Source organism: Papaver somniferum, chromosome 9, assembly GCF_003573695.1.
Source record: "Papaver somniferum cultivar HN1 chromosome 9, ASM357369v1, whole genome shotgun sequence".
Classification (NCBI taxonomy): domain Eukaryota; kingdom Viridiplantae; phylum Streptophyta; class Magnoliopsida; order Ranunculales; family Papaveraceae; genus Papaver; species Papaver somniferum.
In genome coordinates, this window is record NC_039366.1 from 97,131,941 (window position 1) to 97,204,029 (window position 72,089).

The 72,089-nt window shown below is 37.5% G+C and overlaps 2 protein-coding genes and 1 pseudogene across 5 annotated transcripts; 1 reads left to right on the forward strand and 2 right to left on the reverse strand.

The window, feature by feature from the left end:
- Positions 1 to 22,127: 22,127 nt before the first annotated feature.
- Positions 22,128 to 54,752, forward strand: LOC113312317 (annotated as a pseudogene).
- Positions 54,753 to 55,238: 486 nt separating this feature from the next.
- On the reverse strand, positions 55,239 to 58,037 carry LOC113308762 (glucan endo-1,3-beta-glucosidase 8-like). The gene is made up of 2 exons (XM_026557227.1): positions 57,134 to 58,037; positions 55,239 to 56,479 (listed from the first exon to the last, which is right to left on the reverse strand). The coding sequence occupies exons 1-2, from the start codon at positions 57,373 to 57,375 to the stop codon at positions 55,366 to 55,368; spliced, it is 1,356 nt and encodes a 451-aa protein (XP_026413012.1). The 5' UTR covers positions 57,376 to 58,037; the 3' UTR covers positions 55,239 to 55,365.
- Positions 58,038 to 59,545: 1,508 nt separating this feature from the next.
- LOC113309508 (general negative regulator of transcription subunit 3-like) lies at positions 59,546 to 69,496 on the reverse strand. 4 transcript variants are annotated; one of them, XM_026557936.1, is made up of 16 exons: positions 69,231 to 69,496; positions 69,011 to 69,142; positions 68,394 to 68,510; positions 67,466 to 67,516; positions 67,118 to 67,207; positions 66,874 to 67,020; positions 66,612 to 66,719; positions 65,860 to 65,928; positions 63,944 to 64,648; positions 63,250 to 63,414; positions 62,580 to 62,745; positions 62,345 to 62,490; positions 61,901 to 62,179; positions 60,155 to 60,289; positions 59,881 to 60,062; positions 59,546 to 59,788 (listed from the first exon to the last, which is right to left on the reverse strand). In XM_026557936.1, the coding sequence occupies exons 1-16, from the start codon at positions 69,321 to 69,323 to the stop codon at positions 59,722 to 59,724; spliced, it is 2,652 nt and encodes an 883-aa protein (XP_026413721.1). In that variant the 5' UTR covers positions 69,324 to 69,496; the 3' UTR covers positions 59,546 to 59,721. The 4 variants fall into 4 exon arrangements, with proteins under 4 accessions (XP_026413721.1, XP_026413720.1, XP_026413719.1 ...); XM_026557935.1 differs by having other exon boundaries at positions 62,348 to 62,490; positions 68,394 to 68,531; XM_026557934.1 differs by having other exon boundaries at positions 68,394 to 68,531.
- Positions 69,497 to 72,089: the final 2,593 nt, after the last annotated feature.

Genomic DNA, 72,089 nt, shown 5'->3' on the forward strand with positions numbered 1-72,089 from the left:
CTATTTTGGCCATGAATTTATCTTGTGAGTGTGTTTTTGGGATGAGGAGCTAAACCCATTAGCCGAGACGACGGAGGAAGCCATTGGCACAGATTTATTGGTAGAAATCAGTTGGGATAATCCTTTTAGACCTAAACAGACCCTATGCAAGTGATTGGGATGATCGAATTGGGCTGGAATGGCCGGGAGAAGTAATCAAAGTTCAAACAGGACACGTACTTTCTGTTCAAGTTTCAAAGATTTGTGAGAGATATTTGGGAGAGTTTGACGCTGGAAAGTAATGTATTTAGTCTTGTTCACGTCTTAAGAAGAGTTTGGTACCTATTTTATAGCTATAGGACGCGTACAAAGCAACAGAAAAGAGATTATTCTCTCAACTGCTCGAGAAGAAAAAAAGAGAAATACTCTCGGATTTAGTCGAGATTTATGGATCTGTTGGGCTATATAAGTGTTGGTTTACATCAAAGAAAAGTTTGGAGAAAAAGAGGAGAGAGTTCAGAGCCAAAACAAAGAACAAAAATCATACCTGCTGCTGCTGCTCGAGGAGGAAGACGAAGAAGGAAGAACGGACTCGCAGAGTCAGTCGTTTTTCCACAGTGCTTACAGCGAAAGAAAACTGTCGTTTATCTACAGCATACGATTTGTATCGTTCTTTCCAGCAGCTTACACCCTTTGTAACAGTGACGCTGTAACACTTCTACAGCGTTGCTAATTCCTATTTCATCAATAAAAACACCTATTTTGGCCATGAATTTATCTTGTGAGTGTGTTTTTGGGATGAGGAGCTAAACCCATTAGCCGATACGACGGAGGAAGCCATTGGCACAGATTTATTGGTATAATTATAATTTTTCTATTTATTTGCAATATTATTATTTAATTATTTGCATGAATTGAGTTTGAATTAATGGTTTTTATTGAATAATTGTGAATTGACTTGATGCGGCATGCTGGGTTTTAATAACTTTTGATGTTTCATACTTCTTAATTACAATTATTACTTCAAAAACATATTTGAGGCAAATATTAGAATTGATTTTAAAGATAGAATTGCATAAAAACTATTTAGAGTTTACTATTTATTTGGTCATTGGTGGAATCCTAGTCTTGGTAATTTTCTCTAAACTTGAATTATTTTGTTTATTTTCCTTTTTAAATTAAATCTAAAAAAATTTGTTTTCTTCACAAGTCTGAAAAGACCCCTTTTTACCACTACAACTACAATCACTTTTGATAAACCATCAAATTTTTGGCGCCGCTGCCGGGGACCTGTGTTTAGTTAGCATTTTTTTTAGATTTTTATTATTTTTATTATTTTTGTTCTTCTTTACGTTTTTGGTTTTTTTTGTTTCCTTGCAGATTTTTGAAGATTGGAGCGAAAGACAATTTTGCCAAAGCTTGTGGTGATTTACTTAAAGTTTGGGAGCGAAAAGCAAAGCTAAAGGAGCGAAAGAAGAAGAATTTTATTTATTTATTTTGATAAAAAGAGAGAAAAAAAAAAAGAGACATTTTTTTTGTAATTTTTTTTATTAGACTTTCTTTTCTTTTGTATTTTTTTTATGGACTTTGGACATTAATTTTGGGACATTTTTATTTTTATTTTTAAACCCTACGGAAGGGTACCCTTAAATATAAACTGTTTGCAGGGAAGGACGACGATTACGATATCGTCTCGGCCCCTCGGGTTCGCACACGGCATAGGAGTCGTGACCCGAGTCGACTTCAGCGGTTCTTCGCCCGTCTGGTACGGGAGGTAAAATTCTAAACACCCGCGAATCTCCTACAAGCGGGTTACTGGACTCCTTAAGGTGAATATATGCTGAGGACTTGAATATGGACTGTTTTTAAATTCCTAGTAAAGGGCAAGGACTGGACCATATAAGATAGGGGTTCGGATTTCATCACCGCTCCCTTCTTGCCCGTCTTAGGAAAACGAAACCTAAAGCGAACCTAAGCCTAAAATTTGGACTAGAAAGAGACCTATAGGGTATCGAGCTTAACAGGACAATCATTCGAAAAATATTGGTTACTCTTTTAAGCACACCTTGAAGTTCTTGACGGTTACTGCGAGTTGAATGCGTGACTGCGCCGCATTGGATCGGTGAGGTTTTGGGTATCAAAGCTCCACTGAGCTTCCCTCGCCTCGATTCAACTTGCTTTAACTCGGATTGATTCCAGAGGGGTTTGCTCAAATTGTAACGAATTCCCTTTCGAAGGATTAGAAGCTGGTCTAGAAACAATCTAAGTGGAGCCATCATGCTTGTTGTTTGCTAGAAATCTTTAGGTTTGCTGTGGTAAAGTCGAGTCAGCCTGCTGTGTGTTTGCTAGAACCTTCCTGTTAGGATTTTTATTTCTTTTTGAATTCTTTTTAGTGTATGCCCGATTTTTTTAGGGCTTGGAAAAGAGATACTCTAGGTCGATTGATTAGCGAAAAACCTAGTAGTTCTTCTGATTTAAGCAGGGAGCTCGAAGATTCTTCTTTTGAGAGCCCTGTTTTTGGAAACTTCTGTTTTGAGAATCTGTCTCTTTGTGAGGATAGTACCCCTAGTACTTCTGTTGTGCCAGCGATGGCAACTTTGAAAGATTACATGTTCCCAACTAGGACCAACCGAGCTTCATGCATTAAATTTCCAGCCACTACGGCTAATTTTGAGATAAAACCTAGTATTCTTCAGATGATCCCTATATTCTTAGGAAAAGATGATGAGAACCCTTATTTTCATATTAGGGACTTTGAGGAAATCTGTGGGACAATTAGGATAAAGGACCTTACTGATGAAGTCTTGAAACTTAAAATGTTTCCCTTTTCCTTGAGAGATAAAGCCAAGACCTGGCTTAACAACCTACCGTCTGAATCCATAGAAACATGGCAGGAACTTATCGCTGCCTTCTATATGAAATTCTACCCTAAGCATAAAACTGCAGCTGTTAGGCAGAAAATTAGTGCTAGTATGCAACAAGAGGGAGAGTCTCTTTATAGGTTTTTAGAGCGATTCAATGATCTCCTATCTCAGTGTCCTCACCATGGATTTGATAATATGAAACTTGTACAAATTATTTATGATGGTTTAGACTATTCGACCAAAGCCATGGTTGAGTCTATGTGTGCTGGTGAGTTCACTAGTAAAAATGCTGATGATGCTTTTACCTTCTTAGGAGCTATCGCTGAAAAATGCCAACAGTGGGAATCTTGTGTTGAACCCCCTAAAAGACTCTTGGTCAATAGAAGTAGCACCAATATGGTAGATACGAGTTTTGCGTCAGATGCTAAGTTTGCTGCTTTATCTAGAAGGTTAGAAGCTTTGGAAATGGGCCAGACTAAAAATAGGTCCCTTGTTGAACCTAATAGAGCCTCTCAAGTCTCTAGTTGTGGAATAGAGCCCGATAATTCGTTTTGGGAAGGTCAGGTTAGTGAAGAGCAAGCCCATGCTGTCTATAACAACTCTAGGTTTGAGAACCGTCAGAAGTTTGACCCATACTCAGAAACCTACAACCCTGGTTGGAGAAACCATCCTAATTTCTCTTGGTCTAAGGGCCAGAATCAAGGCCAGTCTAGCAATTCTCAGCCTCCCCCAGGATTTGGTTTTGAGAACTCTTCAGGTCAAACCCAGTTTCAGAACACTTCCGAGAAAAAGATCTCTACTTTAGAGGAAGCTATCACTATGTTAGTAAGTAACCATGACATGCTATCAAAGAACCACATGAGCTTTCAACAAGAAACTAGGCAGGAATTGAAGAATACTTCCCAGAGTCTTGCCAAGTTAGAACTTCAAGTAGGACAAATAGCTAAGTTTATAAGTGAGAGAGAGGATGGAAGGTTCCCTAGTCACAATGATCCTAACCCTAGAGGAGAGAAATCGTACAATCATGTGAATGCTGTCACAACCCTAAGAAGTGGAAAGAAAGTTGACAACAAGGTCGCCATGCCTGATAGTGAACATGCTGTAGTTCACCCTGCTGAGCCAGAAAATGAGGAGACTGATAGAGTCTCCAAAGAGACCAATGAGGGTCCTGTTGAGCCTCACTTTGTTCCCAGAGCCCCGTTTCCCCAGCTGCTAGTTCCGACTAAGAGGGAGTCCAACTTTAATGATATATTGGAGGTTTTTAAGCAGGTTAATATCAACCTTCCATTATTAGATGCAATTAGGCAGATTCCCTCTTATGCCAAGTTCCTTAAGGACTTGTGTACGCGAAAGCGTAAGCTCAGTGTCCAGAAGAAAGCCTTCATAGCTAGTCATGTGAGTTCTATTATTCAGAATACCACTACTCCTAAGTATAAAGACCCAGGGTCCCCTACCATTTCTTGTACAATAGGTAAGTACCGTGTTGAGAAAGCGTTGCTTGACTTAGGAGCCAGTGTGAACTTACTGTCATACCATGTGTACCTTAAGCTAGGACTTGGTGAGATGAAACCTACCCAGATAACACTCCAGTTAGCTGATAGGTCCGTTAAAATCCCTCGTGGTGTGATCGAGGATGTTCTTATTGAGGTCGACAAGTTTATTTATCCAGTGGATTTCGTGGTCCTAGATACCCAACCTGTCCCCGACCTAGAGAACCAAATACCTGTGATTTTAGGTCGCCCATTCTTAGCTACGTCTAATGCGATCATAAACTGTCGAAATGGTATTATGAATCTATCTTTCGGTAATATGACTATTGAGCTGAATATTTTTAATGTAAACAAGCTACATTCTGAGCTAGATAGCACATGTATTGAAGAGGTGAACATGATAGGAACCTTAGTTCAGGAGTCATTACCAAACATCGTACCGGAAAATACATTGGAGAGTTGTTTATCCCATTTTAGCCTGGATTTCGACGATGATAGTAACATTGAACAAGTAAATGCTCTGTTGGATTCTGTTCCTATGATAGATATTGATATATGGAAAGATAGGTTCGAACCATTACTAGCTTCTGAGTCTATCTTAATACCTTATTTAAAAGAGCCTCCTGAGTTGGAGTCTAATTATACATTTTTAGGCCCACCCGAGTCTTTCCCTGTGATTATAGCCTCCGATTTGGATAGTGATCAGGAAAGTAGTCCAGAGACCGTGCTTCAAGAAAATAAGGAAGCCTTAGAGTGGACCATAGAAGATATGAAGCAAGCTGAGGATGAACCACCTGATTATGACTTAGAGAAAGCAATTGACCTTTTTCAAGAACTCGATGGTCTAGAAATTAGGAACATTGTGACTAGTCATTGTAGAGGCACCCAAAATTCTAAGTTTGGGGGTAGAGATTGTCAATTATCCCCAATAGAAGTCCCTAACTTGGGACTCAAGCCTAGTGCATCTGAGGTATTCCATGAGTCTATTCAGACTCCACAACCCGATCCTCCTGATAATGTCCAGGAAAAAATCCATATATTAGAGACCCGTTTTTCGGATAAAGCTGTTTGCCGAGACACTCATATGAAGCCCAAGTGGTCACCCGAGATAAATCCAGTTGTCTTGCGAGAAACTTTAGATCAGGTTGTGCTCTATCTGCTCATTTTTCTAATCTTGAGCATTTGTCTCCTATTCGTGGCAGTTCTATTTGGTCTTATGGACCCACAATTGTTTCGACTATTGGTATACGACTTTGGAAGGTTAAAATTATTTTTGAGGTATTTGATGTCTAGCTAATGACTATAAATTTAGCGTTTCCTGGGAGGCTCCCGCGTTCATGTGATACGGTAATATCCTTCCTTATTTCTTTTCCCTCCAGTGGTAATAGTTTCTCCTTGTTCATGCTTTTATTTCATCCTTAGAACATTGAGGACAATGTAAGATTTAAGTTTGGGGGTGGGGAAGAAACACTTTTTGTTATCTTTTAGTTGCAATAAATAAATAAACTCCAGAGCCTAGAAATTTATGCCTATTGAGGACTGCACTAACTAATCTAAGTGGATGGAAGCATTTTGATTGTAGGAGTTTGAGGAACCAATCTGATTAGATGGAAACATCTAAAAGAGTCTATTCATAAAAGCACAGAGCTCAGGTGTTAGAAATAACATGATAGTTTCACCATATCTCGTTGAGTCCTTTTCACTTCTATTTTTATTTTATTTTGTTTTTAAACTATGTTTCTCTAAGTGATAGGTGGGGCCCACGATTCAAGTTGTTACCAATGCTAGGGTGAATTAGAGTGATTGAGATACCATGAAAAAAAAAAAAAAAAATTGAAAAAAAAAAAAAAAAAAAAGATGAAAAAAAATGGTAGTTACCAAAAAGAAAAAAAAAAAAAGAAAAAGAAAAAAAAAAAAAAAAAAAAAAAAAAAAAAAGAAATTGAGACCAGACCATTTGACCAAAAGGAATAAATTCAATAAAGTCGACCACTGGTACCCTTGTATATGCCAGTTGTGTTGACCTAGAGTTAGGTTATCGACCACTGGTACCCTTGTATATGCCAGTGTGTTGATATTAGTCAGACTAGTATCTCAATCCATTAGGATAGGTTCATTTTGGCGGAGGCCTTCAGACAGATATGGGAAACGCCGTTCACTTAGTAAACATCAAAACCATCTATGTTTTTCTATATCCATCTCTTAATCTTCCATGTGATTAGTTTGACTCCGAATATGATGTCCATAGTGCAACTATCTGAGTAGAGCTCTGTCACTTTATATGAATTTTAGTATGCTTGAGTGCAAACTCGTGTACAACAATTGGAATTTCGCATCAGGGTACTTCTTCCTGTAGTCAATAAGTATGCCAACCAAGGAGATTCTTTAGTGCATTCCAAGGTTCTGCGTAGATAGCTAAGGTCTGGAGTACAGGTTTTGTGGGTATATCTCTGGTAAGCCCTCCCGAGACTATAACTCGGCCACTAGGGCCACCTAGGGGTTTAAAGGCTTATTGCATACGCTAAATGCAATCGACGAGGCCTGCGACAGTGAGTTAGGATTTTATTTTGTAGTTTTGATTTGCTCGAGGACTAGCAAATAATAAGTTTGGGGGTATTTGATAGACGCATTTATGTGTCTAATATATCTCTATTGTATATAGTGTTAGTGCTTGATTCTATACTTATTTGGTTATTTTATTTATTTGTAGCTGTTTTTAGAAGAATAAGGATTTGCGGCGAAATTAGCTGAAAATGCGGCGTTTGGACCTCCGTTGATAGAGTGCCGGAAGCGCCCCAGAAGTGTACCGGAAGTACCCCAGAAATACTCCGGAGGAACCCCGAAAAAAGTGCGGAAAATGCCCCAGAGGACACTTGCTATACGGACCCTTGATTTTGGATAAGAGGTAACCTAATTACTAAGGGGTGACCTATTTCCAGGCAGCTGCTAAAGGGAGAACAGCACAGGATAAGGGCACCCACCTTCTTCTCAAATATTAGAATTTGGCGGGAAAGAACTTGGTAGCGTCTGGCAGATTTTGGTTCGATTATTGGAGGAGTTTTAATGCGATTAAACACCGGAAATCAGTTGGGATAATCCTTTTAGACCTAAACAGACCCTATGCAAGTGATTGGGCTGATCGAATTGGGCTGGAATGGCCGGGAGAAGTAATCAAAGTTCAAACAGTTTCTGTTCAAGTTTCAAAGATTTGTGAGAGATATTTGGGAGAGTTTGACGCTGGAAAGTAATGTATTTAGTCTTGTTCACGTCTTAAGAAGAGTTTGGTACCTATTTTATAGCTATAGGACGCGTACAAAGCAACAGAAAAGAGATTATTCTCTCAACTGCTCGAGAAGAAAAAAAGAGAAATACTCTCGGATTTAGTCGAGATTTATGGATCTGTTGGGCTATATAAGTGTTGGTTTACATCAAAGAAAAGTTGGGGAGAAAAAGAGGAGAGAGTTCAGAGCCGAAACAAAGAACAAAAATCATACCTGCTGCTGCTGCTCGAGGAGGAAGACGAAGAAGGAAGAACGGACTCGCAGAGTCAGTCGTTTTTCCACAGTGCTTACAGCGAAAGAAAACTGTCGTTTATCTACAGCATACGATTTGTATCGTTCTTTCCAGCAGCTTACACCCTTTGTAACAGTGACGCTGTAACACTTCTACAGCGTTGCTAATTCCTATTTCATCAATAAAAACACCTATTTTGGCCATGAATTTATCTTGTGAGTGTGTTTTTGGGATGAGGAGCTAAACCCGTTAGCCGAGACGATGGAGGAAGCCATTGGCACAGATTTATTGGTATAATTCTAATTTTTCTATTTATTTGCAATATTATTATTTAATTATTTGCATGAATTGAGTTTGAATTAATGGTTTTTATTGAATAATTGTGAATTGACTTGATGAAGCATGCTGGGTTTTAATAACTTTTGATGTTTCATACTTCTTAATTACAATTATTACTTCAAAAACATATTTGAGGCAAATATTAGAATTGATTTTAAAGATAGAATTGCATAAAAACTATTTAGAGTTTACTATTTATTTGGTCATTGGTGGAATCCTAGTCTTGGTAATTTTCTCTAAACTTGAATTATTTTGTTTATTTTCCTTTTTAAATTAAATCTAAAAAAATTTGTTTTCTTCACAAGTCTGAAAAGACCCCTTTTTACCACTACAACTACAATCACTTTTGATAAACCATCAGCTCTTCTTCTACTTCTTCTGCTGAATTTGATCGCCAAGTGTGTACGCTCACTCTATCATAATCCATAGTTATATTTTGTACCGGTGTTTGTTGAACTGGTTGTTGAATTTGATTTTCTCCATCATTTCTCCTTCTAATTGATTCTCCCATTTCACTTCTCTCTCTTCCAGCAAGTCTTTTACTTCTTCTTCTAGCATTTGCCGGTTGTTCCGATACATTTCTCCTTATAGCCATTTCTTCAATACTAATGAATTGTAAGAGATTCCGTAAAATTCTTCACCAGTTATTCTAATTTCCCACGAATCAGAATATTAATTTTCAACTTTTTCTAGGGTGATCTTCAACCTTCGTCCCTGTTTCTAGCGCCATTATGTAGTTGCAGGAAATCCTACACTACACCCTTCACAAGATTTCATTAACATTCAACTCATTTTTGGATTAACAATCTTAATTTTATTGACGAATCTTTGAACAATCTTACAATAAAAGATAAAGGAATCAAGAATAACCACTGCTCTAAATTTTCTCTCTCCTATTTACTTGCTTCTCACTCAAAAAAGATCTCTCTCCCTTTTCTTTACAACTGAATGACTATTTATAGGGAAATACATAGTGGATGACAGCTAATCTGTCATTTATTTTCGGATATGGCTTGCGACATTCTCGCAACCTTACAAATGTTAATCTCGCAAACTCCCTAATTTTCGCAGGACCATCACATTTTTCTCATGGTTTAGCTGACGTCGTTTATTATGTCATTTCTGAAGTTGTTCTGCGACACTGTTGTGTTGTGTTGTTAATAATTTCGCTGAGGCATTATTGCTGCGAGACTCTGATCCTACATCCATTATAACCTAATCCGCGTTTGTCTCCATGACTTCTTCCTGCCTCCAACATTGAAGACAAATTGATTGTGCTATCACTGAGTCTTCTTACCCTGGAAACTTCCTCTTCTAAGAACTTGATTTTTTAAAGAGCTTCGGCAAGTTGGTCCTCAAGAGGATTCTTCTTTAAGGAATCAAGCACATTTTTTTCCTTACTCGTTTGTTGAGAATTAATCCTTGCTTCTGTCTCAACAAGTTTCTTATTCAACAAGTAGTGTTTCCTGTTGAGATTCTGAAACTCAAGATTTTTTGAGTTTAGACTTTCTTCGCAGTCCTTAAGAATATATCTAGAATTCTGATATCCATAAAAGAAACCTCAAAAAAAGTTTTTGAGATTAGACTTTCTTTGCTGAGAGGAGCAAGGAGCCCAATCACATCTGAGGTAGATAGTTTCCTTGTATTAATAGCACTTAGTATAGAAGAGAATTATGACATATCTTCTTCAACATCTTGATCAATTTCTGAGTCACCATCTTCAGAAATTTCATCAAGTTGTTTTTCAAGGAAGGTTTGCCACTCATCAGAATCTACATTATAGGGATCACACTGTTCAGTAGATTCATAGAAGATGTTATTCTAAAGTGATGATTTTAAATCTTGATTTACGTTAACTGAATCATCCATTAGATTCAATTTTTATAGGTTGGATCGCACCAAACACAGACTGTTAGATCTTTTCGTGTTTTCCTGCTCTAATACCAATTGAAAAGACGTGGGTACCCAAATATACCTCAATCTAAAACTTTTCCACCTATAAGTCCTTTTTCCGAAAGTGATTGTCTATGGTCTGAGTCGAGACAATACAAGTAATCGGTTCACACTTCGTGTGATCGTCTATGGATACGACATCGAGACAATATGACAACAAGATAACTTGTGTGATTGACTATGGATTCAAGATCGAGACAATACAACAACGAAGTATGATTACTTGATAATAGGTTCAGACTTAACCAAACACAATAGGATTGCTATCAAGTAATTAGGAATTAATATTTGTGTAATTTACTTTATATTATAATAAAGATAATTATAATTGCGGAAAACAAAAGTAAATGACACGGCAAGATTTTGTTAAAGAGGAAACCGTAAATGCAGAAAAACCCCGGAACCTAGTCCAGAATTGAATACTCTCAGAATTAAGTCGCTATACAAAATCAACCAACTTCGTATAGTTGAGACCAAGAAACTAAACCTATAGTTCACCTAGTTCCCTCAATATCTTTGCGCCTCCAACTTGTAATAAGTCACGCACTTGGAACAATTTCTTTGGTTCGTATTCCAAACAGTAAAGGAACAACAAATCTGTTCGGTAGCAACTCTTTTCAAACAACGTGATATGAGTTTGACAAAGGCTCTTCTTGTTTAACAAATAAACTCCTTTGTCGGTTCCTTAGATCAATCTTTTTAACAACTACTAAAGTAATTGTCTAGACTATGCAATCAATACAATTAATCACAAAGAAGTGTATTGATGCCGATCTACACAACTAATCAATCCAATCTATCACAAAGATAAACCGATTATAGTTGGATCCCTTTCCAGCCGATCAAGTTATGTGTACACCAAAGATTATGAACCCACATATCGTCTTTGTCTTCAAATCTTCTTAGATCTTCAATAAACACCTGCACACATTCAACTTGAATCTCTTGTGATCAATCACACACAGAACGGAGTCTGTTAACATTGGATTACCACAAGACGTCTTTAGAACTACAAACAGTCTAAAGATCCCTGTCGATACTTCGATCTAGTTTGAGTAAATATTATATCAGAATAGAATATTCTCAAGCATAAACAAACTAGGTGCAATAAAAGTTCAACAATTGTTAGTCAATCAAACCAATGAAAACTAATAATAAACTGCAATTATCCAGTTTCCCTCCAACGGTACTCGTAGAGCTTCTTAATCCCAAAGAAGTCTTTAAAACGAGCGGTCATAAGAGATTTCACCTAATTAGGGTACTTTCCTCTCCCAATAGGCATCTCCACCAGTAATAACACAACTAGGTAGTTTTGCTGGCTCTGGGGATTAGTTTGCTAGAAATGCAAACTTCAGTGTTTATAGACAAAGGAAGTTTGGACACCAAGGAATTTCCAAAACCGAATATTCTCAAAGATATGCATTAAAGCCCAAATCGGTTTTCATAATTCCCAGAAATGCACTGTCCAAATATTGACCAAAATCTCACTAGAAAATATCCAATTAGTACATGCACATTACTAATTTTTATTCTCTCGAGATATGCATTTAATCGCTGGAAATTAAATATCATATAAAAACCAAAAACCTTAATTAAAATATTCTCAATTTATTTCGATCTGGGATTCTCCTTTAGTTATTAAGGAATATCTTTGAACAATAAATGATAAGAATTACTGCACATGTTCAAAGTATGTCGACATCTTTACTTTGTAAATCCTTTTTCATATTTACAATCTTGGAACCGATTTACCACACTTCCAAACGAGTTTATAATTGGTTCATCCATCTTCCAAGAACTATGTGATTGATTATCCTATCAAATCACCAATTATGGGTTTCACGGTTCTACCTCAATATAAAGTTTCGGTTCTACCTCCAAGTGGCTACTAGGATCGGTCACACTAGTTTCCATAAAATGTCTAACTAAGTACCAGGATCAGTTACCACTTATATATGGTACTTACTTGTGATCGGTTGACCAAGTTATAGGATCGGTTACACTAATTACTAAAAACTTGTTAACCTACTACAAGGATCGATTACCATCTTGTGAATAGTCCTAACCAAGTTCAAGGATCGGCTACCCAATGACTAGGTATGGTCACACCAATTACAAATATCGATCATACCATCTCAGGTGATTACTTAAGATTGGTTTCACTAACAAAAGTCATACCGATACAAAAGTCAGGCCTTGTGAATAGTTTTACCAAGAACATAAACAACTCATAAGCGGTTATACTAAACACACATATTGGTAATACAAATATTTGCAATGAATAACAATACCAAAAAGTCTGGCGATTTCCCTTTCGATTCACAAAACAAGTTCATGAATTTACTTCCTTTAAACGAATGTAAAACATTTTTTCCTAGGATGAAATCTTCACCTATACCCATACACATAATCACAATAGCATTCATACAATTATGTCGATGTCTTATATACAAAGTTCAAAAGATAAGCGTTATACTTCGTATTGTATTCCTTAACACTATGTCTAACTAGAATATCATACATAGCTTTGCAGTATGTTTTCAATATGCACGACTTGAAAGATACGTTAGGAATGAAAAAGTTCAATTCAAAATATTACTAACCCCAAAAGGAAGGATGATGTCGTCGATGTAGCTCTTTACTTCTTCACATTCTTCAAGTCTTTGTGTAATACTTGTATGTCTCATATCTTAATACTTTCAAGCTAACCTATACGAAGTTGACTCTAGCATATAATCAAGCGACTCTTTAAATGAGTTTTGGTTCGCTAAAATATGACAACCAAACTTGACACACCAACGCTTGGTGGGTTCAACCGAGTTATGCTCTAACACACTGACACCAGAAATTTTGTTAACGAGGAAACCGAAAATGCGGAAAAACCCCGGGACCTAGTCCATATTTGAACACCACACTGTATTAAGCCGTTACATACACTAGTCTACTACAAGTTAATTAGAAATATCAATCACCTCACAATAACTTAACTATATGGTAGTAGAACAAGTTATTGTGGAATCACAAAGAATGAGACTAAGAGCCTTATGATTACTTTTTATATCTTACCTATCGGAGATAAATCTCGAGAAAATCTTAGAGAAGATAGTACTCAATAAGATAGAACAAGTAAGATCAGAACATGCAATTACAGAAAAAAAAAAGTTGGGTCTGGATTCAGAATCCCAATGAAGTCTTTAAGTCGTTAACCTGTAATGGTTTTAAGAAAAACCTAGGTTAAAAGAGAATCAACTCTAGTCGCAACTAGTATCAAACATGAGTTTTGGGGATTAGGTTTTCTAGTTGCTAGAGTTCTCCCTTATATAGGCTTCAAATCAGGGTTTGATAACTTTGAAACAAAGCAATCTATATGCACCGTTAGATGAAAACCCGATTTAAGATTCAAGCTAAGTTTGCTTAAAACCAAAGCAATATCTCTCCACCGTTATATGGTCTTAGCTTGTTACACACAAATGAAATATACCTTCATTTAGATATGAGTAATCGTACCTAAACGTGTATATTGAGTTGGCTCAATAACAGTTAACCGAAGTTAGCCATATGAGCACTTTTCTATTAACCTCATCTATCGAACACTTCTATATCAAATGAATCTAATTGTGTTACTCATAGAGTTGTTCAATTGTTTATATTCTCATAGAAGTATACAAGACACAACTGAAACAAAATAGGATTTGATTCAAGAGAGTCTGCCTCTGATGTACGACCCTCGGCTGTGAGTCGTTATCACTGTAGAAAAACGACTGTCTTTGTTGGTATGTTCTTCGTGTTCTTCAGCTATGCAGCAGCAGAAATGGTGACTCTCTGCAACTTTCAATTTCTCGCCTCTCAGATGTTCTAAATCCTCCCAATCCTCTCCGTCCCCCTTTATGAAACACCAGCACCCTTTATATAGCCAGTAGCACCAAGAAATCTCGCTATAACTCAAGATAATTCTCTCTTAACTCGGCCTTGATGAAAAATATTTTGGGAATATTTTCTTCCCTGATTTAGCTTCTCACGCTGTTTCCCCACGCCAAATTACTCTCAACGCATCCAGTCATTGTCTAGAAGTGTTCCAACATGCAGCAGCCACGCAAAAATCTCTTGGTCACTTAATCAGGAATCGGAATGGAAAACCAACCCGTGATGCTCTGATTTCATATCTTGGGTTATCTAACCAAATTTGATCGAAAAAAACACCCATACCAGCTTTGTTATGACAAATCACATCTACCCATGAAGTTTCAGGGATTGAATCTCACTAAATCACGTCCAAACATCCGATTGAAAATCTGCCAGTTCTCTTCACCATTTTCCCGCCAAAACAAAATATTGAATTTGTTAAAGAAGGTCACCCCTTATCCAGTGGTCGCCCCTTATCCGTTGCTGGAGTCCGAATAACATATGTCCTCCGGGGTGCCTTTAACAACTTTTTGAGACGAATTTTCCATCAATATTTATTTCCAAAAAATACCTACATACACACAAAACACCATAATAAGGACGAAAACAAGTACTAACAATACGAAACATTGAGGACAAATTAGACACATAAATGCGTCTATCAGTTACCAACAGAAGTTGTTATTCCGACAACAAAGAGAGAAGCTTGGGAGAAAAATCTTAGTGTGGGTTTGATCTTAAGCAAACTTGACGAATTAGAAGAAAAAAGAGAAAGATCTTTACAACATATGGAGTATTATCATCGAAGATTAGCCCGAGAATATAATAAACGTGTCAAAGTACGCGAATTCCAACCAGGAGATTTAGTTCTGCGAGAGACACCAATATATCAGCGAGAAAATGGTGGAAAGTTAGCGAAAAATGGGATGGACCTTACATCATTAAGGAGATAGTTGGAACATGAGCTTATAAATTAATGGATCCAGAAGGTAGAGATGTTGGTCATAGACTTGACATACCATGGAACAGATTGTATTTAAAAAGATATTGTCTGTAAAAAGCTTTGAGAAGTTATGGATTCTGAAAGAATAGTTGCGAGATTATTCATATCAAAACAAGATCATGATGTGCGAAACTTTCGCAGAGATAATCATAGAATAATGACATAAAAGAAAGGGGCGAACCTTTATGGCGTACACCCTAGTTCGCGAATAAAATTTCGCAAGAGGCAAATGTAAGACCTAAAGTACGTCATATAAGGGGGTACCTGTTGGATGGCTCAGGGAAAGGCTACACCGCCACCGGAACCTGAGTCATGGAGATTTGGGGTCAATAAAGCCCATCCGGGAGAGGCACCTTGGATTCTCAGCTTAAGCATATGACTTAGGTTGGGCGACTAAGGTAATAAGGACTCTCCCAAGGAGTGCAGAATCTGATCAAGGCGCCTAGGTACACGGTTGAGTCAAGAGTGCCAGGGGCGTCTGGAGCGTACCTTGACATTCTTGACAAGTCTTGGCTTATGCTGCACTCGGGACGAAGAAAACCCCACTTAGGGTGCAGTCTCGTAACCATACACCCTATAGGTAAAAGGGATAAGAGGCTGCGAAAACAACTGGTTGTTGTTAAGACTGGATGGGAGGAGCTAACCTTGTATGGTAGAAGTACGCCTCCTTGAAGGGGAAACCAGGGGGAGATAAGGGCGGCACCCTCCATTAGGGAGCTGATAAGTGTCTTAAGACGCAAATGTCATGAGGATTTTTACTCGCAAGAGTATTAAGGCTTGTCATATTTGTGCAACAATCCTGAAGAGGCAATAATACTAGAGAAAAAGATAAGACGGGATCAATGGGTTTTCGCATGAAAGTGCGAAGACGTCCTGCGATTTCGTCGCAAGACGGCAATATAATGGGGCTTTATTTTCGCAAGAATATTTAGGCCTATCATATTGTCGCAACATTCCTGAAGAGGAAATAATACAAAAGAAAAAGTTAAGGCAAGATCAATGGGTTTCTGCATGAAAGTGCAAGGACGTCCTACGATTTTGTCGCAATGACAAGAGGTGGCATAATAAGACCTTTAATTAGGAAGGCAAAATAAGACCACATGACAAAAAAAATATTTATAAGTATTCATAGCATATCATTTCTTGCAAGAAAGATAATGAGAGGCAAGTATGGAATCAGTAAACAAGAGGCATTATCTTTCTCGCCAGCAAAATACTAAAAGAGAAAATTAATCACAAAGTTGGTTGAAGAATATTATTCGTAAGAAATAATAAAGATGAAACAATTCAAGAAGATAGAACTAGATAAGAAGCTCATGCTTCAGTATTAATTCCAGTAGAAGGAGATAATGGACGCTCTTCGCCAATGTTCTCATTATCGCCAATCTCTTCTTTATTTCGATTCTGATCTTCACCAACAATAATTCCTTTGAGAGGGACTTCTTTTTCGCCGCCACCTTGATTATCGCCAGAAATTACTTCTTTAGAAGAGATTTCTTTTTCGTTTTCATCTTGATTAGCACCAGCAGTTGCTTCCTTAGAAGGGATCTCTTCTCCATCTTCCAAAAGACTATTCTCTCCACCACTTTCATAATCATAATCACTGTCATCAGGACGAGGAATTTCATCATCATATACTTCCAAAGGTTCGATTGATGTAGGAGGAAGATATTTGGACAATAAAATATCATTTACAAGGACTTCAGCCCGGAGATGAAATTGATGAAGAAGTGCTCTCTGATGATTCATATCTTGAATATCCTTAAAGTAAGCAAGATAATCAAGTCTTCTTTCTGCTCGGTCGCGAGAACCAGTAAGGACAGAGACTAGTAGTGCATTTTCTTTGCGAATTTTGGCATATTTAGCCTCCAAAATAGAAATGGAGGAATGAAGATTTTTCTCAGACTCTGCGAAAAGTAGAATACAAAATTTCAGTAAGATGAAGAACTCAAAAACATATGACAAAGAAAAGATAGTTAAGGCAGTCAAACTATTATGACTACCTTCCTTTTGCGAAATAAGGTGTTGAATAAAGGTCAGCCAACTATTCTCGCAACGGTCCATCGCATCATCAAATTTATCTCCAACTAAACCTTTAAGTCGAGACTGAAGATTTTTCTCTTTAGAAATAAGAAAGGCATTTTTCTTCGCAAGAGAAGAATAAGATTCTTATAATTTGGAATATTATTCTTTAAGTTGATTCGCCTTTACACTTAAAGCTATTCTACCTTGAATGAGTGTATCTCTTTCAGCGATAGATGACTCTGTTACTTCTTTAAGTTCATTTCTCAAAGAGCGAAGAGATTGTTCTTGGTCATCACATACTTTCTGAAGGATACTAAGTTGTTGCGAAGATATCGCCATCTTATTTAAACAAATTCGCTTCTCTTGAGATAGAGTTTTATTCTCATCTGATAAAGATTTCATCCCTAGATTAGCTTTAGTTAAATAATAAGAGAGGCGAGATATTTCATTACTTAATAAATCTTGCCTCCGAACTAATTGGGTATTTTCATTGGTAAGATTATTTATATGATCAACAGAGTATGAATAGAGGTTATCTAATTGGTTATATTGATCCATCAAAATCTCCTTATCAACACGGGCTTCTTCAACAACATATTCAAATTGATATCTCTCCATTATTCGTTTCTGGTTTAAGGCTTAACATGCGAAAGAGAGATTTCAAGGATAATTAAATATGGAAAGGATAAAATCATTAGAAAGGCAAATTGAAGACACAGATAAGGAAATCATACCTCTCAGTTCATCATTTTTCTTGCGAAGATTGTCGCGATCCAGCGAAACATTCTGGAGCTTTTGATTTTCGAGACGAAGAGCATTACACTCTTTTTCCAAAGTTGTTTGCGAAGCAGCTCTGTCATAGCCAAAATACTTACTCAGAATTTCGCAAATACCAGACTTGACAGGATCAATGGGAGACTTCTTGCCATCATCCAGGACCTCAGACAAAACTTTGAAAGCAATATCTATTCCTTCCACGGTTTCTTTCGAAAAAGGAAGAGGCTAAGGTAGAGAACTGACAATGATAGAAGGTTGAGAAACATTATCAATAGGAGGAGAAGAAGTTTCATTCACAGAAGGATTAATAAGGGGGGTTTCAATCATTGAAAGGTCAGTTAAAGAAATGAAATCTGAGGCAGCCTTTTTGCGAATTGGAGATAATGGTTTAACTTGCGAAGATGTCGCAGGAGATTTAGAAGAAATAAGTAAGTGGAATGGAACAGAGGTTTCAACGGTTTTAAGGTGGCGAGATTTCTTGAGAGGTTTGTTGGCATCCTTATCACCCTGCGAATCACAATCCAGATAAGAAACAGAGGCAACAATACTGTTATTAGAAAAGAATAATGTTTCTAACTACCTTCTGATTCGCAGACTTTCTTTTGTTTACAACAATCTTATGCTGCGATTTGGGAATATTAGGGTTCTGAACCGTAAATTTGGTGTTAGAGGCGTTTTTGCTGAAATAACAACAGTATGGGAATCACATAAGCAGCATCATCAAATAAAGCAGTAAGCAAGATCAATTTCAGCAAAACCCATAAGAAAGAAAAAAGAAAACTAACCTCGATGAATCTATGGAAAACACCAGCAGGAAGATTAATTCGTAAAAATTAAAAAGGAAGAAAGTTACGAACAGTGAAGATCTACAGAGGGAACAGTATGGAGATGAAGAAGAAATTAAAGAGATTAAAAGAAGGAGAAAGAAGAAAAAGTTGCAATGGCAGAATTTATGGAAGAACAATAGAGTTGCAAAGATGAGAGAATAAAAAGAGAAGAGAAAGTAAAAAGAAAATGGAAAGAAGAGTAAGAAGAATATATAGAGAAGATTTTTTTTACTCGAAGAAATAAACACCATTAATACGAAAAGACGTGAGCGGTTGAAAAGCAGCGGTTACAGAAGACGTGTCAAGAAATAGATGGAAGAAAGGATACGTGTGATAAATGCAGAATATGAAGAAATGGACAGCTGCGGCATTTCTCACATCGTTCTCTACTTCGCAGAGAAGATATGAGAAGAGGCAAGATGTAGGATCAGAATCTCGCAGCAATAATACCTCAGTGAAATTATCAACAACACAACACAACAGCGTCGCATAACAATTTCAGAAATGACACAATAAACGACGTCATCTAAATCATGAGAAAAATATGACGGTCCTGCGAAAATTAGAGACTTTGCGAGATTAACATTTATAAGGTCGTGAGAATGTCGCGAGCCATATCCGAAAATAAAGGACAGATTAGTTGTCATCCACTGTGTAATTCCCTATAAATAGCCGCTCAGTTGTAAAGGAAAGGGAGAGATCTTTTCTGATTGAGAAGCAAGTAAATAGGAGAGAGAAAATCTAGAGCAGTGGTTATTCTTGATTCCTTTATCTTTTCTTGTAAGATTGTTCAAAGATTCATCAATAAAATTAAGATTGTTAATCTAAAATGAGTTGAATGTTAATGAAATCTTGTGAGGGGTGTAGTGTAGGATTTCCTGCAACAACAAGAAAAGATAAAGGAATCAAGAATAACCTCTGCTCTAAATTTTCTCTCTCCTATTTACTTGCTTCTCACTCAAAAAAGATCTCACCTCTTTTCTTTACAACTGAATGACTATTTATAGGGAAATACGTAGTGGATGACAGCTAATCTGTCCTTTATTTTCGGATATGGTTTGCGACATTCTCGCAGCCTTACAAATGTTAATCTCGCAAGCTCCCTAATTTTCGCAGGACCATCACATTTTTCTCATGATTTAGCTGACGTCGTTTATTATGTAATTTCTGAAGTTGTTCTGCGACACTGTTGTGTTGTGTTGTTAATAATTTCTCTAAGGCGTTATTGCTGCGAGATTCTGATCCTACATTAGTTTCTAGCGAGCGATATTGATAATATCGCGCCAGCACTGCCATGAATATCGCTCGATTTTGACTCTAGCGCCAGCGTTATAATTAATATCGCCAACTCTCGACTTTCTAACGCCTATAAATATCGTACCGTTTCTTCTTCCCCTTCACACCTCCCCTTCTCTTTTCTTCCATTCTCTTCTCTTCTATAGTTTAACAAAATTTTCTTGAGCGAGAAAAAAATATGAGTTAGAAAAGAAAAAGAAACAAAAAAAGTCAAAGGATCTACAAGTAACTCATCCAATGAATAAAGTTATGTTGTGAATAAAGAATATGAGTTTCAAAATGTTAGACAAGTAGGCGGTGATGGTGTGCTCTCTAATCACATATCTGACCATCCGGAGCGAGTTAATTCAGTATTTCTAAGAGGTGGATGGTCTGAGTTCCGTATGATGTTTCAGTTACTTCCCCCTGTTGTTCAAGAGAGAGTACGAAGATATCCTTGGAGATATTTATATCGTATACATCCTAGAAACCACAGGACTCAATGAGTTCAAGTTATATTAGAACGATGGTGGAAGACTACAAACACGTTCTTTTTCAAAGACTTTGAATGCGATAAGTTAGTTTTTCTTGTAATTAAATTTTTAGATTATGTTTTTTGTTTTATAAAATTCAACAAACTCTAATTATGAATACATGTTGTTAATATGAGTTACACCAACAGATTTGTACATGTTAACGAGAATTCCATGTGCTGGAAACTTACTTCCATTTAACAGACTAAATTGGTTATCAAAAGATAAATGGAAACAAAGACTTCCTTTATACTCAAATGATGTAGAAAGAAATGTTTCATATAGACTAATAAAAGCAAGTGGATTGAAAAGTTTTTTTTTGCAATTTTATGCTAAGAAAATGAATGAGAACAGGTTAGGAAATAATGAATATTTGTTCCCTGACCATTATGAGAAGCTCGAACGTCTGTTTGTGTTGTGGACACTAGGAAAATGTTTATTTCCAAATGCTAGCTCAATGGTGTTAATTGGTTTTCTCGAAGCATTAGAAGATTTAGAGCAAGCACCAACATATGATGGGGGGTCTCCAATTTTATCAGAGATTTACATATCCCTCGGTAATTGCTCGATGTGTGTCAAAGATAGTTTTAATGCTTTTTGGGGAGTGTTGGAGGTAAGAACCAATATTTTTCACACTATTTGTTTATTATTTTCACATGAAAATTTTACTAACCAATAATGTTATTATTTCAGTATTGGTGGTATACATATTTTCGTGTTTCAGAACCTTCTCTTAAGAATCACACTGATGTTTTTCTGTTCATACTGAAGTACGATTCTGAGAATTGGCAAGTAGAACAGATTGAAGATGGTCAACATATTGTTATTGTTCATAAGATTCAACAGTTGTGTAGAACAAGCCTTTACCTTGTCTCCCGGCCATATGAAGCAACCCCTGAGTTCGAAGAAGAATAAGCTTAGAGAATGGTACAACTAAGCTTAAAAGGATCGTGTTATACATCCCTATTTCTGAAAAGAGTGTTTGGTATTATGGTGAAATACAACTTTTTCAGTTGCAGAGAAGATCAGTGATAGTTGTCAACCCCTATCCAAGTTCAGAAGTTTCTAAAGACGACTACTTGAAATTGATAAGAGAAGCTCATCATTGGAAAGAAACCGATGAATTGATCCAGGAGCCAATGGACAGAAATGACTATATTGGTTTAACATTATTTTCAAGCCCAATATTACTATGCAACCGCAAAGTTTGGGACGGGTGGATTTCCCAGCTTTAGGTAGGATGCCACTTGGCGATGAATTTCTTCCTTCCCAACCTCCACCAGAGACGGGCGACGCATTTGCATATCCTTCTCAAGCGGGTTCATTGTCAACTATGCCAAAATTTTCTTTGGATGTACAGACTATATCCACCACATCTGGAGAGATTGTTACTTATCCAATTATTTCCAGTGCACTTGATCGGACTTATCCATACTGAGAGGGGGGGGGGGGGGGGGGGTCAATGCTACAGTATCGGAACCAGTTGAACTATTATCATGCTCTATTACATGGATTTCAGAGATTCCACTTGGGTGAGTTGCAAAAACTAAGGAAAGCATGATCTTTGACATGAGTCAGTGATTTGTCGGTCATGATGGTTCAGGTAGTAGTAGAGGCATGAGTCCCAGTGTTAGAGGAATGAGTCACAATGGCAGAGGTATGAGTCCCAGTGGTAGAGGCATGAATCCCATTCGATCAAGTCAGCGAAGTCGTGGAAGTGAAAGAAGTTTGAGACTTCGTTCTATGTAGGAGGTACTAGAAAGTTCTACTCCAAACCAGGTATTAGATACTCAAGTAGTACGTGAAGGTGATGAAAACGTTGGCATGGATACAACTCATGCACGTCTATTTAGGCAAATGCCAATTGACATAATGACTCCTGGTGGTGGTGTGAACATGGAAGCAATTAGGCAATCGACTATGTATACCCCAATTGCCTCAAGCTCATCAGCATTTCAGCAAACTCCACCAGCATATCAACAACACGCATTTCAAGATTTGTATCATGTTCCCCTGCGCCCTGGATCCATTAATTATCAAGGTTATGGTGATTCTGATGAGACTCAACCACCAAGTGAGTCTCAAACCGGCTCGCTAACTGATATGTTGAACAACAATTTTGATCCAGAAAATGCGGGCAATTGGGTCTTTGGTCATGAAGGAAATGAGTAGTTTATGGACGTAATTTAGTTTAAATATTTAAAATGTAATCTTTATATTTTAATTAATGGAAACTATCTTTTATATTAATATTCAAATAGAAACTAGTTTTACATTTCATTAAAAATTAACCTTAACTGCATAACATAATATTTAAAAATTGAATCCATACACGTGAACCTTGTAGAGTTCATAAAATTCGTCGTGTCTAAACTATCTTCTTGTCTTCAGCAAATTTGGTATGAGCTCTAATTTTTAGTTCTTCAGTTGACAACCCAGGATTATCCCCTTTTATCATCCACATAATTTCCTGATACTTTCTCACATCATTATTGATGAAACAATAACGATTTTGAAGACATTCATTTGTTCTGCTTGAATTTACGTGACTTGACGTCATAAACCTTTGAAACACAATGTCCCATAAGTTAAAAGTCTCTAAATTGAAATCTCTATCACTTTCAACTGAAATCCAACATCGAATTAGAGAAATATCTTCTTCTCGAGTGAAATCCACTTCGGTTATGCGAGCACTAGGCATAGTGAAATGAATTCGAATTTGAGATGGTGTGAGTTGAATTGGGTATTTATATGGGAGGATATTAGACGTTGGTTGAGGAACTGATGAGCGATGATCAGAACGGTGAGCAACATATTGACTAGCATTGGTGTTGGAATGACCAACGAGCGATATCTTGACAATATAGCGATGGACACTCTATCGCTTGCTGGAAAGTCTGTCGTGTATGCCTATGTGTGATATCTGACATATAGGCATATACGTTTGGCACTTTGGCATACCCATAGTGGGTGCATATATGGCAAAATCTGATGTTTTCCATGTGCATAAGAATAGGCCCTACGTATCCTAATTGAATACCCATGGAGTTTTAGGATTGTTAAATATCCATGTAAGTCATAATCCGATACACCCTTGTTGGATTTTTAACTTTGGGTTGTATTTAATTCAATTATGGGTTGTATTTATCAGTTGCATTTGAAAGAGTCAGTAACTATGTGTTTTTCCATAAAAAGTCAATGTTCAAAGTTTCTCCATAGCCTCATTAGCTTGGTTACATATATATGAGTCGTTTCCCGATTAAATTATTTTAAGCTGGGAGGAGATGATTAAATCAGTTCGACATCGGCGTCAACAAATTTCTCTTTCTAGCTTCGAGTTTGACGTCCAAGTTTGTCTAGATTCTCCAATTTTCTCTTCTTTTGATCGATTCTAGGTTCTTCTTTTGTGGCGGGATATTTCATTTAAGCGGTGCTTTCTTTCTTCAAATCGTCTGTGAATCCGACTAGCTTGCACTGCATACAGAGGTATGGATTATATTTCGTCAAATTGTATGATATTTTATTTTTATTTTTTTTAACTTTAATATTCTTTAGAGGAAAATTTCTCCGGATTTTTTTTTTTGTTTAGTAATGAATTAGACACTTTCAAATGGAAAGAAAATGACGAAATATATGTGAAAGTGAAATTCCAGAGAACTTTGGAAAATTGTGGGACAACAAATGGAGAAATTTTTTGATGGGGGAGAAATCCGAAGGGGGCATGGGGGAAAAATGATATATTGACACTTGTCTTTGATATTAATTCATTCCCACGAATTCTATTGTGGTGTTGTCTAAAGTCATTATAGGATATCAATGGAATCCTATCCACAATACGAAATGGGATACAGTGGTTCAACTAGTATTGAAATTGTTGATATTAGTTCACCCGATGTATATAACTTGTTAACTAATGGTAACAACTACAATACGTATACCAGTATGAATCAACAGATTGGAGAGGAAATAGATGAAGATATTGTTTGGGAAAAAATTGGTATCTAACCTAAAGCTCTGATACCAATTGTTGGGGTTCAGAGCCATCTATGTGTTGATCTTGCGGAAACATATTAGCTTGATCTCTCAGATTGCTCCATGAACCTTACTACGATCTAGGATAAGAAGAAGAGAAAGAGAACCACATAGATGCAAGCCATAAACAAAGCAACAAGAATTAAAGTACTCACAGATTTAACATGGTTCAACAACATACACAATGTGTGTATTTGTCTACATCCACCAAACGGCTACGACCTCTTTATTCATTATAGAATCACCACTGAGAATTACACAACTGACTCACTATATCAATCCATCGACTCACTACAACGTGACCTAACACAAGAACTCTCACAAGCACCCTATAAGATCCAAAGTAGTGTCTTCACCCATACGAGATAATGTTTACCACATTATCTACCACCACAAGATGATCTTCTCTGCACACCCTGATATAGATTATCATGGACGCCTTTAGCTCAACACCAATAATCTAATCCAGCACCATCAAGATGGTCTTCTCCTCAACAATATGTCTTACCAACATCTCCATATGAATACTCCATAACGACATATCTTCCAACATCGATAAGTATCCCATAAGCACCATAATGGTGTACTCCTTCCACCATTAGGTCTCTCACATAACCACCTCAATAGGTGGGATGAATCCCTCACATCTCTACGAGATTTACATTGAGGATTCCATGACTAAAACACTTAGCCTAGACCTCCTTATATAGTAGTCACAAACTTGGTTCCCAAGTCTTGGCCTCCTTGGATTAGGAAACCGACTCATACTAGGAAACCATGGTCAATTTAGGTATCCTATCTTAATATGGTAATTAACTCAAACTAATAATTTAACCTAAACTAGGAAACCACTGTTTCCCTACAATTCTCCACCTCGGATCATGCATTTATGCATGAGACGATCAACTTTTTATCCCTTCATCTTTTGAACATCGATTGCACCATCAATGGTTGCCTACATATCTTCAACAGGAATAAAACCGAAAATCTAGTTCACCCAAATTGTTCCGTAGAACCTCCACCAGAAGAGAGCAAACCAAACTTGAACGTCACCAACTCATACTTAACAATCCAACCTACTGGTGATTGTACAAATCTCCACCACGGTGAAAAATCTGACTATCTCTACAAATCAACATCATATGATCATCTGTTATGCAACATCTTGAGAAACACCTTACTCCTTTATGTTCATAACTCCACATTGATTGGCATCATTCTAGGTGTATTGCATGCCAACTCAATCATACCATACACGATCATTGTTCATATGCTTCCGTCGAACTTAGTTACAGTCATTATGCGCCCTTGAGCCTTCGCCACCTCCGAACTTGCTCCATACTACGAACACAACTCCGTCTTGGATTTCCTTGCTCCACCTGAGTCAATGTTCCGCTCTTCTAAGCCACTAACTCCAAGTTACGCACCACATCCATTAGGATTGACATCCATAACTACTCGATAAGCAAATGAAACTACCACAATAGTCTTCATGCGTCTGCCTAAGTATTACCTTAGCAGAACCATAATCTTCATCTTCGTCTCTAAACTCCAGCCGAGTCAATTGCTTACTTAAACAACTGATCACATACTTGCTCTTTTCCATGAGCATGTCCTCCAAAGCGAGTTAACGATAAACCTTGTGTTAGTTTGTCATAAACCAACCTTCATGTTAGCTCCCAAGAAACTAACCATCTTGTATGTACCAAAGCATATTGAGCATGACTCTAATTGCGCATCAAATACAACCAATCGATGGATCATTGCCACTGCGTGCCAATCTCGAGCTCATCTCTTATGAATCTTGCTTTACGAGCCTATCTCCGATTGGATCATGATTCTACGACCATATTTCCCCAATTGAGTTTTAGTGATCCTTCAAAAAGCTCATCATATCTTCAACTAATGCATACATACCAAACACGTGTATAGCTTCACAGAGACTTTGACAGCTGACACACCAATCACCTTCACCACTTCAGCAACCTGAATGGGATTTGATAACAATGTCCTTTTTACGGGATTTAACATATTTGTCAAGATAGTCTTTTATCAATTTCTTAGCAAGCATGTAGTTTTGACTTCACGACAGTCAAACCACAACATAGTAAGACTAGGATAGCACTGTGACTAACGTCGAAGAATTCATTGTTACCGTTGTAACAATACATAAAGTCACACATTCTTCCTTGTGCATATTCCTTTACCAATCTTGCTCCAAAACGTACACCAACGTTTGAAATATGATAATCCGTCCTTCACACAAAGACCCAATCACACACATCCATAATCTGAAACCTTTGGTAACTTCCTCAAGCTCCAAGCAATTCAAGACGATGTTGTGTTTATCTTCTCAAACAATGTAGAGAAAATAACTTGACGGAAACTATAACGTTGCTGAACCAAATTTCTCAATAGAAATTTCTACCTTTATCTCTACAGGATCTGTCACTATTGAAATCGATTTCAATAACTGTAGCACATGAGAAAACCACCAAATATTACCATTGCTATAATGTAGCTCTCTCCAACATAAAGTCTCACACTGGTCATTATAAAATCAAATAGCCAACGAATAATAAAGGTTGACGGAAAAACACGCAGAAATTATAGCCCTCTCAAATTCATGCACCGTATTTTCTCCTAAGTAATATGCGCTAGCTCGTAGCCATACCACCATACACATTGTAGTATTGTATCTTTATTCTTTAAACTCTTGAAGTGTCCAAGCGATACCTTTTTAATTCCTCACAACGGGTCTTCACAAAAGTAGGAACGTATCCGCAACACAAATAAACCAACATGTTTCTTACAAAGGTATTGCACTTGAACCAGCTCCGATCGACTTCAAATGGTGTAAACCAAACAAAATCTTCGACTAAAAGTCATCGACAAGAATCAAAAGGTCACAAACTATCTATCTTCTCCATCGGAAACAGTACGAGAGAAACTCCAGAAAACATTGTTCTACCCGACACAATGCCATACTCAACACAGACAAACAAACCCTACAAACTGTGTCGACAAACTGCTTCTTATACAATAATAAGAAACTATAGCTCCACCACAACCAATATCACATCTTCATCCAGCGATCACTGTCCTTCAACTTATTTGTAGCCGCATGCTTCAAATACTAAGACTGAGAATCAAACTCTTCACTTCTGGAACATATCAAATCCTGGCCAACGATCAATACTTCCAAAATGAAACCTACTAAGAGATTTCCCAAATCCTTATTGTAACAAACAACTAAGGCAGAACGAATATGAATTCATCTTCACATTCTTCAACTTAATGTTAAAGAAAATCAGCAACATGATCTAATTGATGACGATTGATAACCAAACTATTGTTTCCCATGGTATGGACCAATAATGAGACTTTGATATGCTTATATTTCATATTTACTTCCACAAACATACAAACCAATATTTGTATCTCAACTACGATACTCTTTCCTTCTTGTGTCTTTCCAAGCAAACACCGATTAATTGAAAACCAAATCTACGTAGGTCTTTCAAACAGTTCACAAGAATATAGTACGAAGTATAGAGAATAAATAAACTTACTTGAAGCCATGCATAGGGTTTATGCTCCAATAAGTATCAATGCCAAATCTCCAATGTAGAGCACCATAAACATCAAGACTATACATCTTGACCACATCGAATGCAGATCACCTGATATAAATCTCATTCCTTCAAAAGTATGCTTTACTTTGCTTTGTTCTCAAAACTGATGAAATCAAATCCTACACATACTTGATAACATCAAATTATGCATCTTCGGAAGGTGTAACATCAAATCCTTACATACTTGATGAAACCAAATCCTTCGTCTTCAAATTTTTCTTGCAAATCGAGAAAACCCAAAACTTCTCCCTTCAAATCTTCTATCCAACCTAAAGCTCTGATACCAATTGTTTGGGAAAAAATTGGTATCTAACCTAAAGCTCTGATACCAATTGTTGGGGTTCAGAGCCATCTATGTGTTGATCTTGCGGAAACATATTAGCTTGATCTCTCAGATTGCTCCATGAACCTTACTACGATCTAGGATAAGAAGAAGAGAAAGAGAACCACATAGATGCAAGCCATAAACAAAGCAACAAGAATTAAAGTACTCACAGACTTAACGTGGTTCAACAACATACACAATGTGTGTATTTGTCTACATCCACCAAACGGCTACGACCTCTTTATTCATTATAGAATCACCACTGAGAATTACACAACTGACTCACTATATCAATCCATCGACTCACTACAACGTGACCTAACACAAGAACTCTCACAAGCACCCTATAAGATCCAAAGTAGTGTCTTCACCCATACGAGATAATGTTTACCACATTATCTACCACCACAAGATGATCTTCTCTGCACACCCTGATATAGATTATCATGGACGCCTTTAGCTCAACACCAATAATCTAATCCAGCACCATCAAGATGGTCTTCTCCTCAACAATATGTCTTACCAACATCTCCATATGAATACTCCATAACGACATATCTTCCAACATCGATAAGTATCCCATAAGCACCATAATGGTGTACTCCTTCCACCATTAGGTCTCTCACATAACCACCTCAATAGGTGGGATGAATCCCTCACATCTCTACGAGATTTACATTGAGGATTCCATGACTAAAACACTTAGCCTAGACCTCCTTATATAGTAGTCACAAACTTGGTTCCCAAGTCTTGGCCTCCTTGGATTAGGAAACCGACTCATACTAGGAAACCATGGTCAATTTAGGTATCCTATCTTAATATGGTAATTAACTCAAACTAATAATTTAACCTAAACTAGGAAACCACTGTTTCCCTACAATTCTCCACCTCGGATCATGCATTTATGCATGAGACGATCAACTTTTTATCCCTTCATCTTTTGAACATCGATTGCACCATCAATGGTTGCCTACATATCTTCAACAGGAATAAAACCGAAAATCTAGTTCACCCAAATTGTTCCGTAGAACCTCCACCAGAAGAGAGCAAACCAAACTTGAACGTCACCAACTCATACTTAACAATCCAACCTACTGGTGATTGTACAAATCTCCACCACGGTGAAAAATCTGACTATCTCTACAAATCAACATCATATGATCATCTGTTATGCAACATCTTGAGAAACACCTTACTCCTTTATGTTCATAACTCCACATTGATTGGCATCATTCTAGGTGTATTGCATGCCAACTCAATCATACCATACACGATCATTGTTCATATGCTTCCGTCGAACTTAGTTACAGTCATTATGCGCCCTTGAGCCTTCGCCACCTCCGAACTTGCTCCATACTACGAACACAACTCCGTCTTGGATTTCCTTGATCCACCTGAGTCAATGTTCCGCTCTTCTAAGCCACTAACTCCAAGTTACGCACCACATCCATTAGGGTTGACATCCATAACTACTCGATAAGCAAATGAAACTACCACAATAGTCTTCATGCGTCTGCCTAAGTATTACCTTAGCAGAACCATAATCTTCATCTTCGTCTCTAAACTCCAGCCGAGTCAATTGCTTACTTAAACAACTGATCACATACTTGCTCTTTTCCATGAGCATGTCCTCCAAAGCGAGTTAACGATAAACCTTGTGTTAGTTTGTCATAAACCAACCTTCATGTTAGCTCCCAAGAAACTAACCATCTTGTATGTACCAAAGCATATTGAGCATGACTCTAATTGCGCATCAAATACAACCAATCGATGGATCATTGCCACTGCGTGCCAATCTCGAGCTCATCTCTTATGAATCTTGCTTTACGAGCCTATCTCCGATTGGATCATGATTCTACGACCATATTTCCCCAATTGAGTTTTAGTGATCCTTCAAAAAGCTCATCATATCTTCAACTAATGCATACATACCAAACACGTGTATAGCTTCACAGAGACTTTGACAGCTGACACACCAATCACCTTCACCACTTCAGCAACCTGAATGGGATTTGATAACAATGTCCTTTTTACGGGATTTAACATATTTGTCAAGATAGTCTTTTATCAATTTCTTAGCAAGCATGTAGTTTTGACTTCACGACAGTCAAACCACAACATAGTAAGACTAGGATAGCACTGTGACTAACGTCGAAGAATTCATTGTTACCGTTGTAACAATACATAAAGTCACACATTCTTCCTTGTGCATATTCCTTTACCAATCTTGCTCCAAAACGTACACCAACGTTTGAAATATGATAATCCGTCCTTCACACAAAGACCCAATCACACACAGCCATAATCTGAAACCTTTGGTAACTTCCTCAAGCTCCAAGCAATTCAAGACGATGTTGTGTTTATCTTCTCAAACAATGTAGAGAAAATAACTTGACGGAAACTATAACGTTGCTGAACCAAATTTCTCAATAGAAATTTCTACCTTTATCTCTACAGGATCTGTCACTATTGAAATCGATTTCAATAACTGTAGCACATGAGAAAACCACCAAATATTACCATTGCTATAATGTAGCTCTCTCCAACATAAAGTCTCACACTGGTCATTATAAAATCAAATAGCCAACGAATAATAAAGGTTGACGGAAAAACACGCAGAAATTATAGCCCTCTCAAATTCATGCACCGTATTTTCTCCTAAGTAATATGCGCTAGCTCGTAGCCATACCACCATACACATTGTAGTATTGTATCTTTATTCTTTAAACTCTTGAAGTGTCCAAGCGATACCTTTTTAATTCCTCACAACGGGTCTTCACAAAAGTAGGAACGTATCCGCAACACAAATAAACCAACATGTTTCTTACAAAGGTATTGCACTTGAACCAGCTCCGATCGACTTCAAATGGTGTAAACCAAACAAAATCTTCGACTAAAAGTCATCGACAAGAATCAAAAGGTCACAAACTATCTATCTTCTCCATCGGAAACAGTACGAGAGAAACTCCAGAAAACATTGTTCTACCCGACACAATGCCATACTCAACACAGACAAACAAACCCTACAAACTGTGTCGACAAACTGCTTCTTATACAATAATAAGAAACTATAGCTCCACCACAACCAATATCACATCTTCATCCAGCGATCACTGTCCTTCAACTTATTTGTAGCCGCATGCTTCAAATACTAAGACTGAGAATCAAACTCTTCACTTCTGGAACATATCAAATCCTGGCCAACGATCAATACTTCCAAAATGAAACCTACTAAGAGATTTCCCAAATCCTTATTGTAACAAACAACTAAGGCAGAACGAATATGAATTCATCTTCACATTCTTCAACTTAATGTTAAAGAAAATCAGCAACATGATCTAATTGATGACGATTGATAACCAAACTATTGTTTCCCATGGTATGGACCAATAATGAGACTTTGATATGCTTATATTTCATCTTTACTTCCACAAACATACAAATCAATATTTGTATCTCAACTACGATACTCTTTCCTTCTTGTGTCTTTCCAAGCAAACACCGATTAATTGAAAACCAAATCTACGTAGGTCTTTCAAACAGTTCACAAGAATATAGTACGAAGTATAGAGAATAAATAAACTTACTTGAAGCCATGCATAGGGTTTATGCTCCAATAAGTATCAATGCCAAATCTCCAATGTAGAGCACCATAAACATCAAGACTATACATCTTGACCACATCGAATGCAGATCACCTGATATAAATCTCATTCCTTCAAAAGTATGCTTTACTTTGCTTTGTTCTCAAAACTGATGAAATCAAATCCTACACATACTTGATAACATCAAATTATGCATCTTCGGAAGGTGTAACATCAAATCCTTACATACTTGATGAAACCAAATCCTTCGTCTTCAAATTTTTCTTGCAAATCGAGAAAACCCAAAACTTCTCCCTTCAAATCTTCTATCCAACCTAAAGCTCTGATACCAATTGTTTGGGAAAAAATTGGTATCTAACCTAAAGCTCTGATACCAATTGTTGGGGTTCAGAGCCATCTATGTGTTGATCTTGCGGAAACATATTAGCTTGATCTCTCAGATTGCTCCATGAACCTTACTACGATCTAGGATAAGAAGAAGAGAAAGAGAACCACATAGATGCAAGCCATAAACAAAGCAACAAGAATTAAAGTACTCACAGACTTAACGTGGTTCAACAACATACACAATGTGTGTATTTGTCTACATCCACCAAACGGCTACGACCTCTTTATTCATTATAGAATCACCACTGAGAATTACACAACTGACTCACTATATCAATCCATCGACTCACTACAACGTGACCTAACACAAGAACTCTCACAAGCACCCTATAAGATCCAAAGTAGTGTCTTCACCCATACGAGATAATGTTTACCACATTATCTACCACCACAAGATGATCTTCTCTGCACACCCTGATATAGATTATCATGGACGCCTTTAGCTCAACACCAATAATCTAATCCAGCACCATCAAGATGGTCTTCTCCTCAACAATATGTCTTACCAACATCTCCATATGAATACTCCATAACGACATATCTTCCAACATCGATAAGTATCCCATAAGCACCATAATGGTGTACTCCTTCCACCATTAGGTCTCTCACATAACCACCTCAATAGGTGGGATGAATCCCTCACATCTCTACGAGATTTACATTGAGGATTCCATGACTAAAACACTTAGCCTAGACCTCCTTATATAGTAGTCACAAACTTGGTTCCCAAGTCTTGGCCTCCTTGGATTAGGAAACCGACTCATACTAGGAAACCATGGTCAATTTAGGTATCCTATCTTAATATGGTAATTAACTCAAACTAATAATTTAACCTAAACTAGGAAACCACTGTTTCCCTACAATTCTCCACCTCGGATCATGCATTTATGCATGAGACGATCAACTTTTTATCCCTTCATCTTTTGAACATCGATTGCACCATCAATGGTTGCCTACATATCTTCAACAGGAATAAAACCGAAAATCTAGTTCACCCAAATTGTTCCGTAGAACCTCCACCAGAAGAGAGCAAACCAAACTTGAACGTCACCAACTCATACTTAACAATCCAACCTACTGGTGATTGTACAAATCTCCACCACGGTGAAAAATCTGACTATCTCTACAAATCAACATCATATGATCATCTGTTATGCAACATCTTGAGAAACACCTTACTCCTTTATGTTCATAACTCCACATTGATTGGCATCATTCTAGGTGTATTGCATGCCAACTCAATCATACCATACACGATCATTGTTCATATGCTTCCGTCGAACTTAGTTACAGTCATTATGCGCCCTTGAGCCTTCGCCACCTCCGAACTTGCTCCATACTACGAACACAACTCCGTCTTGGATTTCCTTGATCCACCTGAGTCAATGTTCCGCTCTTCTAAGCCACTAACTCCAAGTTACGCACCACATCCATTAGGGTTGACATCCATAACTACTCGATAAGCAAATGAAACTACCACAATAGTCTTCATGCGTCTGCCTAAGTATTACCTTAGCAGAACCATAATCTTCATCTTCGTCTCTAAACTCCAGCCGAGTCAATTGCTTACTTAAACAACTGATCACATACTTGCTCTTTTCCATGAGCATGTCCTCCAAAGCGAGTTAACGATAAACCTTGTGTTAGTTTGTCATAAACAAACCTTCATGTTAGCTCCCAAGAAACTAACCATCTTGTATGTACCAAAGCATATTGAGCATGACTCTAATTGCGCACCAAATACAACCAATCGATGGATCATTGCCACTGCGTGCCAATCTCGAGCTCATCTCTTATGAATCTTGCTTTACGAGCCTATCTCCGATTGGATCATGATTCTACGACCATATTTCCCCAATTGAGTTTTAGTGATCCTTCAAAAAGCTCATCATATCTTCAACTAATGCATACATACCAAACACGTGTATAGCTTCACAGAGACTTTGACAGCTGACACACCAATCACCTTCACCACTTCAGCAACCTGAATGGGATTTGATAACAATGTCCTTTTTACGGGATTTAACATATTTGTCAAGATAGTCTTTTATCAATTTCTTAGCAAGCATGTAGTTTTGACTTCACGACAGTCAAACCACAACATAGTAAGACTAGGATAGCACTGTGACTAACGTCGAAGAATTCATTGTTACCGTTGTAACAATACATAAAGTCACACATTCTTCCTTGTGCATATTCCTTTACCAATCTTGCTCCAAAACGTACACCAACGTTTGAAATATGATAATCCGTCCTTCACACAAAGACCCAATCACACACATCCATAATCTGAAACCTTTGGTAACTTCCTCAAGCTCCAAGCAATTCAAGACGATGTTGTGTTTATCTTCTCAAACAATGTAGAGAAAATAACTTGACGGAAACTATAACGTTGCTGAACCAAATTTCTCAATAGAAATTTCTACCTTTATCTCTACAGGATCTGTCACTATTGAAATCGATTTCAATAACTGTAGCACATGAGAAAACCACCAAATATTACCATTGCTATAATGTAGCTCTCTCCAACATAAAGTCTCACACTGGTCATTATAAAATCAAATAGCCAACGAATAATAAAGGTTGACGGAAAAACACGCAGAAATTATAGCCCTCTCAAATTCATGCACCGTATTTTCTCCTAAGTAATATGCGCTAGCTCGTAGCCATACCACCATACACATTGTAGTATTGTATCTTTATTCTTTAAACTCTTGAAGTGTCCAAGCGATACCTTTTTAATTCCTCACAACGGGTCTTCACAAAAGTAGGAACGTATCCGCAACACAAATAAACCAACATGTTTCTTACAAAGGTATTGCACTTGAACCAGCTCCGATCGACTTCAAATGGTGTAAACCAAACAAAATCTTCGACTAAAAGTCATCGACAAGAATCAAAAGGTCACAAACTATCTATCTTCTCCATCGGAAACAGTACGAGAGAAACTCCAGAAAACATTGTTCTACCCGACACAATGCCATACTCAACACAGACAAACAAACCCTACAAACTGTGTCGACAAACTGCTTCTTATACAATAATAAGAAACTATAGCTCCACCACAACCAATATCACATCTTCATCCAGCGATCACTGTCCTTCAACTTATTTGTAGCCGCATGCTTCAAATACTAAGACTGAGAATCAAACTCTTCACTTCTGGAACATATCAAATCCTGGCCAACGATCAATACTTCCAAAATGAAACCTACTAAGAGATTTCCCAAATCCTTATTGTAACAAACAACTAAGGCAGAACGAATATGAATTCATCTTCACATTCTTCAACTTAATGTTAAAGAAAATCAGCAACATGATCTAATTGATGACGATTGATAACCAAACTATTGTTTCCCATGGTATGGACCAATAATGAGACTTTGATATGCTTATATTTCATATTTACTTCCACAAACATACAAACCAATATTTGTATCTCAACTACGATACTCTTTCCTTCTTGTGTCTTTCCAAGCAAACACCGATTAATTGAAAACCAAATCTACGTAGGTCTTTCAAACAGTTCACAAGAATATAGTACGAAGTATAGAGAATAAATAAACTTACTTGAAGCCATGCATAGGGTTTATGCTCCAATAAGTATCAATGCCAAATCTCCAATGTAGAGCACCATAAACATCAAGACTATACATCTTGACCACATCGAATGCAGATCACCTGATATAAATCTCATTCCTTCAAAAGTATGCTTTACTTTGCTTTGTTCTCAAAACTGATGAAATCAAATCCTACACATACTTGATAACATCAAATTATGCATCTTCGGAAGGTGTAACATCAAATCCTTACATACTTGATGAAACCAAATCCTTCGTCTTCAAATTTTTCTTGCAAATCGAGAAAACCCAAAACTTCTCCCTTCAAATCTTCTATCCAACCTAAAGCTCTGATACCAATTGTTTGGGAAAAAATTGGTATCTAACCTAAAGCTCTGATACCAATTGTTGGGGTTCAGAGCCATCTATGTGTTGATCTTGCGGAAACATATTAGCTTGATCTCTCAGATTGCTCCATGAACCTTACTACGATCTAGGATAAGAAGAAGAGAAAGAGAACCACATAGATGCAAGCCATAAACAAAGCAACAAGAATTAAAGTACTCACAGACTTAACGTGGTTCAACAACATACACAATGTGTGTATTTGTCTACATCCACCAAACGGCTACGACCTCTTTATTCATTATAGAATCACCACTGAGAATTACACAACTGACTCACTATATCAATCCATCGACTCACTACAACGTGACCTAACACAAGAACTCTCACAAGCACCCTATAAGATCCAAAGTAGTGTCTTCACCCATACGAGATAATGTTTACCACATTATCTACCACCACAAGATGATCTTCTCTGCACACCCTGATATAGATTATCATGGACGCCTTTAGCTCAACACCAATAATCTAATCCAGCACCATCAAGATGGTCTTCTCCTCAACAATATGTCTTACCAACATCTCCATATGAATACTCCATAACGACATATCTTCCAACATCGATAAGTATCCCATAAGCACCATAATGGTGTACTCCTTCCACCATTAGGTCTCTCACATAACCACCTCAATAGGTGGGATGAATCCCTCACATCTCTACGAGATTTACATTGAGGATTCCATGACTAAAACACTTAGCCTAGACCTCCTTATATAGTAGTCACAAACTTGGTTCCCAAGTCTTGGCCTCCTTGGATTAGGAAACCGACTCATACTAGGAAACCATGGTCAATTTAGGTATCCTATCTTAATATGGTAATTAACTCAAACTAATAATTTAACCTAAACTAGGAAACCACTGTTTCCCTACAATTCTCCACCTCGGATCATGCATTTATGCATGAGACGATCAACTTTTTATCCCTTCATCTTTTGAACATCGATTGCACCATCAATGGTTGCCTACATATCTTCAACAGGAATAAAACCGAAAATCTAGTTCACCCAAATTGTTCCGTAGAACCTCCACCAGAAGAGAGCAAACCAAACTTGAACGTCACCAACTCATACTTAACAATCCAACCTACTGGTGATTGTACAAATCTCCACCACGGTGAAAAATCTGACTATCTCTACAAATCAACATCATATGATCATCTGTTATGCAACATCTTGAGAAACACCTTACTCCTTTATGTTCATAACTCCACATTGATTGGCATCATTCTAGGTGTATTGCATGCCAACTCAATCATACCATACACGATCATTGTTCATATGCTTCCGTCGAACTTAGTTACAGTCATTATGCGCCCTTGAGCCTTCGCCACCTCCGAACTTGCTCCATACTACGAACACAACTCCGTCTTGGATTTCCTTGATCCACCTGAGTCAATGTTCCGCTCTTCTAAGCCACTAACTCCAAGTTACGCACCACATCCATTAGGGTTGACATCCATAACTACTCGATAAGCAAATGAAACTACCACAATAGTCTTCATGCGTCTGCCTAAGTATTACCTTAGCAGAACCATAATCTTCATCTTCGTCTCTAAACTCCAGCCGAGTCAATTGCTTACTTAAACAACTGATCACATACTTGCTCTTTTCCATGAGCATGTCCTCCAAAGCGAGTTAACGATAAACCTTGTGTTAGTTTGTCATAAACAAACCTTCATGTTAGCTCCCAAGAAACTAACCATCTTGTATGTACCAAAGCATATTGAGCATGACTCTAATTGCGCACCAAATACAACCAATCGATGGATCATTGCCACTGCGTGCCAATCTCGAGCTCATCTCTTATGAATCTTGCTTTACGAGCCTATCTCCGATTGGATCATGATTCTACGACCATATTTCCCCAATTGAGTTTTAGTGATCCTTCAAAAAGCTCATCATATCTTCAACTAATGCATACATACCAAACACGTGTATAGCTTCACAGAGACTTTGACAGCTGACACACCAATCACCTTCACCACTTCAGCAACCTGAATGGGATTTGATAACAATGTCCTTTTTACGGGATTTAACATATTTGTCAAGATAGTCTTTTATCAATTTCTTAGCAAGCATGTAGTTTTGACTTCACGACAGTCAAACCACAACATAGTAAGACTAGGATAGCACTGTGACTAACGTCGAAGAATTCATTGTTACCGTTGTAACAATACATAAAGTCACACATTCTTCCTTGTGCATATTCCTTTACCAATCTTGCTCCAAAACGTACACCAACGTTTGAAATATGATAATCCGTCCTTCACACAAAGACCCAATCACACACATCCATAATCTGAAACCTTTGGTAACTTCCTCAAGCTCCAAGCAATTCAAGACGATGTTGTGTTTATCTTCTCAAACAATGTAGAGAAAATAACTTGACGGAAACTATAACGTTGCTGAACCAAATTTCTCAATAGAAATTTCTACCTTTATCTCTACAGGATCTGTCACTATTGAAATCGATTTCAATAACTGTAGCACATGAGAAAACCACCAAATATTACCATTGCTATAATGTAGCTCTCTCCAACATAAAGTCTCACACTGGTCATTATAAAATCAAATAGCCAACGAATAATAAAGGTTGACGGAAAAACACGCAGAAATTATAGCCCTCTCAAATTCATGCACCGTATTTTCTCCTAAGTAATATGCGCTAGCTCGTAGCCATACCACCATACACATTGTAGTATTGTATCTTTATTCTTTAAACTCTTGAAGTGTCCAAGCGATACCTTTTTAATTCCTCACAACGGGTCTTCACAAAAGTAGGAACGTATCCGCAACACAAATAAACCAACATGTTTCTTACAAAGGTATTGCACTTGAACCAGCTCCGATCGACTTCAAATGGTGTAAACCAAACAAAATCTTCGACTAAAAGTCATCGACAAGAATCAAAAGGTCACAAACTATCTATCTTCTCCATCGGAAACAGTACGAGAGAAACTCCAGAAAACATTGTTCTACCCGACACAATGCCATACTCAACACAGACAAACAAACCCTACAAACTGTGTCGACAAACTGCTTCTTATACAATAATAAGAAACTATAGCTCCACCACAACCAATATCACATCTTCATCCAGCGATCACTGTCCTTCAACTTATTTGTAGCCGCATGCTTCAAATACTAAGACTGAGAATCAAACTCTTCACTTCTGGAACATATCAAATCCTGGCCAACGATCAATACTTCCAAAATGAAACCTACTAAGAGATTTCCCAAATCCTTATTGTAACAAACAACTAAGGCAGAACGAATATGAATTCATCTTCACATTCTTCAACTTAATGTTAAAGAAAATCAGCAACATGATCTAATTGATGACGATTGATAACCAAACTATTGTTTCCCATGGTATGGACCAATAATGAGACTTTGATATGCTTATATTTCATATTTACTTCCACAAACATACAAACCAATATTTGTATCTCAACTACGATACTCTTTCCTTCTTGTGTCTTTCCAAGCAAACACCGATTAATTGAAAACCAAATCTACGTAGGTCTTTCAAACAGTTCACAAGAATATAGTACGAAGTATAGAGAATAAATAAACTTACTTGAAGCCATGCATAGGGTTTATGCTCCAATAAGTATCAATGCCAAATCTCCAATGTAGAGCACCATAAACATCAAGACTATACATCTTGACCACATCGAATGCAGATCACCTGATATAAATCTCATTCCTTCAAAAGTATGCTTTACTTTGCTTTGTTCTCAAAACTGATGAAATCAAATCCTACACATACTTGATAACATCAAATTATGCATCTTCGGAAGGTGTAACATCAAATCCTTACATACTTGATGAAACCAAATCCTTCGTCTTCAAATTTTTCTTGCAAATCGAGAAAACCCAAAACTTCTCCCTTCAAATCTTCTATCCAACCTAAAGCTCTGATACCAATTGTTTGGGAAAAAATTGGTATCTAACCTAAAGCTCTGATACCAATTGTTGGGGTTCAGAGCCATCTATGTGTTGATCTTGCGGAAACATATTAGCTTGATCTCTCAGATTGCTCCATGAACCTTACTACGATCTAGGATAAGAAGAAGAGAAAGAGAACCACATAGATGCAAGCCATAAACAAAGCAACAAGAATTAAAGTACTCACAGACTTAACGTGGTTCAACAACATACACAATGTGTGTATTTGTCTACATCCACCAAACGGCTACGACCTCTTTATTCATTATAGAATCACCACTGAGAATTACACAACTGACTCACTATATCAATCCATCGACTCACTACAACGTGACCTAACACAAGAACTCTCACAAGCACCCTATAAGATCCAAAGTAGTGTCTTCACCCATACGAGATAATGTTTACCACATTATCTACCACCACAAGATGATCTTCTCTGCACACCCTGATATAGATTATCATGGACGCCTTTAGCTCAACACCAATAATCTAATCCAGCACCATCAAGATGGTCTTCTCCTCAACAATATGTCTTACCAACATCTCCATATGAATACTCCATAACGACATATCTTCCAACATCGATAAGTATCCCATAAGCACCATAATGGTGTACTCCTTCCACCATTAGGTCTCTCACATAACCACCTCAATAGGTGGGATGAATCCCTCACATCTCTACGAGATTTACATTGAGGATTCCATGACTAAAACACTTAGCCTAGACCTCCTTATATAGTAGTCACAAACTTGGTTCCCAAGTCTTGGCCTCCTTGGATTAGGAAACCGACTCATACTAGGAAACCATGGTCAATTTAGGTATCCTATCTTAATATGGTAATTAACTCAAACTAATAATTTAACCTAAACTAGGAAACCACTGTTTCCCTACAATTCTCCACCTCGGATCATGCATTTATGCATGAGACGATCAACTTTTTATCCCTTCATCTTTTGAACATCGATTGCACCATCAATGGTTGCCTACATATCTTCAACAGGAATAAAACCGAAAATCTAGTTCACCCAAATTGTTCCGTAGAACCTCCACCAGAAGAGAGCAAACCAAACTTGAACGTCACCAACTCATACTTAACAATCCAACCTACTGGTGATTGTACAAATCTCCACCACGGTGAAAAATCTGACTATCTCTACAAATCAACATCATATGATCATCTGTTATGCAACATCTTGAGAAACACCTTACTCCTTTATGTTCATAACTCCACATTGATTGGCATCATTCTAGGTGTATTGCATGCCAACTCAATCATACCATACACGATCATTGTTCATATGCTTCCGTCGAACTTAGTTACAGTCATTATGCGCCCTTGAGCCTTCGCCACCTCCGAACTTGCTCCATACTACGAACACAACTCCGTCTTGGATTTCCTTGATCCACCTGAGTCAATGTTCCGCTCTTCTAAGCCACTAACTCCAAGTTACGCACCACATCCATTAGGGTTGACATCCATAACTACTCGATAAGCAAATGAAACTACCACAATAGTCTTCATGCGTCTGCCTAAGTATTACCTTAGCAGAACCATAATCTTCATCTTCGTCTCTAAACTCCAGCCGAGTCAATTGCTTACTTAAACAACTGATCACATACTTGCTCTTTTCCATGAGCATGTCCTCCAAAGCGAGTTAACGATAAACCTTGTGTTAGTTTGTCATAAACAAACCTTCATGTTAGCTCCCAAGAAACTAACCATCTTGTATGTACCAAAGCATATTGAGCATGACTCTAATTGCGCACCAAATACAACCAATCGATGGATCATTGCCACTGCGTGCCAATCTCGAGCTCATCTCTTATGAATCTTGCTTTACGAGCCTATCTCCGATTGGATCATGATTCTACGACCATATTTCCCCAATTGAGTTTTAGTGATCCTTCAAAAAGCTCATCATATCTTCAACTAATGCATACATACCAAACACGTGTATAGCTTCACAGAGACTTTGACAGCTGACACACCAATCACCTTCACCACTTCAGCAACCTGAATGGGATTTGATAACAATGTCCTTTTTACGGGATTTAACATATTTGTCAAGATAGTCTTTTATCAATTTCTTAGCAAGCATGTAGTTTTGACTTCACGACAGTCAAACCACAACATAGTAAGACTAGGATAGCACTGTGACTAACGTCGAAGAATTCATTGTTACCGTTGTAACAATACATAAAGTCACACATTCTTCCTTGTGCATATTCCTTTACCAATCTTGCTCCAAAACGTACACCAACGTTTGAAATATGATAATCCGTCCTTCACACAAAGACCCAATCACACACATCCATAATCTGAAACCTTTGGTAACTTCCTCAAGCTCCAAGCAATTCAAGACGATGTTGTGTTTATCTTCTCAAACAATGTAGAGAAAATAACTTGACGGAAACTATAACGTTGCTGAACCAAATTTCTCAATAGAAATTTCTACCTTTATCTCTACAGGATCTGTCACTATTGAAATCGATTTCAATAACTGTAGCACATGAGAAAACCACCAAATATTACCATTGCTATAATGTAGCTCTCTCCAACATAAAGTCTCACACTGGTCATTATAAAATCAAATAGCCAACGAATAATAAAGGTTGACGGAAAAACACGCAGAAATTATAGCCCTCTCAAATTCATGCACCGTATTTTCTCCTAAGTAATATGCGCTAGCTCGTAGCCATACCACCATACACATTGTAGTATTGTATCTTTATTCTTTAAACTCTTGAAGTGTCCAAGCGATACCTTTTTAATTCCTCACAACGGGTCTTCACAAAAGTAGGAACGTATCCGCAACACAAATAAACCAACATGTTTCTTACAAAGGTATTGCACTTGAACCAGCTCCGATCGACTTCAAATGGTGTAAACCAAACAAAATCTTCGACTAAAAGTCATCGACAAGAATCAAAAGGTCACAAACTATCTATCTTCTCCATCGGAAACAGTACGAGAGAAACTCCAGAAAACATTGTTCTACCCGACACAATGCCATACTCAACACAGACAAACAAACCCTACAAACTGTGTCGACAAACTGCTTCTTATACAATAATAAGAAACTATAGCTCCACCACAACCAATATCACATCTTCATCCAGCGATCACTGTCCTTCAACTTATTTGTAGCCGCATGCTTCAAATACTAAGACTGAGAATCAAACTCTTCACTTCTGGAACATATCAAATCCTGGCCAACGATCAATACTTCCAAAATGAAACCTACTAAGAGATTTCCCAAATCCTTATTGTAACAAACAACTAAGGCAGAACGAATATGAATTCATCTTCACATTCTTCAACTTAATGTTAAAGAAAATCAGCAACATGATCTAATTGATGACGATTGATAACCAAACTATTGTTTCCCATGGTATGGACCAATAATGAGACTTTGATATGCTTATATTTCATATTTACTTCCACAAACATACAAACCAATATTTGTATCTCAACTACGATACTCTTTCCTTCTTGTGTCTTTCCAAGCAAACACCGATTAATTGAAAACCAAATCTACGTAGGTCTTTCAAACAGTTCACAAGAATATAGTACGAAGTATAGAGAATAAATAAACTTACTTGAAGCCATGCATAGGGTTTATGCTCCAATAAGTATCAATGCCAAATCTCCAATGTAGAGCACCATAAACATCAAGACTATACATCTTGACCACATCGAATGCAGATCACCTGATATAAATCTCATTCCTTCAAAAGTATGCTTTACTTTGCTTTGTTCTCAAAACTGATGAAATCAAATCCTACACATACTTGATAACATCAAATTATGCATCTTCGGAAGGTGTAACATCAAATCCTTACATACTTGATGAAACCAAATCCTTCGTCTTCAAATTTTTCTTGCAAATCGAGAAAACCCAAAACTTCTCCCTTCAAATCTTCTATCCAACCTAAAGCTCTGATACCAATTGTTTGGGAAAAAATTGGTATCTAACCTAAAGCTCTGATACCAATTGTTGGGGTTCAGAGCCATCTATGTGTTGATCTTGCGGAAACATATTAGCTTGATCTCTCAGATTGCTCCATGAACCTTACTACGATCTAGGATAAGAAGAAGAGAAAGAGAACCACATAGATGCAAGCCATAAACAAAGCAACAAGAATTAAAGTACTCACAGACTTAACGTGGTTCAACAACATACACAATGTGTGTATTTGTCTACATCCACCAAACGGCTACGACCTCTTTATTCATTATAGAATCACCACTGAGAATTACACAACTGACTCACTATATCAATCCATCGACTCACTACAACGTGACCTAACACAAGAACTCTCACAAGCACCCTATAAGATCCAAAGTAGTGTCTTCACCCATACGAGATAATGTTTACCACATTATCTACCACCACAAGATGATCTTCTCTGCACACCCTGATATAGATTATCATGGACGCCTTTAGCTCAACACCAATAATCTAATCCAGCACCATCAAGATGGTCTTCTCCTCAACAATATGTCTTACCAACATCTCCATATGAATACTCCATAACGACATATCTTCCAACATCGATAAGTATCCCATAAGCACCATAATGGTGTACTCCTTCCACCATTAGGTCTCTCACATAACCACCTCAATAGGTGGGATGAATCCCTCACATCTCTACGAGATTTACATTGAGGATTCCATGACTAAAACACTTAGCCTAGACCTCCTTATATAGTAGTCACAAACTTGGTTCCCAAGTCTTGGCCTCCTTGGATTAGGAAACCGACTCATACTAGGAAACCATGGTCAATTTAGGTATCCTATCTTAATATGGTAATTAACTCAAACTAATAATTTAACCTAAACTAGGAAACCACTGTTTCCCTACAATTCTCCACCTCGGATCATGCATTTATGCATGAGACGATCAACTTTTTATCCCTTCATCTTTTGAACATCGATTGCACCATCAATGGTTGCCTACATATCTTCAACAGGAATAAAACCGAAAATCTAGTTCACCCAAATTGTTCCGTAGAACCTCCACCAGAAGAGAGCAAACCAAACTTGAACGTCACCAACTCATACTTAACAATCCAACCTACTGGTGATTGTACAAATCTCCACCACGGTGAAAAATCTGACTATCTCTACAAATCAACATCATATGATCATCTGTTATGCAACATCTTGAGAAACACCTTACTCCTTTATGTTCATAACTCCACATTGATTGGCATCATTCTAGGTGTATTGCATGCCAACTCAATCATACCATACACGATCATTGTTCATATGCTTCCGTCGAACTTAGTTACAGTCATTATGCGCCCTTGAGCCTTCGCCACCTCCGAACTTGCTCCATACTACGAACACAACTCCGTCTTGGATTTCCTTGATCCACCTGAGTCAATGTTCCGCTCTTCTAAGCCACTAACTCCAAGTTACGCACCACATCCATTAGGGTTGACATCCATAACTACTCGATAAGCAAATGAAACTACCACAATAGTCTTCATGCGTCTGCCTAAGTATTACCTTAGCAGAACCATAATCTTCATCTTCGTCTCTAAACTCCAGCCGAGTCAATTGCTTACTTAAACAACTGATCACATACTTGCTCTTTTCCATGAGCATGTCCTCCAAAGCGAGTTAACGATAAACCTTGTGTTAGTTTGTCATAAACCAACCTTCATGTTAGCTCCCAAGAAACTAACCATCTTGTATGTACCAAAGCATATTGAGCATGACTCTAATTGCGCATCAAATACAACCAATCGATGGATCATTGCCACTGCGTGCCAATCTCGAGCTCATCTCTTATGAATCTTGCTTTACGAGCCTATCTCCGATTGGATCATGATTCTACGACCATATTTCCCCAATTGAGTTTTAGTGATCCTTCAAAAAGCTCATCATATCTTCAACTAATGCATACATACCAAACACGTGTATAGCTTCACAGAGACTTTGACAGCTGACACACCAATCACCTTCACCACTTCAGCAACCTGAATGGGATTTGATAACAATGTCCTTTTTACGGGATTTAACATATTTGTCAAGATAGTCTTTTATCAATTTCTTAGCAAGCATGTAGTTTTGACTTCACGACAGTCAAACCACAACATAGTAAGACTAGGATAGCACTGTGACTAACGTCGAAGAATTCATTGTTACCGTTGTAACAATACATAAAGTCACACATTCTTCCTTGTGCATATTCCTTTACCAATCTTGCTCCAAAACGTACACCAACGTTTGAAATATGATAATCCGTCCTTCACACAAAGACCCAATCACACACATCCATAATCTGAAACCTTTGGTAACTTCCTCAAGCTCCAAGCAATTCAAGACGATGTTGTGTTTATCTTCTCAAACAATGTAGAGAAAATAACTTGACGGAAACTATAACGTTGCTGAACCAAATTTCTCAATAGAAATTTCTACCTTTATCTCTACAGGATCTGTCACTATTGAAATCGATTTCAATAACTGTAGCACATGAGAAAACCACCAAATATTACCATTGCTATAATGTAGCTCTCTCCAACATAAAGTCTCACACTGATCATCATAAAATCAAATAGCCAACGAATAATAAAGGTTGACGGAAAAACACGCAGAAATTATAGCCCTCTCAAATTCATGCACCGTATTTTCTCCTAAGTAATATGCGCTAGCTCGTAGCCATACCACCATACACATTGTAGTATTGTATCTTTATTCTTTAAACTCTTGAAGTGTCCAAGCGATACCTTTTTAATTCCTCACAACGGGTCTTCACAAAAGTAGGAACGTATCCGCAACACAAATAAACCAACATGTTTCTTACAAAGGTATTGCACTTGAACCAGCTCCGATCGACTTCAAATGGTGTAAACCAAACATAAATCTTCGACTAAAAGTCATCGACAAGAATCAAAAGGTCACAAACTATCTATCTTCTCCATCGAAAACAGTACGAGAGAAACTCCAGAAAACATTGTTCTACCCGACACATGCCTATCTCACACAGACAAACAAACCCTACAAACTGTGTCGACAAACTGCTTCTTATACAATAATAAGAAACTATAGCTCCACCACAACCAATATCACATCTTCATCCAGCGATCACTGTCCTTCAACTTATTTGTAGCCGCATGCTTCAAATACTAAGACTGAGAATCAAACTCTTCACTTCTGGAACATATCAAATCCTGGCCAACGATCAATACTTCCAAAATGAAACCTACTAAGAGATTTCCCAAATCCTTATTGTAACAAACAACTAAGGCAGAACGAATATGAATTCATCTTCACATTCTTCAACTTAATGTTAAAGAAAATCAGCAACATGATCTAATTGATGACGATTGATAACCAAACTATTGTTTCCCATGGTATGGACCAATAATGAGACTTTGATATGCTTATATTTCATATTTACTTCCACAAACATACAAACCAATATTTGTATCTCAACTACGATACTCTTTCCTTCTTGTGTCTTTCCAAGCAAACACCGATTAATTGAAAACCAAATCTACGTAGGTCTTTCAAACAGTTCACAAGAATATAGTACGAAGTATAGAGAATAAATAAACTTACTTGAAGCCATGCATAGGGTTTATGCTCCAATAAGTATCAATGCCAAATCTCCAATGTAGAGCACCATAAACATCAAGACTATACATCTTGACCACATCGAATGCAGATCACCTGATATAAATCTCATTCCTTCAAAAGTATGCTTTACTTTGCTTTGTTCTCAAAACTGATGAAATCAAATCCTACACATACTTGATAACATCAAATTATGCATCTTCGGAAGGTGTAACATCAAATCCTTACATACTTGATGAAACCAAATCCTTCGTCTTCAAATTTTTCTTGCAAATCGAGAAAACCCAAAACTTTCCCTTCAAATCTTCTATCCAACCTAAAGCTCTGATACCAATTGTTGGGAAAAATTGGTATCTAACCTAAAGCTCTGATACCAATTGTTGGGGTTCAGAGCCATCTATGTGTTGATCTTGCGGAAACATATTAGCTTGATCTCTCAGATTGCTCCATGAACCTTACTACGATCTAGGATAAGAAGAAGAGAAAGAGAACCACATAGATGCAAGCCATAAACAAAGCAACAAGAATAAAGTACTCACAGATTTAACGTGGTTCAACAACATACACAATGTGTGTATTTGTCTACATCCACCAAACGGCTACGACCTCTTTATTCATTATAGAATCACCACTGAGAATTACACAACTGACTCACTATATCAATCCATCGACTCACTACAACGTGACCAACACAAGAACTCTCACAAGCACCCTATAAGATCCAAAGTAGTGTCTTCACCCATACGAGATAATGTTTACCACATTATCTACCACCACAAGATGATCTTCTCTGCACACCCTGATATAGATTACCATGGACGCCTTTAGCTCAACACCAATAATCTAATCCAGCACCATCAAGATGGTCTTCTCCTCAACAATATGTCTTACCAACATCTCCATATGAATACTCCATAACGACATATCTTCCAACATCGATAAGTATCCCATAAGCACCATAATGGTGTACTCCTTCCACCATTAGGTCTCTCACATAACCACCTCAATAGGTGGGATGAATCCCTCACATCTCTACGAGATTTACATTGAGGATTCCATGACTAAAACACTTAGCCTAGACCTCCTTATATAGTAGTCACAAACTTGGTTCCCAAGTCTTGGCCTCCTTGGATTAGGAAACCGACTCATACTAGGAAACCATGGTCAATTTAGGTATCCTATCTTAATATGGTAATTAACTCAAACTAATAATTTAACCTAAACTAGGAAACCACTGTTTCCCTACATTCTCCACCTCGGATCATGCATTTATGCATGACGATCAACTTTTTATCCCTTCATCTTTTGAACATCGATTGCACCATCAATGGTTGCCTACATATCTTCAACAGGAATAAACCGAAAATCTAGTTCACCCAAATTGTTCCGTAGAACCTCCACCAGAAGAGAGCAAACCAAACTTGAACGTCACCAACTCATACTTAACAATCCAACCTACTGGTGATTGTACAAATCTCCACCACGGTGAAAAATCTGACTATCTCTACAAATCAACATCATATGATCATCTGTTATGCAACATCTTGAGAAACACCTTACTCCTTTATGTTCATAACTCCACATTGATTGGCATCATTCTAGGTGTATTGCATGCCAACTCAATCATACCATACACGATCATTGTTCATATGCTTCCGTCGAACTTAGTTACAGTCATTATGCGCCCTTGAGCCTTCGCCACCTCCGAACTTGCTCCATACTACGAACACAACTCCGTCTTGGATTTCCTTGCTCCACCTGAGTCAATGTTCCGCTCTTCTAAGCCACTAACTCCAAGTTACGCACCACATCCATTAGGGTTGACATCCATAACTACTCGATAAGCAAATGAAACTACCACAATAGTCTTCATGCGTCTGCCTAAGTATTACCTTAGCAGAACCATAATCTTCATCTTCGTCTCTAAACTCCAGCCGAGTCAATTGCTTACTTAAACAACTGATCACATACTTGCTCTTTTCCATGAGCATGTCCTCCAAAGCGAGTTAACGATAAACCTTGTGTTAGTTTGTCATAAACCAACCTTCATGTTAGCTCCCAAGAAACTAACCATCTTGTATGTACCAAAGCATATTGAGCATGACTCTAATTGCGCAAATACAACCAATCGATGGATCATTGCCACTGCGTGCCAATCTCGAGCTCATCTCTTATGAATCTTGCTTTACGAGCCTATCTCCGATTGGATCATGATTCTACGACCATATTTCCCCAATTGAGTTTTAGTGATCCTTCAAAAAGCTCATCATATCTTCAACTAATGCATACATACCAAACACGTGTATAGCTTCACAGAGACTTTGACAGCTGACACACCAATCACCTTCACCACTTCAGCAACCTGAATGGGATTTGATAACAATGTCCTTTTTACGGGATTTAACATATTGTCAAGATAGTCTTTTATCAATTTCTTAGCAAGCATGTAGTTTTGACTTCACGACAGTCAAACCACAACATAGTAAGACTAGGATAGCACTGTGACTAACGTCGAAGAATTCATTGTTACCGTTGTAACAATACATAAAGTCACACATTCTTCCTTGTGCATATTCCTTTACCAATCTTGCTCCAAAACGTACACCAACGTTTGAAATATGATAATCCGTCCTTCACACAAAGACCCAATCACACACAGCCATAATCTGAAACCTTTGGTAACTTCCTCAAGCTCCAAGCAATTCAAGACGATGTTGTGTTTATCTTCTCAAACAATGTAGAGAAAATAACTTGACGGAAACTATAACGTTGCTGAACCAAATTTCTCAATAGAAATTTCTACCTTTATCTCTACAGGATCTGTCACTATTGAAATCGATTTCAATAACTGTAGCACATGAGAAAACCACCAAATATTACCATTGCTATAATGTAGCTCTCTCCAACATAAAGTCTCACACTGTCATATAAAATCAAATAGCCAACGAATAATAAAGGTTGACGGAAAAACACGCAATGTAGCCCTTCTCAAATTCATGCACCGTATTTTCTCCTAAGTAATATGCGCTAGCTCGTAGCCATACCACCATACACATTGTAGTATTGTATCTTTATTCTTTAAACTCTTGAAGTGTCCAAGCGATACCTTTTTAATTCCTCACAACGGGTCTTCACAAAGTAGGAACGTATCCGCAACACAAATAACCAACTGTTTCTTACAAAGGTATTGCACTTGAACCAGCTCCGATCGACTTCAAATGGTGTAAACCAAACAAAATCTTCGACTAAAGTCATCGACAAGAATCAAAAGGTCACAAACTATCTATCTTCTCCATCGGAAACAGTACGAGAGAAACTCCAGAAAACATTGTTCTACCCGACACAATGCCATACTCAACACAGACAAACAAACCCTACAAACTGTGTCGACAAACTGCTTCTTATACAATAATAAGAAACTATAGCTCCACCACAACCAATATCACATCTTCATCCAGCGATCACTGTCCTTCAACTTATTTGTAGCCGCATGCTTCAAATACTAAGACTGAGAATCAAACTCTTCACTTCTGGAACATATCAAATCCTGGCCAACGATCAATACTTCCAAAATGAAACCTACTAAGAGATTTCCCAAATCCTTATTGTAACAAACAACTAAGGCAGAACGAATATGAATTCATCTTCACATTCTTCAACTTAATGTTAAAGAAAATCAGCAACATGATCTAATTGATGACGATTGATAACCAAACTATTGTTTCCCATGGTATGGACCAATAATGAGACTTTGATATGCTTATATTTCATCTTTACTTCCACAAACATACAAATCAATATTTGTATCTCAACTACGATACTCTTTCCTTCTTGTGTCTTTCCAAGCAAACACCGATTAATTGAAAACCAAATCTACGTAGGTCTTTCAAACAGTTCACAAGAATATAGTACGAAGTATAGAGAATAAATAAACTTACTTGAAGCCATGCATAGGGTTTATGCTCCAATAAGTATCAATGCCAAATCTCCAATGTAGAGCACCATAAACATCAAGACTATACATCTTGACCACATCGAATGCAGATCACCTGATATAAATCTCATTCCTTCAAAAGTATGCTTTACTTTGCTTTGTTCTCAAAACTGATGAAATCAAATCCTACACATACTTGATAACATCAAATTATGCATCTTCGGAAGGTGTAACATCAAATCCTTACATACTTGATGAAACCAAATCCTTCGTCTTCAAATTTTTCTTGCAAATCGAGAAAACCCAAAACTTCTCCCTTCAAATCTTCTATCCAACCTAAAGCTCTGATACCAATTGTTGGGGCAAAAATTGGTATCTAACCTAAAGCTCTGATACCAATTGTTGGGGTTCAGAGCCATCTATGTGTTGATCTTGCGGAAACATATTAGCTAACAAGAAACACTTGATTACTCGGATTGCTCCATGAACCTTACTACGATCTAGGATAAGAAGAAGAGAAAGAGAACCACATAGATGCAAGCCATAAACAAAGCAACAAGAAGTAAAGTACTCACAGATTTAACGTGGTTCAACAACATACACAATGTGTGTATTTGTCTACATCCACCAAACGGCTACGACCTCTTTATTCATTATAGAATCACCACTGAGAATTACACAACTGACTCACTATATCAATCCATCGACTCACTACAACGTGACCGAACACAAGAACTCTCACAATCACCCTATAAGATCCAAAGTAGTGTCTTCACCCATACGAGATAATGTTTACCACATTATCTACCACCATAAGATGATCTTCTCTGCACACCCTGATATAGATTACCATGGACGCCTTTAGCTCAACACCAATAATCTAATCCAACACCACCAAGATGGTCTTCTCCTCAACAAGATGTCTTACCAACATCTCCATATGAATACTCCATAACGACATATCTTCCAACATCGATAAGTATCCCATAAGCACCATAATGGTGTACTCCTTCCACCATTAGGTCTCTCACATAACCACCTCAATAGGTGGGATGAATCCCTCACATCTCTACGAGATTTACATTGAGGATTCCATGACTAAAACACTTAGCCTAGACCTCCTTATATAGTAGTCACAAACTTGGTTCCCAAATCTTGGCCTCCTTGGATTAGGAAACCGACTCATATTAGGAAACTATGGTCAATTTAGGCATCCTATCTTAATATGGTAATTAACTCAAACTAAGAATTTAACCTAAACTAGGAAACCACCGTTTCCCTACAGATGTAACACATGTGTCAACTGAGATTGAAGAGCTGATAGCTAATTCAATCAACAACAAGTTTGAGAACGGCACAACTACGTCGTTGGGGACAGTGTTGTATACACAGAGTGCATGAAAAGTTTCACAAAATAAGCTAGCATGCCTACGTGCCTTCAATAGTCTCTATTGGTCCTTTCCACCATGGAAAAGAGAGCTTACAAGCAATTGAAGAATGTAAATTGTCATATGCACACTCCCTGCTGACAAGAATAGGCAGAAAGAAAAACTTAGGGCATGTTGCCGAGGATACTAGTGATAGACTCGTCAGTGAAAAAAGGAGGTCAATTGCATTAAAGCAATGCATTTCGGTTATCAAGAAAACGGAAAGAGAAATTCGCGAATGCTACTCAGATCCCATTAATCTCAATAGCGAGGAATTTGTAGAAATGGTGGTAGTTGATGGTTTGTTCATCATTGAGTTGTTGGCTAGGCAGTTTATGCATGTATACACGCAAAACGATCCTTTACAAAATAGCTACTGGCTCAAGTCAAGTTTGAAGTGGGATCTACTACTTCTTGAAAACCAACTTCCAATGTTTGTCCTTGAACACTTATTCAACTTAACTTCACCGGGTAGAGAGTTACCAGAAGGTAAATGCCTTAAGGTGCTTCTTCTAAGTTTGTTCAGGTATTCATTGCTATTACCAGATGGAAAAACTCTCCTTCAGACGCACCCAGATTGTAGATATGCCAGGCATTTCCTTGATTTAATAGCTACTGTACTCCTCCCTACTCCTCAATGCAGAGGACTAGATGAGCTCGATTCAACATCAGGGAAAGTTGGGCAAACTATGAGACTGAAACACCCTATTGGCCAGTCCACCAGAGGTCTATATTCATCATGCAGATTATATACAACAGTTTTGATCTCGGAGCTGAAGCGAACTGCAGCAAATATATTCACGAAAGGGACTGCGATCAGCACAAATCCTCCTCGTGCCAATAGCAAAAGAGACGCTGGTTCAATCATGACATTCACACCAAGTGCAACAGAGCTTAAACGTGCAGGAGTGAAGTTCAAGAGGGGCTCCACAGAAAATGGCTTCTTTGATATCAAATTCAACGGCAGCGTGTTGGAAATACCACCAATACTTATTCAAGACCAAACTGAGCTTTTGTTTAGAAATCTTATCGTCTGTGAACAATTTTCTGATGCATGTCTCTTACATGAGTTCTTATGCCATCTTCACAAATAAGCTTATAACTTCTGCTGAAGATGTGGAGTTGCTGCGCAGAAAAGGCATCATCAGGAACCCTTTAGGCAGTGATGAAAATGTTGCTAATCTCTTCAATAAGCTCAGCTCTGAGGTAAAGTATCACATATTCTATTATTCTGAAGTCGCCAACCAAGTGAACGAGTATTACAACAAACGTCGACATATTTGGAAGGCCACTTTGAAACGTGAATACTTCAACAGCCCATGGTCAATCATTTCATTTGCTGCAGCACTCCTACTTATTATTCTTACCATCATGGCCGCTTTATTTGCTCATCTTTCGTTTTTTGTTCACAAGTCTTGAATATGTTTATAGGTAATAGCAATGAGTATGAAGCACATATGAGTGAGGATGAATGCATGCTGCGGTTTGTGGATACTCTTATACAGGATTTTGGGTGATCTCCTCAATAACCTTTATTTCATCCCACTAATCTGTCACTACCACTGTTTCTAGCTAAATTACTATAAACATGAGAATAAATATTTGGCTTTTTCTATCTCATCAATCAACCCTGGTGTTCACCTATAGTCGACTTCTGGAGAATTTCAGTTTTCTGGGGTATTAAGAGAATTTAGAGTGTTGAATCCTGTCTGGACTCTAAAATGTGGTTTAAGCTGTTATTATTTACATGGTGCCAATTCATAGCCCGGATGAAAAAGGCATTGCATACAACCTTGTAGCTGTTGCAACAGTAACAATAACCTTGTAGCTGTTGAAACAGTAACAATACATGAAAATACAAGAAAACAAAGAGCACAAATAAGCAAAAAGGCCAAACAGCGCGGATCAGAGGGATTGAACTTTTTATTTAAATGAATCTAAGGAGTGGGAAAATATCTAAAAAACATACAAAAGAATTTGACAAAAATAAACAAATAAAAAATCGTAAACCTAAATATATCTACAACGCCAATCAGTGTAATGTCAAGAACAATGATAGTACCACAACTAGTGCTGAAGTAATGAATTGAGAAGGTCCTACTATACTGGATGAAGCTATCTGAATAATGAAATTGCAAGATCCTTGTGAGATGTTCTGTTCAGTAAGCATCGCCATACCTTGAAAATTACAGCTCATATCTTCTTGGTTCTGAACTTGGTAGTACATGTTAAATGCATAAGAAGCATTCCCTTGAGCGTCTAGGTTGTTGCAGGATGACCCATAACCAAGCGCAGTGCAATCCGAAAACGTGCAAGCATAATTGACATTCTCTCCAAGTTTTGTTAAGTTAAGATCCTTCACATTGGGATTCAACACGCACCAAGATTTAGGCAAGTAGCCAACATTTTGTGCTCCCACAAGTAATTTATTCTGACCCAACCCTGATAGATCAATAGGGAATTTTGGTTGCCCATCATAGCTAAAAAGTCCCCAATGTCGTTCAAAATCACCTGGTGCGATACTCTTCGCATCCTCATCAATCAGACCAAATAAGTAAACTTCGATAAATCCTGGTCTTCGTGGGGTTCCTTGATTGGCCCCTAATCTTTTCAAGAGCCCGGTGTAAAATCTCTCAGCAGAGGCTAAATTTCCATGCTTGTGTCCATCTGTTGGCCAACCAACTTCCCCAACCAAGATCGGCAGGTCTCCTACACCAACACTTGTTAGAGCAGCAACTAGGGTGTCAAAATTTGCATCAAAGACGTTTGTGTACGAAATGCCGTTGTCAAGTGTTGGAGAGCTAAATCCATCAAAGAAGGCATAATCCACTGGAAAATCATCACTTGCATAGAGACTCAGGAACGGGTAAATGTTAACAGTAAATGGAGCTTTGTGAATGTGGAGGAACTGAACAATCTGAGCCATGAGATCACTAATGTCAGAACGAAACACTCCGGCTGAAGGTACTTCATGGTCTGGAGGTGAGTTGTAGACATCAGCATTTAAGGGAACAGTGGCCTTTATGTTGTCCCCGACACCAGCTTCGTTGAGTGCACTCTGAATGTTTTGAAGAGCTGGGAAAGTTACGTTCAAGAACGAATTGTTGTAGGACGATAGAAAAGGTTCGTTCCCAACTGCAACATATCTGAAAGAAAAGATACAGACAAAGCATGAAGAACATTAGATTAGCCAAGGAAAACATGAATAACATCAGATAAGTTAAAATACTAAAATAACAATGCTTATCAGCAGAATGAAGCCGAAAAAATATAAACTCTTCAAGTTTTCTTAGTGACCAAGGACTGAAAGCATGATTGTACCCAACATATTCTACAGATTGCAAAACATTAATACTCCGGATGAATGAGGTACATCGCATTGCACAATCCTTCAACGAAGTTATACTGCTGGCTATCGTAAATCATTTCCATTTAAATCAAACTATCAAATACATTTGCATCAAATTCAATGGGATTAAGATTTTTCTAGCTACTAAGATCCAAAATGGGACCACACAATAAGGAAAACAATTCACATTACCTTAGTAGAAGCATTAACACAAAATCTAGTTATGATAGATAAATTTGTACAGAATCTTATTCTACCTTAAACTTCCTATGAAGCAAAAGATTTTCTATTATTTAAGATCCCAAATCACTTTTTATTTTTATATGAAGTATTTACTACTTTTCCATATATATTTCTACAGTTTGATCTCATAAACAAGATTAAAAGCAAAAATTTAAAGTGAATCTATGATGAAATAAAGCAAGACCCAGAATTGATAGAATCAACTTACTTGATATTAACACCTCCATTGAAATTATAGCGAGTGACATTAGCTCTAACCCATTTCTTAGCTCTATCATAATCAGTCATAGCAGTTAATTGATCATTAGGAATAGCAACCATTACTTCAATACCACTACCAGCCAAAGCACTCATAGTAACTTGATCAGCATCAAATAACTTAACTTTCTGAATACCATTATCTTTCATCATCTGAACTACAACACTTGCTGGCAATTTATGAGTAGCCATTGTTCCCTAATTTACACCAAGACCTTCAATCACAGCAATGGAACCCAAAATCCCAATAAACAAAACCCAATACAAAATCCCAGTTTTCATCATTATTTCTGGATTTGGAAACTAGGTTATGTTAAAGATGGAGGAGGGAAAATAAGAAGAACCCACTAATGAAGACTGGAATGAAGAAGAAAAAAACGGTTTAGAGAAAGGGGGTCGTTGTGGATTCACCTGATTTCAAGCAGAGTCCGAAAATGGTGAGATTGTGGTGAAGACTATGTATAATGCAGGGAAAAGGCTGAGAACTCAAGAAAGCGTGTAAAAAGCTGTTACCAGGAAAGTAAACAGAGGTGATGATTAATGACTGAACAAAAAAACTAGACAGAAAAATTAAAAATCTACTTTTTTTTGTTCTAACGAAATCCACACCAGCTAATCAGTTAATGCAAAAGACGATCTCAAGAGATGGGTATTCCAAGAAGAACAATGTAGAAGCGTATTTCGAACTAGTATTAATAATACCCAAAAACTGCAATGTGGAAACTGGCAGATTAGGGAAGTGGGAAAGTGTCAAGAAAGTGGGTGTTGATCAATTTTTAGAAAGCGAGTAAAAGTTAGGAAAGATGGGAAGAGATTCAGCTATTCATCTCACTGAGTAGAGATCTTCGCTTTTTTCTCTGGGGAACTGCCAGTTAAAAGAAACTTATTAAGAACACCCCAGGCCACGATCAAAGTGAGGTGGTGGTAGTGGTACACGTTTAACCCCAAATCCGATCCAACAGCCCATGATGCGCGTGTTAATAACAAGAAGGGTATTCTTGTCATTTACTTGAAGGGTATTGCGGTCAAATAATACTTTCCGTTTTTACGTGTACAGTGGGTCGGTTACCGACATTTGAACGTTGGATGTATCAGTGAATTTCAAACATAAAAGAAAAAATTATTGTTAATTTGTCAGGAATTTGAATCTTGATAATAGTGTTTCGATACGGAACTGTAAGAATGAGTTGGTGACTAGTTAAGATATAAAACGATGGCTCAGATCATTGGGTAGAAAATATTTTGATGATTTAGAAATTCTGTTTTGAAAATTCAATATTTATAGATTTAATCTGACATCTGTATAAGACAACTCCGGTCTTTTGTATTTGCCGGTGAAGGAAAGAAACTTAATATCTGTCAGATGAGTGACACATCATAGCCGCTCCCGTTGGCAAACTCGAACCAGTATCTAGCACCAATTTGGAGTCTGGTTATAACATCAACATGATTCATCACAAGGTTACGTAAAAACAATTACAAGCAGAAGTTGCATAAATAAACTCAAGTTTATGCGTATATTGTTGTTAAAGTGCATCCACTTTTTACAAGCTCAAGTTATATCAAGTACAAGTATCAAGAAGATTCGAGTTCATCAAGTTAAAAAATGTAAAGCGGTAGACAGTATTCAGTAGTAGAGGTATGTTGGTTTGGGGGACGGAACATCTCTCTCCATCTCTACCAGTTCCGATTACCATAAAATAATACTAGTCACATGAGTTTCGGGCTCTTGCCATTATTCAGTCCATACCAGTTTATCCATACATCTTGGTATCCCCAATTCTTGTCTACGCCCATATATCCACATGCACAACATCGGCATTTCTGATAATGGCAACTGTTAGTCTACTAGATTCGATGAAATCAATCAGAAAAATGTACCTGGATTCTTGGAATCAATACTGCGTACGTATATTTTAATGTATACATGGATTACGGAGATCAGTCATAAAAAGAATGAAATGAGTTAACTCAAAGGATGTCTCATTTGTATACTTTTTTCGACTTCATTTTCCCATCCGTACAAGTTCCTGTGATTTTGTAATAAGAAAAAAAAATATGTTCCCCATGTGCGTTTGTACTCATTTTTTATAAAATCATGGCCGGTTCCTGTGGGTACCAAAGAGTTTCTGATGTGGGGGCCGGAGGGTATGTAGAGATTTAGTGTAGATCTGAGCAATAATTTACGGGATTAAAAGAATAAAAGGTTTAAAAGCTACGGGACGGGAGTGGTGGCATAAAGCAAATAAGCTCTATTCTCGTCTGCCTAGCAGTTGCAAGTTATAGACTATATAGTTATTACTGTTCAGTTTATTCTTATGTGTCTGATTAGTGTACCTATAACTACCTGCTAAGCACTTAATGCAGAAAACCTGTGTTGAAGGATATTGCTATTAATATAAAGAAGTAAGTTTCTGCTCCAAGTGTTTATCACTTGTGTTCTTGTGGATAAAACAACCCCTTGAATTACCAAGGTTAACTAGTTGATCACAGTGTTGACTCTCTACTCTTTGCAACCACTGCGTCAAATACACAGATCTATACAACCAGTTCGTCTTCGAGATAACTGTACTCGAAGGTGAACTCAGTCTTGATTCTTTGGCACCTGTGAGTAAAGAAAAGCAAAAGAAACCAATATTAGTAATCTCTTTCTTTTGCCATTCGTGCTACTTGAAATGTAACTGAAAGTTTGCATACCATCCATGTTGCTTTTCGTCGTTGAGAATATGGAAATCAAAGTAAACATACGTCCCCTGTTCATACTCATCGTTCGCAACTTTGGGCTCCTCGTGCCTTTGAAACCATGTATTATATTTTCTATGGTATCTCCAGGACTGCTTTTTCAATTCTCTTGCAGCCAAGTATTGCTGATAAGTATTCTGTTTTGTGTATTTGGACAATGAGAATCAGAGAGAAAGCAATCCAACTATTGAAACAGAATGTAAAGTGGAACACAAGAAAGGTATGGTACCTGCTGATAATAAAAGGCAAAGAACAAAGTATCCGTTCCTAATGTCTCAAGACCCAATCGTTCCCAAAAGGCTGGGTTGTCGACAATGGGTGATTGCACCTGAGGATAGCTTGGTGGGGTGGCCACAGGATGTCTCTGTAAAAAATCATCGCCAGATAAACACGATTAGTTATGTGAAACTATTGAATTTAAATCATGTGTAACTTTTGGTCAAACTTCAGGTGCACATATCAGATTATTTTCCCTGGTAAAAATATTACATATAAAAATCTGATCCATAGAGCACTACAAAATGAAGCAAACCAGAAGCCCTGAAAAATATTAAGATCTACCACATTTTCTCACAACATCAATGAAGGCCAGTTCTTATTCTTATCCTGAAGTTGTAACGTGTATCAAATGACATTTTTCTTGCATACTCAATGTTGAGAAACGGACAGTTCAAAGAAACTATTCACGGACCTATTGATGCTCTTACCGTTTAAGGTGCTGCAGCATTATTATCAAAAGAACCCTACATGGCACTGCCAAACAACAAGCGAGCTAAATTTGCCACGGTACACAAAGGCGATGCATCTTAAAATATAATAGCATATGAGCAATTAAAGACATAGCTAGCTTCTATAAACATGTAAGAGACTGGTGGGCTCCGCATTACAATGGAGATTTTGAGTCACAACAGAACAACTATGAGTGCAAACCTCAAAAAGCAGGTGACATCATGAGTACGAGATCCAAACCCCAATACAAGAATCATCTTAAATCAGAACTTCAGTAAAGGTTAGAAGATAGAGCACACTCTTGACATAATAAGAATACCATGAAATGGAGTTCATACACTGGAATGAACGAACACTCCTAATGGGTTTCCACTGCTAAGTCTGCATAGAGAACACTTATTAACACCCACAATAGCATAACCGAATTCCTATTGGCCTTAGGTTAACCTCAGGGACCTAAAGTTCGCTTATTCCTTATTCAAATTCTGTGATGATGCGTTCACAAGATCTTTCCTGCCTGAAATGCTGAGAAGAGTCTACTGAAACCGACAACTATCCTAATACATTGTCCTTTCGCTGAAGGTATTTGGGTTACTTTTGAACCTAAATGGTTGGTGAAATAGCTCACGACCATTATACTAAAGAGTGGAGTCTTTCTTTGGGTTAATTCTACTTACTTTAAGTAAACAACAGGACCTCTCTCTTCATGTGAAGGATAAAGATGTTTTAATTACCTGATTTTTACTTTTCTTTGTTCACATCTTCTATGCTGCCATGAAACGATAGCAGCAGCAGCCTAATCAGAGTCCAACAACCACATGGTTACTGAACATAACCAAGCGAACTCCCACAATGTAGTAGATCTGGGAGACCTAGAGGTTGGAATAAAATGTGCATTCATTGATCTCACTAATGCAAGCTGGGAACCAGAGATAGTGACGACTGAAGCTCTTACCTGTTGTGAAGCTATCAAATGGATACACTAGCTTGCTGGAAGGGGGTAATAGGAATTTTATAGGACCTTTGGCTTCCTCTCTATCTAATTTATGATATGTAAGTCATGTCAGACGCAGACTCCCTAGCTAAGATGTGTCATCATGAAAGTCCTGGTGCTACTTCCGGATTTGCTATGTTATGATATAGTCAGAGAAATCTAGCTTGTGCATGCTACCAGTTTTGGTTAGTTGATTTTATCCTAGCAAATAGAAAAACCCAAAAAAGTTCAAGCGTAACCAGGAGGCCATACTGGAATGTAAGTCTTTGCACGTTCCGAGTCCTTGGGTTGAGGAAGCTTGTGATAAGCAGCTTCAAGCATCTGCAAATTATACAACTGATCATGCGATCCGCCAGAATTTGCTGTTGACGCACTTAGGCTATCACCAATAGCGCCAAGATCAGAAACACTTCGTCGGCCTATGACACCCAGGCTGCCAGAAGGTTGATTGGACTGTAAAGGTTGTCCAGGAGAAAGATCAATGCCTCTCGGAGTTTGGGTAGCTTCTGACAAAGAGCTAGACACTCCAGCCTGTAATGACAAATTATAGTTAATCTAAATTATACAAAAGTAAACCTAAAATATTTATATGCAGTTGCTTGCAAAGAACATGATGCATTAAACAAGCAAGTTCATGGGAGGCTAATCAATAGCACTAAGTACAAACTGTTAACTTTCGTCGGATTTTAAACATACAGGAGTATCTGCTGCATATTGTGTCTTCAGATCATCCTCATTCATGAGATTCTTGTTAAACCCAGAACTCATAGAAGGTTCCATGCTTGAATGATCAGATGAATTCTGCTGTTGTTGCTGGTCCTCAACTTTGACATGGCTAAAATCTGCAGCAGAAACAAGTAAGAACTTGTACGAAACCTACTAGAAATTTGGTGACAACACGTGAATAGACATGGAAGCATACAAAAGATACCTGAATCTTTCGACCCAGCTGACATCAAAGAATGCTGAGTAGACTGCTGTTGGAGGACAGAATTTGGCTGCTGTAAAGAAGCAGATGTTACGCTATTCAGACCTGACGTCTGAACTCCAAGTCCTAATCCAACTTGAGGCGATAACGATTGGCTTTGAGAGTTGAACTGCATGAGAAATCAAATGCAAGGTCAGAATTTATTAAATAGGAATCAATGATAATTCATACCCTAATTAGTACTAATTAAAACCTTATGAATCCCTACTCCCTACTAAAGGAAACAATAATACTAAAAGAAGTAGAGATCTGTTATATATTATGACAAAGAGAATAGGGGGAAACAAAGACCAAAAATATCCCATATGCATTTCTTTACCCTGAAACATACTTATCAACGATCTATATAGTTTATCACCAGTCTCTTCCCTAGCAGAGTTCCCTGAGACTACGGGAGGGGGGTCGACATCTTCACGATATATTATAGACCCAAAATCAAGAATAGTGATGTATGACCAACTGGAATAGCACGGAACTAAAAAAAGGAAGCACATGCTCTACTGTTTAACTCGAGTATACAAGTTATTCATTCAGGAGTGGCATGGATAACATAAATCAAAACGAGGCAACAGAAACCATAAAAAATTGAAAAGATATAGAAAAAATGAAGGACCTGCTGTAAAAGAGTGTTTTGCTGCTGTGGAAAGAACTGATTTCCTCCACTTAAATGAGGCACACCAATGAGGTTACTATGTCCTTGCTGCTGCACCTGTTGGAACCGCTGCAAATATTTGTCTCTTTGATCGGGAGCAATCTCAGTTCTTGCACGAACCTGGCCCTGAAATTGTAGAAGACGCATCTCTAAATAACAGGACGACAATCATCCAACAAACTAAACAATGTAATGGCCATAAAGTAAGATTGGTATCATAATCAGAAGAAGAATAGAACAAAATCCAGAAATGTGTGTGAACTAGAGCCCGATATCAATGTATTGGCCATAAAGACACGACCACGTAAGTTAAAAGCCTTAATTGATCTGTCACGGTCACTAGAGCCTGATTATCACTCCAGTAAGTCAGTAGTCACAACTTACTCAGAATCCCCACTCTCTCTGAAATTACGGAGTAAAACGTAAGGAACTGGGAGGGATTGGAACTTCTATAACTAAACAAAAGGAATAGGAGTCTTGTGAAATGGCTTGCTGTAATTTCATTACTCATTGCACAAATATATATACTTCTCCAATAAGGGACGTAAAGCTATGACGCTAGCAATATGATACGCTACCAAACCATCTCGCCTAAGTTTACAAGTTCAGTACATGACTAAGATTTCATAAAATTATTAAATTTTACATAACATACCACTTCATTTGGATTCTGAAAAGAGCTTCCAGCGTGAGGTCTCCACTGTGGAGAGAAAACTTTTCCACCTATCATTGTCGGCTCACTAGCATTAGCTGAATCAACTAAAACAGCTCCCTCACTAGATTTGGAAACTTGCGGCAAGAGAATTCTGTTACTTAGAGGTGAAACCAAAGGTTGTACAATAGTAGTGCTTCCTCTATCGTCGGCTCCTGAAATGTTTCTTTTTGGCATATCCATGGCAGTAGGAGCTCCCCCAAGCGATCCAGGGCTGCTGGGGATCACACTGCTGGTACTCAGATGGCCACCATTAAGTGATTGAGTCGATGTACCTCCACCCACAGTCCCTTTACCCATACTCCTTCCGAGTGTAATATCAGCAAGAACTGGAGAAGACCGGTGGCTAGAAAAGTTTGAGTCCTCTTCCTCTTTCACTGAAATAGGAGATGATGAACCAACAGCAGCAGAAGTATCACCAACACCTCGGGCAGATTCTGGAGCAGAAAAAACTGAAGAAACCGTTGAACCACCGACTGCTGAACGTGCTGCCATAGCGCTAGTAGCAGCAGCTGTATTGGTTCCTGTTGGTGTGGTCAATGCCGACTGACTTAATATTCCATTCTTGGAAGGTGGAGTTCTTGGAACTATATCAGAATTACTGTCCTGGGAAGCCGTTTCTTCAACTTGGTCCGGAGTGGAAGAACCCTGTAGAATAGCAGATGGTAATGCTGCCTGGAGATGTGTAAAGAAATCCTAACTATAGTGCTAAAGCAACAAACTACATAAGAGTTCACAGTCGGCTATATGAAGAACCAAAATACTTACAAGATTCATATCAAAACAAAAGGAATATCTTCCTATCTTGATAATCGCTATTCTGACATAGATATCAATTTTAAAGCTCACACAAAGCGAGTATGATTTTCAAGTATATCCGCCATCCTATATGCGACATGATTTTACACCAAATAAAGGCATGTTACTTGTTGAGACAGACCGAAACAGAACCATACATAAGCTACACGTTAAACATTTTGGTGTAAGTTGTGTTTGCCTCATAAGACACTGTCGTTCCACCCATTAGATCTCTAAATGGCTTCTAATTCTGATTGTTTGACTTAACTATATACCCGGCACTATAACGTATCTATGGCATTGATTACACAGAAGACATTTCGTGAATAACTAAATACATGATCTTAGTAGGTTAAAGTCGTCAATGAAAACCATCTTATTCTAGCCCACGCAGAATCAGAGGTGCATACAAAACCAAAATACCTAAGTTTGTCGAATGAAACTGTACATTATGGCAATGAGGGGCAAAGAAGCATAGTTATAATGAAATAAAATGGGAATTGTTTCTTCAAGTTTGACGAAGAAAATAGTTTTATGAAGCAACTTAAGATTCTCATATGGACACAACAACCAGTATCATCAGCATCCCTATCAAATAGTTGAATTAATTAGAGATGACAGATGCGTCATGCGTATTTACCGATCATTTATTCTTACGTCATATAAAATTTGTAGGAGAAAGGAGTCACAATCAAGATATGGTTTCTACCCCCAGAAACTGTCATAAAGTAACAGTCCACTTAAGATTTCTTCTTACTCTTCTTCTAACACTCAGAGAAGTTAAGTTGCAAACACCAGATTTTCCAAAAGTTGGTCTTGTCTGACGAAATTCCAAATGATGCAACCCGCTTGCTTGAACAAAGGTATTCTAACATATTAAACTTGAACAGAGGTATTCTAACATATTAAACGACCAGCATATATGTGATAAAGTGAACACATTTATATATATGTATATTGCTTGCAGGCTTCGCCTACCACCTACAACCCCTGAAGACACTGACAAATGAGTCTATGTCCATACTATTCTGACTCCATACTACATTGGAAAGAAGACATACCGATACTTGAGTTGGTGAAGAAGTTACAGAAGGCTTCATACTTAATACTGCACTTGCGGTACCGACACCCTAACAAAAATACAAGTTCAACTTTTATGTAATTGCCAAAGCACTTCATGTACAAAGGAGAACTCTAAGGTCTTACACAAGGACTTACTGATGCAACATGTAACACAAAAAGAAAAAAAAATCCATTCTGTTAAAACAGGGATGAAACTAAGTTCTCAAGCACTTGGTGTATAATACCTGGTAGAGGATGACACAACAAACACTGTGCGCAAGGTACACGTGTCCAGATTATTAAGTGAAATAACTGTTAATTTGTCAAAGCATCTCTAAGATCTAACCCTAACAACAGGGGTAAGACGCATCTCTAAGGTCTAACCCAACAACAGTCAAGAAAATGTTAAAATATGCATTCTAGACACAGATCTCGCAAAAACTAATGCACGAAGGCACGCAAACACTCAGCCAGATAAAAAATGAAACAGATGAGATCACATACGGACCTAGTATTTAATGCAGTGATCTAAGAGAAATTCCGAAGCATATGATTATATAAGATACCAAGCATTTAAAAAAGAAGAATCATCTAACATGCTAACCAAGTTATCAACTATATGTAAAGTAAGAAGCTCACAGCATATCTACAACAACAAAGATGAGAACTGTATATCCTTAGAATCTTTTGGACGGCAAGGATTCCTACAAAATTATCAATTAGATAATTATTGTCATGCATGAGAGTGTACCTTAACAAGACCAGGAGGTATTGTAACCAGGTCTTCAAGCAATTCCACCTTGTCTAAGTCTAAAGAGCTGTAAAGATCATCAACTTCGCTGAATTCTTCAAAATCATCCTGTCATACCAATGGATAACAAGTGAATTAATCAGCACTCCTTAATCTAAATGCCCAAAATTTGCACAGGGCTCCTCGCATGGTTAAAAAGAGAAAACGTACCAGAAATTAAGGTTCGTAAAAGAGCTAGATATTTACACTTGGCACCACTTACCTGATTACGTTCCACGTAGTCTTCTATGAAATCTCTCACATCATTAACATCCTCTGGACTCAATTCATCATTGTCAAGAAGTCTCAGTATCAACTCTAACTTCATTATGTGAGCTTTATGCCGAACAATTGATGTCTCCAAATGTGTCTGCAAAATGATACCTAAAAATCAGGACTATGATATCTAAAGCAAACCACAATTACAGATAAGGCTACGAGATTAACAGGGTGAAACTCCCATTTACCAGTCTTGGAGGTCTTGCTTTTCCCTTTTTTACTGAGAGACCCTCAATATCAGCCTCAAAACTATCAATTTGGGACTCCAGCTCTCCTACCTGTCATGAACATATAAAATTTGGAAAGAAGCACACCACATAAGCCTCCAGCATGATGTCAACATAAATGAAGAAACACATATTCCACAATAGATGGTCAAATATAAAAACAAAGTTTGATACCACAAACAAATATAGTTTTGTTGTGCCTCGAATACTGTCAAAATCCTTGGAAGTTTGACATCAGTTAAAAACCAATGGATTATTCAAGACAAGCACAGTACGTGATTTAAAAAAGTATAGGGCCATCTCTCATACCACAGTGTTTAACCATTCCCTAGTCTCCAATTTCGCCTTCTCTTTCGGATCCTACAAAAAAGAAAAAAAATCCAGTTACAAAAATAAAAGGAAATCAAAAGATTCCACAAATAACAATAAGCTATAGAGAAAATATAACAAATACAAGGAGTTCCAGATAGTGACTACAACAATATGGAAAATAAAACAAATACAAGGAGTTCGAGATAGTGATGCCAAAAGTTTACACCATACATCAGTTATGTAAGAATTCCATTAAATACACAACTAATCCTGAATAAATCCCAAAAGCTTATGAATAACAGAGCACTCACAGCCAAGCACCAATAGCCGTGGTTGTTACTTTATACTAAAACTTAATTGAATGCCTGAAGAAACATTGACCCTCGAGGTTAGCTTATAAGCTTCGCAGATCCAACAAAAATTACAAAAACAAACATAGAGTACAACTTTTGATTCATTAAGCATCATTCTAAATAGATTTAAGAACTTTCCGTTCTATCGCCTTGTGAACCACATCAGACTAAGCCAATAAAAATCACCGACGATTCAAAGCATCCTCCGATTCCTCCCTCTTCTCAAGCATGATAAGTGCTGCTGAGTTGTGAAAGACACGACAGATGATGTTTTCTAGACTAAGCGTTCAACCCATTTTCAAGATGACACATAGGAACAGGGTGAACTTTTGCTGGACAAACTAATAAACACAAAATATTTCCACCATTCATCTTCCTTGCTTTAACTAACCACCGTAATTTTGATCCTCAACTCTTAAGATATATTTATGTTTACTGGATAAATAACTGAGAATTAGAATACACACATCACTTGGAGATTTCAAAAACTACCATATCTGGCAACAATGTTTACCTTTGTAAAAGTTGATAGTTTAGAAGAATGACAAAAGAAAAGAAAAAAAAAAACTTACTGTTTTGGGTTGTTGCCCTAACCCTTCTTTAGAGAAGGCTTTTGTCTTGGTTTCCTTTTCGCAAACTTTAAATCTTTCCATTTCACGCTCGATAATCTTGCGAGCATCCAACAGAGCCTGCTCATAAGAGGCACTAACCTATGTCAACATATATCAAAAGATTAATGTTATTAACTCGGATTGAAGAAAAAAAACATATTAACAAAAGATCATTCAAGCATCTATCATTTATAAAAGATAACGTTGTCGTAATAACTAGAAAACTACAATTAGCGGAAGCACAAATACTAAGAACTGAATATAAATAAAGTACATGCCTAAAACAAGATAATAAAGACATAATAACGAAACAGAGGAACTACAGGTGCGCAGATGTCAAGTTTTACAATCCACTGAATACATTGTAAGGAGATCTTTTCTAGTTTCCAATATATATCTATGCGTTGGAATTTTATGAATACGTTTCTACTATTTCAAGAGGCAAAAGATTGTTACTAGGTTTTATCTGTTTCATTTTACAAGGCTTAAGAGTTTTAGTCTTGTTTTAAGGTTTCAAGCCAGTGAAAATTAAACTGAAAATTGAATCATTTTCAGAATACACAAGAGAACTAACTGACCTTTTTATCCTTGATCTCACTCGACTGAATCCATGTCTTAATTTGATCTCTATATCTCTGAAGTTTCTTAATCTCCTTCTTCAAATCCGCCTCAAACTTCTCTTTTTGATTTGCATTATCAGTATCGTAAACCTAAAAAAAAAATATTCAAAGAATCAGCAACAAGCAAAATCGATAATAACCAGAAGAAAAGAGAAAGTTCGTAGGAAAGCATTATTACCTTGTTCCATATACTATCGAACACCTCAACACCTTCGTGAACTTTTTTCAAGACTCGATCGATTTCTCCTTGAAGTTTTCTACTAGCTCCCATTGCAAAATTGAAGAACTATTGGTTGAATAACAGTATTTAATCATCCAACCCTGGGGTTCCTGATGTGTTCTTCCCACTTGCACTGTCAATTTTAGGGTTTTTTTCTGATAGAGAGGGATAGAGTTTAATTTTCGGTTAAAGTTCCCGAGAAAGACTTTCAAGAATTGCAGAGGTACTCCTCCACTAAAATTTTACTTTTTTAGTGTGGGGGTAGATTACTTACGGGTCTTGGGCCTCTGATCCCCAATTTTTTTGGTTGTGGATTTATCAAAGCCCAGTTTTCTTAGGCTACATGATGGTAGGGTTTAATGAAGCAAACCCTGGTGCCCCTATCCACATAAGGAAAAAATTAGGCGCAGGCCCAAAAAAAAAATATTCTTATTTTCAGGTCCACAATTAATTTTAGATATCGTGACATTCAAAATTATCCGAAATTATTAAGAATCAATACATAACTCGTTATGCATACTATTTTTTCAGGCATAACTCGTTATGCAGCCTAATTTTTCAGGCATAACTCGTTATGCAGTCTAACTTTTTAGGGGTATAATTGGCAACGCAACTTGGATATAACATATATAAAAATCCGCGCCTTGGAATTTTACAAATTTTATATCGTTGGAAATCTTTTTAAGAGAGCTACACAACGAGTACGAACAAAAATATCATTTTTATTTTTCACGAAAAAATCGGAGGTGATCATTTTTGGGGAAAATTTCGAAAACAGACTACATATTCGTTATGCAGACTCCAAAAAAAGATGCATAACACATTATGCAGACGCATAATGAATTGTGCAACCATTTTTTCGACTGCATAACAAGTTATGCATCTATAACACGTTATGTAGCCATTGTTTTTGGTTGATTTTAGTGCGTACTAGAAAAATGATGCATAATGCGTTATGCATCCATATCTAAGGATGCATATCAGGTTATGCATCCATTTTCGCGATGCATAAAAGATTATGCAACAATTTTCTCGATGCATAATTCATTATGCATCAGTATTTTGGATGCATATCAGGTTATGCATCCATTTTTTCGACTGCATGATGCATTATGCATCAATTTTTAAATTCACACAAAATAACAAAGATGGTGGATATTGTGTTATGCATCCAAATCTACCGAATCCACTACTTTAGTATTTCGCCCCACTATTATGAAATTTCCAGACCAAAGTCTAAAAAAATGAACCGAATGGTTTCCTGATCCATTCTCATTCTCTAATTTTCTAACTCCTCCATTATTATAATACGTTATAACGAAACAGAATTTTATAGCCACATCCCTATTTTGATCGTTCAACTCCCAAACATCACACCACATTAGAATCACCAGCAAACCATAACAGTCATCACCATCATTGCTCATCGTCTTTAGTCTTGTTACTCGAGTTCCATCTCTGCCAAGCTTAACCGCACTAGTCCATCATCTTCGTAGACATCCAGCTTTGCTACTGCCAACTCCAACTCTCCATCAATGATCAACTTCATTCCCTGTTCAGTTCACCTCACCAGCGACTACCGAGAATCATCAGCTAGCATAACTGCCAAGCTTCATCGTTACGTCTATGTTCTCTTCATTGACAAAAAATAATCTCTGTTATATCTCTTTCGTAATCATCACATGTCACAGCAATCCCCAATCAATCATTCATCCACCATCATCTTTGCCAGGTTCTCTTTGTTTTTTGTTTTCTCGACTGACCCAAAACCAATACAAAATCCGATATCGGCAGTAGCAACGATAACCTCCAATAGCAAACATCTCCGTCACAGCTCTGTTTTATCATTATACTCTCATACCTGAACTATCGTATTTCAGTCACCATCACTGCCGGCTTCAAACTCGATATTCGACTCCCTGATCAGTTCATCAGACCTTCGTAGCAACTCAGCCTCCATCGATCATCACTGCCTCGTCCTTCTTTCAACTCTCGTATCTCTGTTACACTCGGACTTCACCATCCATCACACACCAAGCTCAACAGCAATCACCTATTATATTCTTCTCGAGCAGCAACAAAATTCTATATTACAAGTGGTCGTATTTCCCTGACTTTGTTTCACAGAAGCTATCTCCTTCAACTGCCAATGGAAATTCCATTAACAAAATTCTATATTGTTGTTTGTTTGGAGTTCGATCTGATAGAAAGTAAGAAAGGTATGACTTTTAGTTCATTTGTTGGATTTTCAAACCCATCAGCTCAGTTTCAACCTTAGATTCAAAACCCTAACTTCATTAACAACAACAGCAACAGTAGCAGCTGTAATTCTCTTTCCTCATGTGTTCTTGAACGTAACAGATGTAAAAACCCCTTTCAATTCTTGAATCTCGGTAACTTTCCACTGATTTTATCACCCAATTTCAGAGAAAAGGAATTGAAGAAGAAGAAGAAGAAAAAATAACGAAACAGAATTTTATAAACTATGAGTTTGGGAATAATTTTTTCCTGAAAAATGGGTGTGCCCCTTCAGATTTCCGGGTGTGGGTTTTCATTCACAGTGGAGAAAATCTGAAAAATGGGTGTGACTGTAGTTTTCACATCCACGTATTTTAGTTAGAATGATTTTTTAGGGACCATGGTTTTTTTTGGGGGGCCATGGTCTTATTAGGCCACCTTCCCTATAGTTATAAGGGGTGTCCTAGAACATTGAAATGACTAACCTACCCTTAACCTAATTTAATTTAAAACAAACACAATAACCACCTCTCTCTCTATATATATATATATAACCACCACCTCCTCTCACCACCACCT

Bases quoted from the DNA above. Each gene is read 5' to 3' on its own strand.
- LOC113308762 (XM_026557227.1), bottom strand. From the start codon at position 57,375: ATGGCTACTCATAAATTGCCAGCAAGTGTTGTAGTTCAGATGATGAAA. The intron at 56,480-57,133 runs GTAAGTTGATTC...CTTTTCTTTCAG, and splicing joins AATGGAGGTGTTAATATCAA to ATATGTTGCAGTTGGGAACG.
- LOC113309508 (XM_026557934.1), bottom strand. From the start codon at position 69,323: ATGGGAGCTAGTAGAAAACTTCAAGGAGAAATCGATCGAGTCTTGAAA. The intron at 67,208-67,465 runs GTATGAGAGATG...TGTTCATGACAG, and splicing joins GGGAATGGTTAAACACTGTG to GTAGGAGAGCTGGAGTCCCA. The intron at 65,929-66,611 runs GTACACTCTCAT...TATTTTTGTTAG, and splicing joins TACCTCCTGGTCTTGTTAAG to GGTGTCGGTACCGCAAGTGC.